Raw genomic sequence first — 70,891 nt, 5'->3', positions numbered from 1 at the left:
GGGGAGGGAGGGGGAGGGGGGGGTGCGGGGCGGTTGTCATTTGTTGTTGGAGATTGTTTGGCGTCAACCCCCAAAGACAACATTGCATTTCTCCATTCATCAGTGAAAGAGAACAGAATGACATTGTGAGTTTCCTCTGGTGGGATAACACAACCAACAACCACATAATATCCAGACTGATCCTGGAGTGGTTCAGAAGAGAGGTTCTGTGGCGTACTGGTCATGGAAACACATGAAGACTGTGGTTAAATGTATCAGGCCCCTGTGTGGGTTGTGACAAAGTCGGATAAGGTGGTTGAGAGTTAGTCGAGGGATCGCTGACATAAGCCTCACAGTATACCTTACAGCTAATAAAATCATTTAAAATAAAAAAAAATAAAAAAAACCCTATTTTGAAAAGAGGATTATGAAATGCTGGTAATTCGAATACCTCTTGGATAGGATGAGACGTAATAGGAAAATGGAATACTCATGTGTAATCATGTGGTCATGACAAGGCTGTTTACATTTCACATGGCCCGTTTCTGATCAGAAAACACCTTCCCCCACCCAGGGTCCACTGTTGCGCTAACAATTACCCTCCAATGGGCTACCGTTAGGTGCACTTGTGAGGAAGTGATGCTGGCTGGGCCTTGTAATTGGCAAAGAGGATGTCCAGCGGGAGGCCGGTGTAAATGAAATATAATTAATCTATCACATCAGTTCCAAATGAGCTATTGACACCTTGCCTTTGATGCTGCGTTGCTGTGTAGATCAGTATCAATAGTGTGAATGCTTCTGTCTCTGCGGCCCCTGGGTGCCTCAGATGTAAACACTGGCCAGTGTTATCCTCCATTGACTGACGTTGATGTGTTTTGTGGGATTGGCAAAGATAGCAAAGGCAAAAGCTACAAATCTCCGCTTGCAATGAGGAGAAAATTCCATAGGATTAATTTTCTGTAAGACCCCTGCTCATGCCCCACCCCCCACCCTGTCCACAACTTCAGCTGTGCAGCCCGGTGTTAAAAGACCCAGAGGAATACTGTCTTTGTCATCCTGCCGTTTCGGGGTGAAGAATAAGAGAAGTTTAATCCCCATTGTCCAGGAGTCTGGGGGGGTCGGCGGCTGTAAGATGATCCAACCGGCCCCACTAATCCCCCCATACCCACTCGCCTCCACATCAAAACACCCCCACCCTCCCACAATGCAGCAGTCCTGCGACTTGGACCAATGTGCACATTCTAAAAAGGAAAATGGAGCAAAGGAAAAAAGTTGCAACAACAGAGTAGAATAGACATAAAGACAGTTGCACAGAAGATAGGGGGAGGTTTTGGGGGGTGAGGGTGGGGGTATGGCAGGCAGGCAGGCAGGCAGGCTCTCTGACTGCACCAACACACCCTCTCTCTGCCGTCCTTCACCCCCGCAGGTCAAGCCCCTGCTGCTGATGCTCTTTTGTGGGCCTCCCTGGCAACCGAAATATTCCCTGGATCCGCTGTATCTTTCATTCTCCTGAAAGACCCCAAAAACAGGGAAAGCGGACGGGCACCTCTGCCGACTGCACACCGGCTTAACACTGTACACAAATGGTGCTAAGCCATCCTCCGCACTGTTGAGAAATGACTTATACCTCATTCATGTTTTTCTCTCTTCTCGTTTCGGAGGGCTAGATGACCTATTAAAGCCCCCATGTCTAATGTTTTACTCGTTCTCGAACAAACCGAAAGGTGAAGCCTTATTTGTCATTGTATACGGTAGCTCAGGTCTGGGTTTCTACACTGTACCCCCCTGGAATATTGAACTTCCTTGACACTTTGGTCAGTTGAAAGCCGCGGGGCCAATGTGGAGGAGATCAATTGAATGATACACATATAGATAGGTAGACATGACGACGATGATGATGATGATGATGATGATGATGATGATGTGACTAAAGATATGTATGTTTGGATGGTGGGATGCTCATCTTAGGCTCTGGCATGGTGGGGCCTGCATTGTCCTTGAGCTCTGGAGATGTCCTCCTCAGCACCAATGACAATGGGAGAGGAGATTGCGAGAGAGATAGAATGGACAGATGGGGAAGTAATAGAGGAGAGAGAGAGAGAGAGAGCAGGAAAGAGAGAAAGGAGGAGGTTAAGCATCAGGGGCAGGGGCCCTAAGGCCAGGGTCACAGAGGCTATCCCCACTGTGACCTCTGGGGGCGCCACACCGATATGTCTGTGATGAAGTTGACTGTAATGGAGAAGTGTTTAAGAGCAAGGCGTCAGGGTGGGGGTAGGGAGAGGAGACGTGAGGAGGGGGGTGGTGCGTGTGTCTGTGTGAGGGAGCCAGGAGACAGCCGTTTAAAATTCTGTTTCCTGCAAGTGAAGAGGCTAATCCTGCCCCCATAATTCCCTGCAGCCAAAGCACCCCTCCCTCCTCTACGGCACCACTCCCCCTTTCTATATCTCGCTCTCTCTCTCCCTCCCTAACTCTCTCTCTCTCTCTCCCTCTCTCTCTCCCTCTCTCTCTCCCTCTCTCTCTCTCGGTGCACACTCCGTGAGTGACAGCACAATGCCCAGGCCCTCGCACGCTTATCTAACTCTAGCAGATGGTCGACTTGGATCAATGCACACACGCCACGATCAATGGCTGTGATAAAGAGCGGCGGGGATGGTACTCTTTCCCTCTCTCCCTCTCTCCCTCCATCCCTCTCCTTCTCTCTATCTCCCTCCCCTTACGCCCAGCCTGCTGCCCCCCCCCCTGCCCAATTGTTTCTCTCCTCCTCCACCCGTCTGCATCTGCACTGGCACCCGCCCGGCGATGGGCCCACTGCTGGAGCTGGGGTCCTACTGATGGCAGGGGTGCCCAGTGTGCTGCCTGCTGCCTCTGTTTCCCTCTGTCTGCTCTCTGGGAGTGTTCTGAGCCCTCTCTCCCTCTCTCTATCAGGCTTATCATGAGATCACCGATTCATCTCCCTCCCTCCCTCCCTTCCGCCTCCTCTCTCTCTTTCTCTCTTTCTCTCATACAGTGGTTCTGTCCTTATGTACCATGTCAGTCTCCTCCAGCTGTGCTCATTCTCTGTGGCCATACAGGGGGTGCCCCTGTTGTGTCCCTCCTCGCTAACCACGCCCCTGTGGTTGCCATCCAGTGATGACGCAGGGATCTGACCCAGTAGAAATAGGCACCTTCATTTGCCATGTTCACAGTTGTCCAAAACACGTGCGTATCTTCATCGATCATGTCCATGCTTCCATATGAGATGTAAGGTGAGCGCCTTACAGTCAAGCAGGAGTTACATTTATTGGTCATTGCGTTTGAACTCATTGACATCACTCAACACAATAACAGTTTGACACGCCATTCTTCACTTGACGAGACAATGATCACAATATCTTGGATGGAATCTCGTGGTGAAGTGAATCAAAGTGGGTCAGATGTGGAGCTGTGATGGGAAAGTGGAGCAGAGCAGGACTCTGGCTGGGAGAGGGCCCACTGTGGGCCACGGGTGGAACTGGGACAGGGTGCCTGCTGCTATAGAGATGCAAACACTGGAAGCAAAGATGGTGCTCAGATACGCGACGCACAGTGGCATCCTGTTCACCGACACGGCGTAGATCTGCCGATAGGTAAACGGTTGAGGGACCAGGGACTGTGCGCTGCTCGATGGAACACTGCATTATTTTTTCCACCCGCAGACGGAAGGGCATATGACTTGTCAGCTGTAAAAAAATAAATAAATAAAAAACTTTGCCCAAGTGTAAGCCTTCCCTCTCCTTCTCCCTTAAGGAATTTTTAATTGGCCGTTGGTGATGTAATGCGGTTCATAATAAGCCCATTAAAGCCTTTCTCTGTGCTGATGGAAAACGCAGTGGCAACGTGGACACCTCTGCTATTTATACCTCTCAAATCCTCATGCATATTCACAGAGTGCAGAGACGGGGAAAGAGCAGGCAGACACCCTGACAAATAAATGCCTGGATTTCATTTCTTTGGGAGCCTAAGCTATTTCAGCTTGCTGGGGCCCTCTCTCTCTCTCCTAACACTGAGGATGGCCGTGGCATGGCCTCATCTATTCTCTGGGCCTCACTGCTTTCATTTGCCCTCAGTTAATGTGATCTTGTAATGTGTGTGTGTGTGTGTGTGTGTGCGTGCGTGTGCGTGTGCGTGTGTGTGTGCATGTCTGTGTGTCTGTGTTTTTGTGTGTGTGTGTGTGTGTGTGTGTGTGCGTGTGTGTGTGCATGCGTGCGTGTGTGTGTGTGCGTGTGTTTCTGTGTGTTTCAGAATGTGTGTGTGTCTGTGTGTGTGTGTGTGTGTGTGTGTGTGTGTATGTTTCTGAATGTGTGTGTGTGTGTGTGTATGTTTCTGAATGTGTGTGTGTGTGTTTCTGAATGTGTGTGTGTGTGTGTGTGTGCATGTGCGTGCGTGTGTGTGTGTGTGTTTCTGAATGTGTGTGTGTGTGTGTGTGCGCGTGTGCGTGTGCGTGTGCGTGTGTGTGTGTGTGTGTGTGTGTGTGCAGGTGGGCTACAACAGAGGGTGATGGTAAGAGTCATGGTTGTGGACTATAATCCCTGTTTGGGGTGAAGTGAGGCACAACAGATTAGACAGCCTGGCTGACCAACCACCCACAGTTTCTCTGCCTCGATTCTCACACACACACACACACACACACACACACACACACACACACACACACACACACACACACACACACACACACACACACACACACACACACACACACAAATATTGTACAACCAAAAACCATGCCACCACACCACGCTTTCCCTGAGGCATCGCTGAAACTCTTAGCTAGTTGCATGTTTCATTTTAGTAAATGGAACTAGATATTAACCGTCATTAAATACATAGTTATAAACGCTTTCAGTCGTCGTTGTGGTCTATTCACTTGTTATTGAGCTATTACAAACATATCTCACAAGTTATTACAAAAATAGTGATGTAAGATGTTGAATCGTGTATTGGATAGATGGAAGTGGTTGATATGTGAGTGTGTGTGTATGTCGGTCTCTGTCACAATGGACTGAAGTGTCATGTAGAAGATGGTGTGTACGTACTGTATGTGTGCGCTGATCAGCGCTGTCATGGTTACGCTGCAGCTTACGCCCAAGCAGTGCTGTCTGATGACTAGTCTGGTCTGCTCAGCCTCTGTCTCGCTCCAGATAACCCCCCACTCCTTCCATAGTAATACCTCTGTGTCAATCACTGTGAATTTCAGCTCGGAGGGATCATTATTATGTGGCAACTGATCTGGACAATACCTCCCATAATCAAAGGCCCAGGTTTCAAAGTTTCAAAGTTTTATTTGTCGTTATACACGGCTGCAAAGCAGAGCCACGAAATGCTTGGTTTGCAAGGGGATCTCGACGATGTCGTAGCACAATAGCACAATTAAAACAAAGATGGCGTCCGTCTTGTCATCAAGAACAGTGGGAGTCCACAGTACAGACCTAGTGAGTCCCACATCCCAGATGCAGGGCGTTGTGAGGGTTGCCCAGTGTGCTGACAGAGGCCCATGTAGCCTTCCAGGCCTGGCTGCTCCTGGCTGCTCCTGGACACACAGTCTGGCTGGTCACACTGAGCCTCACTCAGCTTTTGTCACATGAGCTGGAGCCTGGAGAGGCCACTGCAGCCCCTGTCCCCCCTCTGCCCCCCCCCCCCCCCCTCCACCCTCTAATCCTGCTTAATTTGAGTGCAAAGAAATTCACATGTGCCAGTAAGAACATTTACAGAGTACACTGTCTCCATTTTTCCCTCCCGAAAATAAAACACAGCTTAACCACTAAGCTTTATTGATCTCACAACTTGATAGTGTGATTAAGAGGGAGAGACGGTACCTCTAAAACAGTGCACACTTATAGATTACAGGCCACGCTACACTGCTTTTAATTGGGAATCCATTAGCATGGCTGTGGAGTCTTGGCAGGGAGTCCCCCTTGCTCTTCAATACAGACACCTCTCCATGTTTTGATGCTGCGTGTATGTGTGTGTGTGTGTGTGTGTGTGTGAGAGAGAAAAAGCATGCATGTGTTTGTGCGCATGTGTATGTGTGAGTGTGCACGTGCGTGCATGTGTGTGTGTGTGTGTGTGTGTGTGTGTGTGTGTGAGCACGTAAGCCTCTGTTTTCCCTTAGAAACGGCTCGTTGCTCTTCAAATGCCACAATGCGGCTGCCACCTCCACCGTTACCAGACTTAGTAGTGGAGGAGTGAAGCAGAGCATACAGTGTATGTGTGTGTGTGTGTGTGTGTGTATGTGTGTGTGTGTGTGTGTGTGTATGTGTGTGTGTGTGTGTGTGTGTGTGTGTGTGTGCGCGTGTGTGCGTGTGCGTGCGTGTGTGTGTGTGTGTGTGCATGCCCGTGCCCCATGGGGCAGAAAGATGCAGATTCCTCCTGATGCTGATTTGAACACCTCCATACTGTGGGTGGGCAGACACAGAGCAATAGTGTGTGGCCACCCCGGTAGGTGTTACATTACACCCCAGAGAAAGGTAATCTTTAGTTCAGCCAGAGCTCTGCTGAGAGACTGATAAAACCAAACTGGAGCTACAGCTTTGATGAAGGAATCATTTACATTGATTCATTCAGAAGCTAAATCGAGCTAAATCCAAGCTAAGTTTTTTTTGTAACATTTTTTTTATATATGCATAATTAGTCTCTCAGTCATCAAAAAATCTACATTTTCATACACACATCGCACTGTGGTGACGATCTGCGAATAAACTCCCACTCACTATGTCGCTTCCATGCCATATCTTATTTCATACACCGAGCCATAGGTAAGCAGAACTCGTAACGATTTCTCCACCGTGAATTTGTCACAATCTAGATGTGAAGCGATCGTTCTCACGTCTTTATCTCGCTGAATGCGACGTCTCAGATCGTGTTGGCTTGTGGTCTTGGCTTGCTTACAACACACCCTCGTTTTTGTGTTTTCATTGTGAATTGTATTTCACTTGGCTAGAGCTCACATCACAGGAGCATCTCTCTCCTCTGTACACCTACTCATTTTGGGACTGATTCATTCCAGTCTAATTCAAATTCCTGAGGGATTAGAAACATCTAATTTGGTGATATCGCCGTCATGCACTCTTTAAATGTTGCATTCAAACAACATTCCCATCCCCCCACGTCTCACACACACACACACACACACAGACACACACAAGCACACACACACACACACACACACGCACGCACACACACACACACACACACACACACACACACACACACACACACACACACACACACACACACACACACACAAGCGCAAACAACACAAGAACGCATAGTTAACCTGAATGCTACTCCCCATCATATTTCTCATTGTGCTCAGAGGAACTAACAGCACTTTTCGTCTCCAAGGGTAATTTATTAACTTTGCCGATGGGCTGATGTGGCATGATGGGGGGACAAGACACACACACAGGGCAGACTGAATCAGGCCACAAAACGTCAACAACAAAGAGAGAGAACAGTTTCCAGAATGAATCCAAACACGGAGAGCCACAGTGGAGCTGCATAACAGCGCACTGATGGATCCAGATTAGAGCACGGAGTAGCAGTCCTGAAAGGTTTGGACCAGGCCCAAAAATACGCATTAAGCAGCGGCCCCATTTTAGGCGCTGACTCAACCTCCCAGTCCCCCTTCCCCCCTCCCATTACCATTGGCAACGTTCCCCCCACCAACCACTCGAAACATACAAACATTTGCAAAGACAATGGGGCTCCTTCCCTAGAAGCATGTATTCAACTTTCAATAGGGAGGATCACATAATATAGCGAGGATCACGTAATATCTGTGGAATGTGTCATTTTGATATGTTTGGCAAAACCCTGTGGAGTGAGGTGTTCTACATTGAGGAAAGGCATTGTCCAGTACATGTGTGCTGGTAATGTCCACATTAACACGAGGATAGTCAAATAAAAGCTCTCGTCCTAAAAACTTGTTTTGATACATGGGAGTTTTTTGTTGTGATTTTAATCACTCTCTGGTGTTGGTGCAGCCACCCCCAGGTAGCCAACCCTAGTGTGCCCCCTGTGTGCCCCCTGCGTGCCCTAGCCAGCCAGGGTGGCGTGACAGTGATGGATGGTTGTGAGCCTGGTACCAATAAGGTCCACTGAGAGGTTCATATGGGGCCCCGGACTCTGGGAGACGGGCCCGCCGGGGAACCCACTTTAATTTAAATCCTCTGAGTCTGGCAGGCAGCTATGACGCTTTCCCTGCGCCCCGCGCCCATCCCAGACCACTGCCTCCAGCCAGCCTCACTTTTGTTCCCCAACTCCAAGTTTTTTCCCCTCGATTAATTTAACAAAAAGTAATTAAACCTTTGCGTGCCTTGTCTGCCCCCCACCCCCATGCGCCACAAAAGAAAGGTACGGTGGAGTGGGGGGGGGGGGAGTGAGAAATTAAGAACTCGGTGCCAAATGACTGTCGGAAGCAAAACAATATTAGCCCCCTGAGTCACCGGGCCAGGGCTCATAATAAAGGACTAACAAGACCAGGCATAGAGCTGAAATGAATGCACTGTGTTGGCGGTGCAGGTGGCATTGTTCTGCAGAGAGGCGAAGGCTGTTAAGGTGTACGGCCCCTGCCTCAGAACCAGCTCTTAATTTGCTGAGTGGTGGCCTCAGGGGTGCATGTTGTTTGGGCCTGAAGGCCAATAATGCACTTGGCAGTGTCTCCGACTCTCCTCCCCGCTACTCAGCACTTTAAGGTTTCATAGTGGAAACTTTGAAAAAAAAAAAAACTAAAGCTTCATTATATACTCTTAAAAATGTTTTTGTTCCATAGAGTTACGTGTCCTCAGGATCATTTGGTTGTGTATTGGCAAAGGCTCTGTGTTTCAGTGGCTTTGAAAATTGTTGTGGTGCTGGAGAGTCAACTCTTGGCTAAGAAGTCAACCATTAACTTTCAAGGTAACAAGAGCAGTCTTTTTTTCAGAGAGCTTGGCTATATGTTCTTTCAAGAAGTGAACATATTTGCCCTTCACCCTGTAGAGACCCCTGGATATGCACTTACAACCAGCTGGTTCAGCCCTATACATACCTAACAATTGTCCTTGTGGGGTCTCAAGAAGTAAAGTTTACCCACTAATTAGAAGAATGAGTTAGATGGTAAGGGTGGGGTCCGGGGTTGTCTTGGTGGTTTGTGAAGTTAGGAGCAGGGTTGGTTAAGCCAACGTCTTTGAACTATGGTGTTGGGTCAGACAGCCATGGCAGATATTTGCACAGCAAATATTTTAATCCCGAACTAATCACTTGGTGAGTCCAGTGGGTGGAGGTTTTGGGGGGGGGGGGGGGGGGGGGTATGGAGGGGTATGAGGTGGGGATGGGGGGGGGGGCGGTGGAGGGCGGGGCGTGGGCTGCCGTGGTGGCCTGGCACATTCCTGCTGTCAATGACGCCTTTGTTCAAGGGGATTGTGGGAAGAGTCAAACAGGGTGACCTCCGGAGTGGGCCAATGGATGGCCAGAGCTGTCGACTCCGTGCCCCTGCTCCGTCTCCAGCCAGGCCACGTGGATGCATGCACGCGCCACCGGGGGCACCCTCACCCATGCTTACCATGGCCAGGCCCTGGCACACTCCACAGCTCCAAGAACCAGGCCAGCCCTGATTATTAGTATGATTATTCACCCCAGGCCTAATATGGTAGATGCCTGATGTTTACGCCACAGGTGTGACCCTGTAAGTGTGTGTGTGTGTGTGTGTGTGTGTGTGTGTGTGTGTGTGTGTGTGTGTGTGTGTGTGTGTGTGTGTGTGTAAGTCATTAAGAGATGCCATTGGTCTAATTACCGATTGAATAAACAACGACACGCTGTTTGAGATGAGGCTGCCCACAGGAAGGGATGCAATCCAGAAGTATGACAGATTCCCATTTGCCCTGCAGCATTTGGCTGCTGAGGTTTGAGATTGAACAATCTCAGGTGCCAGCTGAGAAACAAGATGGATGCCTCCCTCCTAGTCTGTGACCCGTGGCTGGGTCTTGTGACCCTTGGTTTCTGTTTTGATGGTCGTCACGACTTGAAATCCCAAACGTATGGTTCTCCTTTTATATTACACAGTGTACAAATGCCTGGAGAGTAGAAATGGTTCTGGTGTACGTACCTGTGACTCACAAACTGTGAGGTATTTGCTGAGAAGACACATATCACTATCACTAGCCTCCCCGCGCCAACCGGTTGGTGGCTCCCTGCATTTGCTTGTTATTAAAATATTCCTAATCATTGTGGAGACAGCGGCAGTCGAGAGAGAGAGACACGTCAAAACATCTCCAACCGTAAAGGAGCAGACAGCAAGCGTGATGGGCAAATTAGTCAGAAGCGCTGCCTAAATGGATGGTATGGGCAGGGCGGGGGGGGGGGGGGGGGGGGGGGAACGGAGGGAGGGAGAGAGTGTGAGAGAGGAGAGAATCAGAGAGAGAGAGCAGAAAAAGAAAGAGGAAGAGAGAACCATCTCCATTTCACCATTCAGCGGTGCCTTGTATTGCCCAAGCCCTCCGCCAGATCACAACCCACTAACTGATAGAGGAACACATTAAGGAGAGGCTGTTCAAATAGATATGCTTCTAAAGGAGATTTAAGGAGTGGAACTGATTGTGCATGTCTGATTCCGGCGCTTCAGAGCCCTCACCCAGGGGGCTTGGCTTTCAAAGCTGGGTGACTCGCACACAGACTCGCACACAGAAACACTCCATTAACAAAGTTCAGCTCTCCTCAGTGCCCCCCCCCCCCCCTCCCGCACCCCAAACCCCCCCACACACACACACCCCTCCTCCTCCTCTTCCTCCTTCCTTCCACCCCCCACTCTCTTCTCTCACACCACACCACAGCCTTCTCACAAGCACCAGAGCCTCTTTCTAATGACGTTCCAGGGCGGTTGTGCTTTCATAAACAGGCAGGGGACCTGTTCCCTCCAGGATAGGATCTGAGTGTGTATGAACAGAGCCTGGGCTTCAGCCCTGCTTATCGCCACTGCCTCTGTTGTCACCGGACTGTGAAAGGTGCTTAATCACATGACAAAGAACATATTCAAGGTTTGCACTGCAAAACATAAGCAGTGAGTGGAATGATAGGGTTAAAACAGAGAGAGAGAGAGAGAGAGAGAGAGAGGGAGAGAGGGAGACCAGCAAGCCTCAAAGACAGAGGGGTATTGAGCAGCTGCAGCACAGGGCAGTAGCTTGGGCTTGAGTCCCTGGATTAGAGAGTCATGGGACCAGGCAGGACCATTACCCCAGAGTAAAGGAGCTCAAACCCAATGACTCCTTCTCAGATGGAGAGGAAAAGACCAGGAGAATAAAGCCAGTGTCAGACCAGCAGATGAGTGCTGGGCAATTACGTGAAGCGGGATGATGAGGAAGATGTGTTTTTGATGGTCTGAGAGTCTTGTGATGGCTTTTGGATGGGTCATTGGCGATCTCAAAGAATTAGAACTTGATGGTGATGAGAGAAATGGGCTGGTGAGCAGAAGAGCTTTGGTTTAAATCCCTAGTAGGAAAATACTCATACCTAAACTGTACTAAAGCCAAAGTCTACTCATTCACATATGGGTAACTCGTGAATTTATTTATTTTTGTAATCACTCTGCTCTGTTCTGTGTACGCGGGGGTCTTCGCCGTCAACATGCAGTATCAAAACGACATTTCAAAGACTTGAAAGTCATACACTTGAATGTGGGCAAGGTGCATAATATGGATTTAACATAGTATGCTCTGGACAGGGAGCCCAGAGATAAGCAAGCGAGTCAGAAAACTGACTGAGGTGCAGAAGTGAGGGCCAAGGCATTCATTTGATGGAGGGAAAAAAAGGAATGGAGAGGGAGAGGATATCTCTGAGGGAGAGAGATAGACAGCACAAGAGCAAGGGACACAGAGAGGGAGAGAAAGCCAGATATGGATGGCAGGCAGCAATTACCCAGGCTCCATGCGCACACAGCCGTGTGTGTGTGTGTGTGTGTGTGTGTGTGTGTGTGTGTGTGTGTGTGTGTGTGTGTGTGTGTGTGCGTGTGTGTGTGTGCGTGTGTGTATGCGTATGCGTGTGTGTGTGTGTGTGTGTGTGTGTGTGTGAGAGAGAGAGAGAGAGAGAGAGAGAGGGAGAGGGAGAAGTGGGAGAGGGAGGATTGAGATCTCTTGCTGGGCCCCTGCTGACACTCATACAGGCAGATCACAGGCTCATGATGTCAGCTCTGTTTGTGGAAATCCTTCCTCATCAAATGACAAATTTGCTACACGTTTACCTTTATCAGATCTGGTGAGAGAGGGAGCGAGGCAGAGGAGATGGGAGAGAGGAGGGGGGTTGTCGAGAGTGCCTCTCTCTGCCACTGCCGTCGCCGAGGGGCCAATTACTTGCTCCTCCGACAGCAACTCTGCCGTCCTGGCCTTTCATTCGGCCGCCCGCCCTCCTCCTCATCCTCGCAACTGCCGCGGCAACATCTGCCTCTGAATATGCAATGAGCTCGTCAAGAAAATACAAAAAGGCCCACATCCTGCACAAAGCGAATATTTGCGAACATCAAACCTGTCTGTTCTGCCGGTGCTGCTGGGAGCGTCTCTCTCTCTCTCTCTCTCTCTCCTGCTGTAAGATTACCGGCCCTGTTACTGACACCTCGCCTCGCTGCTCTCCTCCTCCTTCTCCTCCTCCTCCTCTTCCTCCTCCTCCTTCTCCTCCTCTTCCTCTCCTCCCCGTCGGCAATCCTCCCCTTATCACCCACGCCGGTCCATCATCTTCTAATGGAGGCTTAATTAACTGGACCACAAGCTCATCAGGCTGGTATTTACTGTGGTACGCTTGCCTTTCAAAATTACTGTCAATATTGACCAAAGTTTTGCCACTGGAAAAGGTGAAGGGCTCTGTCAGAGCCCCAGGCTAACTGGGTTATTTCAGTGGATTTCACAGGGCGTTATACTTTGACATGGGAAGACGGACAAGGAGGTCAGGAGGATATCGAAATGTATTTTGTTTATTTTGGAGAAGATACTTCTCCACTGGTTTCTGGAACTAAGCTAGGTCTTAGGGATTCGTCGTTATAGGATGGCCACAGAGTTGCAGGCTAAGTAGCAACGTCTGTGGTTTTATTTGTGTGCAGTTCTGTATGATAATAAATGTGTTTGTGTGTATGACTCTGTGTGATTGCTCCTCTTGTGAAAGCTGACCCCCCTGGATGAAGATCTCCATCTCTGTCACTATCACCCACTATCATACGCTATCACAAACTGCACATCTGCAAGGGGAGGCAAGAGGGAGAGGGAACCACAGGGAGCATTGTAGGGAAATAGATATCATACCCTTCTCATAACAGAGAGAGAGAGAGAGAGAGGGGGGGGGGGGGGAGATAGAGAGACATCCCTCTCCCTTCCCTTTAGTATGCTCTTGAAAATCTTGGGAATGCAATCAGCCTTTCATGAGTGAGAAAAGAAGAGAGAGAGAGAGAGAGAGAGAGAGAGGGAGAGAGAGAGGGAGGGAGGGAGGGAACTGTGCTGATAGGAGACACTCTGACAGCTGTCTTTTTCCCAGACTGCTCTCTGTCTCTGCCTCTGCAGACTGATGAAGATTAGAGAGAGAGAAAGAGAGAGAGAGAGAGAGATGGGAGAGACGAGGAGAGGAGTGGGGGGCAGAGGAAGAGATTATAGAGAGAGGGAGAAGAGATTGACTGAGAGAGAGAGAGTGGGAGAGAAGAGAGAGGGAAAGAGAGAGAGGGAGAGATAGCGGGAGAGGGGGAGAGAGAGAGAGAGAGAGAGAGAGAGAGAGCATTTGCATAATGTCCTCCACCATAGTAAGTCCCTGAGGCTACCCGTGCTGGATAACAGAGGGGCAATACTCTTAATTCAATCTCTTTATTTTTTCTAATACTTCAGAAATTAATAATTCTACCCCCCCACCCCAGCCACCCCCTCTCGTCCACAAACCACCGTGAGCGCTGAGCTGAGCTGCCTAACTTTGTAACTTTAACCCAAGCAATTGATGTGAGCAGGCCTGGAGGCAGACCTGCTAATGAATGGATAGGGAGAGAAAGAGGAAAGTTAAAAGATGGTCTTTTATAAAGTAATTTAAGAAAATCCTGTTAGCTGGATCAAGTACAAGAGTATAATTTCTCAAAATGGGAAAAAGAGGAGCTTTTTTCCCCTCTACCGCTTACTTAATAACAAAATTAAGGAGGGGAGGTAGAGAGATAAAGACAAGGAATCAATTAGGGCAGTAAACATGGCTGATTGCAGAGGGGGTGGGATGGCAAATGGAGGTGGGTTGAGGGGCACTGAGGGTGTTAAAGTACACACACCCTCAGGCTGGCTAATCACACACCACCCACCTCCCACAGAGACAGGCAAGCCAGGGTGAGCCTGGCTGGGTGTGCATGGGGCACAGGGCTGTGTAGGCAGTAGGCACGGAGGGTGATTACACACCAAAGACACAGAGGGCACGGCTGACTACTGTGACCTCTGTCCACGTTTGCCCCTGGTCACTCTGATCAGCCTTAAAAGGTAATCTATGGAAAATGTGGGTAACACTTTACATTACTTGTGCAAGCATACAGTATAATACGTTGTAACAACTTATGGGCATGTATTATGACGTATAATGTCTTTATTGTATGTCTTTTGTGATCGCTTTGTAAATTCAAAATATTTCAAACGTTGTATTCCAGTTAGAGCCATTAATGATCTAATAACGGGCCTTTCGTTCTAAGTGTATTTATTATGAACCACTGGTTAACTTTTGTTTGGCCATTGTATGGGTTCTAAGATGTTGCCTGGAATATCAAAAAGGGCTTTTTCTATAGCATTTTCCGTCATAATTCATTGTACCTACATCTTGTATGTTTCTTTTTATGATCTGCGTTGTCCTTGTTATCTGTAATAGTCAGTGTGTCACTTTAAGTGCTGTCTATTCGAGATTCATGGTTATATTGTCATTAGCGTGTGGAGACGTCCATGTCAGTTAAACAGACAGTCTGCTAACCAGACACTATACTGTATTTAGTGTAGATAAGAGAAGATTATAAGACTATTACCGTTTCCAAAGGAAGTGGTCTGTCACAAAGACTTGCCCAGACTCAATCAGTCAAGAGTACAAGGAAGTTAATTGCAGAATGTAGATGGCCTCTAAGAGGTAGATATTGTATTCAAGGGAAGAAGGAGATAACTTAACATCTATTTATTCTATTGTAAATACTTGATAACCTTGATAGCCTGGTCTCAGGGATTTAGGGAAAGATTAATGAAGAATTATGAAGGTGTGAAAATGTTGAGAAGGTTACTTTTCAACGGGAATTTATATTATCAATTACATGGGTCCAATAATGTTAAACGGCTGAGGAAAATGCCCCTCTCATAAATAATAAGCAAAGGGGGCTTAATATTAACTGTAAAAACATCTATGAGTAATGTTCAAAATAGCAGTAATTGTTCTTGACATACATACATATTTCCAATATATGTAATATCCTTATTGGTAATTTCCTGTAAGCATTGTGATATGAGTTGAAGCACTGATATTTCAAAACAAATATTATTAGTAATATCTATCATAACTTAGTTGAATATATGACTAGCTCAATTGTAGTTAACCAATTATAGATAATAATTGATGACTTATTCATTGTTTGTATGCCATAAACCATATACACTTAATGAAGCCAGAGCCAATATGAATTTCTTTTTTTTCCTTCTTTAAAAAAAAAAAAATGGGGCATAGCTTTGCTTACTTTACCTTATGATGACTGATGGATAGATGATTCACTTACTTAAACAAATGTATTTGCTGTAAGTCACTTTGGATAAAGGTGTCTGCTAAATGCCATAAATGTAAATCTATAGGCATATTCCACACATACATTCAAGTGACATTTAGTAAAACCGTGTTATAATTGTTATGCAAATTATTTCAAGGTACAGTTCTATCTGTCAGAACTGTACACCCTCTACCTTTGAGAAGCCCCGGCATAACTGTAATAACCCTCGATCAGGCGATTCACCTCTGAACGTAATTCCTCAGTGATACAGTGGATGACTGCTCTCTGAGGATATGCCTCACTATGCATTATTTGATGTTGCGTCCCTTAGGTATTATGACTGGGAAATAATTGTACGTATTTCTATTTGTTTATTTTTTGCTGTGGTGTGTTCTGGGTAATTCTTAATACCTTCCAGAGATTATACGGTAACTCCCAAACTCCCATGATTATAATTAAGCCTGACTTGGATATAAAATGAGCAAATACTAATTTAGTTTTGCAACGTGTGAGGGAACATCTCTGTGTGTTCTGCTATGTCCCCTTGTGTCTCCATTTGTCTGTATGTGCTCTTGTGTCTATGTTTTTGTGTGTATTTGTGTGTGTTTGTGTATCTTTATGTATCTTTTTATCTATGTGTGTTTGTGTGTGTGTGTGTGTGTGTGTGTGTGTGTGTGTGTATTTCTCTGTCAGAGGGAAGTGTTGTGGGAGAGGACGGGCAAAGGGAAGGTTTGTTTAGGCATAGAGACTGCTATCATCTTCCTTCTGGCAAAAAAACACACAAACATTCCCTCATCCATTCTCTCTCTTCTCCTTTTTCTCTATCTCTCATGCGCTCTCCTCAGCTTTCTCTCTCTCTCTCTCTTTTCTGTATTACTTACAAAGGCAGCAGTTTCCTCCTCCAAAATGAGGCCACGCACGGAAGGTATGCAAATGAAATCATTGCTCGTGGATTAGAATGGGACACCATATACCCTAAATCATGATTGTCAATCATGGCTGGGGATTAAGGGATATGGGCTTACAGACCTAAAAAAGCAACATTTCCCCCCTCAGGCAGATCCCCATTGTGAGGAGCTCTGAGGAAGAGAGGGCTCGTCGGGGAAGGAGAGCAATACTGGAGCATTACTGCCCCCTGCTGGCCGCTGCTAGACACTGCACCGCTTTTACTCAAGAACAGCCACTCACTCCATAGACAATTAGCTGGAGGCAAGCAACATATATTAATTTCATCTACCCCCGAGGCAAATGCTTGATTAAACAAGTGCATGTGTTGTGGTGATGTAGTGTTTCATCTTCAGTGGAGGAGAGAGAGAGCTCATTTGTTTCTCTCTGGCAAGTGTGCAATCTTGGTTTGGCAACAGTGTGTCAGGCAGGCTATGGGCCATGCAGATGCTACAGATGTTAATATCTGAGAGGGAGGGGGGGGGGGGACTCATCCTGGAAGATTCTGGCGAGCAGGCTAGCACTGAACCTAAATGTTGCTATTTGTTCTGAGTGTGTGTGTGTGTGCGTGAGTGTGTGCGTGCGTGCGTGTGTGCGTGCATGTGTGCGTGTTTGCGTGCATATGTGTGTGTGTGGATGCGTGTCCACATAGCTAAAAAATCTAAAATCAGTTCTTGTTGACAAGCTGTTCAAGACAATTCATTTTGGTATTTCTTGAGAGAAATCAACCCGGTTCGTCACACGGAGACATGCCTGGTGAATAGTCTGTGCAGGCCCCGGAGCCCTCGGTTAGAGTGCCAGTCTGTTCCTGTGGAGCAGTCAAACAGGCGGCCCCAGCCAAGAGCGTGCACGGCACAGGCACTGCGCCAGGAAACAGCTCCGGAAAACGCTCCACAATGGCAGAGTATTAATAGAGTTTTTATGGCGTGTGTGTGTGTGTGTGTGTGTGTGTGTGTGTTTGTGTGTGGAGGGGGGGGGGGGGGGAGGGGGGATGGGTTTGGTAGAACAAAGCACACGTTGGTTTAGTATTATCAAAAAAAGGATGGGTTGTGTATGATTGTACGATTCAAGGGAGGGTTCTGTTGAGCCACGGCAGAGAGAGAGAGAGAGAGAGAGAGAGCCTGGGCCCTTTGCAATGACAAGAGCAAGTGAAGGAGGAGGAGAGCATTGGCACAGCTTGCTTCCTGCTCAGTGCAGGTCCAGGCTGCCCAAGACTGAAGGTGGCGTGCCACCTGTGCCACGTTGGCTGTGGCTCGCTGTGGGCAGCAGGTCAAAGCCGGGGCAACATCTGCATCACATCAAGAGAGCCTGGCGGTGTGGGCGGGGCCCTGGCCGGGCGCCCGCCCCCTGACTCCCGTTCAAAGCCCCTCACGTAGCGACATCCTGAAAGGAGGATTGGAAGGTGGCCTTAAGCGCAGCACATGGATGAACCATTCTCTGTTTCAACTGGAAGGAAACCTGCAGTATTGACGATCACGATCCGAGCCGTATTCAACCTGTATTCAACCTGTATTCAACCTGGTTAATATAAGCTACTGACGGCATTCTGAATCTATCAACACCCCACATTTGAACTATTGAACTGTTCAAAAAGCAAATAGATGTGACAAGTGACAAATCAGTGGTATAGAATACAGTTAAAAAGACAGTTGAATAACACCGGGGGCCTTTACTGGTGGCTGGCTTAAGCATCAGTAATCTGACTCCCATTCAAAGGGGGGGGGGGGGGGGGCTGTTGAGGTGTGTTGTGTGAATACAAAGCTGTCTATCATGTGAGTGTTAATGACTTGGTGACTAATTTCAAGAGGGGGGATCCTTAACACCCTGGCGGCCTGGCTGGCGTGGCGTAGCGTAGCTCCTCCACCTGAGTCATCTCTCTGATGGTGGGAAAATAAATAACGGAATTGATACAAGCCGCCGGCAGACTAAAAGAGCAAGTGCTAATCATTATGCATCATTAGGTGAAGATTTAGCTTAAATGTGTTTAGCAGGAATTAAGCAAAGCTGTTGTTGACATGGATTGACTGCTGTAATGCTTTATTGTCAGTGCTCCAGGAGGCAGAGGGAGGGCCGGCGTATTTGGGAGTGATGCGCCGAAAGCAGGGATTTGTGGGATGCTGGAGGACTAGCAGGGCTTGCAGACTGAGTGGACAAACAGAAAGTGCTATTGCATGCCATCTGGGTGGAGGGGATACTGGAAGACTTGGTGAATCAAGGAATAAAACCAGGAGAGAGAAAGGGGATAATGACAACACAGTATGAGGCTAATCCTGGAGTAAATCTGAGCTTGCTACTAGGATATCTACAGTGTGAGCTTCTGTATGCACAGTAATGTAAGTAATGATATTTTGGAGACCGTCACATGGTGGGCTGACGGGAAACAACATACACAAATGATTAATTAACTTAACGAACTTATCGAGGAAAAGGGTAAAAGAGTAAAATTCCACTAAGACAATAAGCAGATAGGGAGTTCAAGAGTTAATGCTGAATATAGAGTTGGAGTGGTTTTAAGCATTCAAGAGGCTTGCATCAGAAACAGAATGCCTTTCATTTGAATATACAGTACAACACATGCCAAGAACAAATGATCCGCTTTTTATTGCCAAAGGAGGATCATTCTCGACGAGGCGTCCTCCTTCTTGAGGACAGAGAATTCTGACAGAGAATTATAACAGAGAATTAGCCTGGTGGCGCGGCAGGTTGGCAGGTGTATAGCTTAAGAGGTGGGCACTCAGTATCAGGGCACTAATACAGGTATAATTGGCTGGCTGAGCTCTACCTGAGCCTGCTGTGTGAGCGTCTAGCTCAGGGCGGAGAGAGGGAGAGAGAGAGAGAGAGAGAGGGAGAGAGAGAGAGAGAGAGAGGGAGAGAGAAAGAGAGACAGAGAGAGAGAGAGAGACAGAGAGAGAGAGAGAGAGAGAGAGGGCAATGTTGTGAATGAGTTTCATTGGAGCAATATGACCACACTGCATATCTGTACCTGTTAACTGTGTAGGGTAAGGTCCTTTCTTTTATCTAGATGCTTGCTAGGCTGCTTTGCAACGGTCCCTGGTAACAGCAGTAGGAAAGGCATTCTCTTCAACGAGGACTGTAATTGAATGTAGAACAAGAACAACAGTGGTCATTTCGACCCTGGACACATCTCCACTCCCTCAGACAGGCTCCCCTGCGTGTGTGTATACATGTGTCTGACTGTGTGTCTATGCAGGAGCTGCTCAAACGGTGCAGGCCGACTAGTACAGTCTTATCCAGCTCCCCAGTATTGACAGTGTTACTAATCCCCTCCACCTGCTCAAACACCCCCCTCAAAACCACCTCTCCCCCTCCCTTCCATCTGCCCAGGCTGGGAGTCCCTGGGGGCAGGCTGTGCCTCTGCCTTCGCCTCCTCTCCAGTTATCCTCTCTGGCCTGGGCCCATTCCCCCTACCCCTCCCCACGCTGAGCACATTAATCGCCACAAAAACAAATAGTTTTCAAATGTTTGGAAAAGCCCCAGTGTTTGCGCCGGGGCCTAACAAAATAATTTTTACAAGCTATCGAGTTGTGATTAGGGCTGGGAGAATTGAATTTCCGTGGCATTGATAATATTAATATTAGCCTAATTAATTATGTTGTTTGACTTTGCACAGCACCCTGTGTACCTTCTACACAACGCCAGCCAGCCGAAGCTGGGGCTGAGCTCTCACCCATCTCTATCTCTATCTCACCCTGTCTTTCCAGTCCGTGACAACTGCACACATTTCATGAACCAGTAGAGGTCTAATCCCTCTGCTATATCCTCTCCCTGAAGTCTAGAGAATAACTTTACTCTTGTGGCAAGAAATACACCAGAATCCCACTTGTAAAGAATACCAAATGAGTTGGAGGATAAGTCTACTCTATTTTACTTTGAAAGTGTTCATGGCCCAGAAAGTTACTCTCTCACATAGAACTAACATGTCTCTTTTCTACACTGTCATTTCGTAACTTTGATGATCCAAGGACTCAGTTTGAGGATGGTTATGATAAAAGGAAATAGACAATAATTAAACACATATTTTTTTTAATGAATCATTGATTAAGGTAAACAGCGGTACACTGGAACAGCGGAACAGCTTAGCATAACAGACAGTTTCAGGCATGGTCCTACTGACACAGACAGCCAATAATTACCACCTCAGACATGTTGATCTTGAACCTCCCATAGACCCTGTGAAGTCCTCTCAAGTTTGACCCCTTATCTCCTTAACCAATGAGGACCAACATTTCAATGTGCCCTGACCCGGAAACATGGCTGATCCTGTCCACAATGGAGACCATCAAGTGTAAGCACTGAGGGATAGGCAGGTGTTGATCTTTGCGATTACAATGACACATATTCACTGACCTATCGCATCTCTCAGCCAGACCCAGACCACCCAAAACCCCAGACTGGTTCTCAGACCTGCTTATGGCTGAGATCCCAGCTCTCTGTACTGACCCCTCACCTCTCCTCTAAGGTCAGAGGCTAGGGGTCAGGGAGGTGGTCATGTGTCTGTGTGGGAAGGAGAGGAGAGAGTGTGATATGGTGATTGGGTGAGTGTGTGTGTGTGTTCCTCTGGGAGGGAGTTCCATGTTAGGGCGTAGCTGTCTCCAGCAGGCCTGAGTTAGGCAGAGTCCAACCATCCCTTTCCAGCAGCATTACAGTCTGTTCCTGTGCTTAAGTGCAGCCACAGAATATATATTTGGCACAATCAAAAAAACAAAAAAACGAATGTCTCTTTAGGTTAAAGTCAAAAGCTTGGAAATCAATGTCCATTTACCGGTAATATGGCAAGATCTTCGATTGCTGTTTGGAGGATTAGTATCTAAAACAAGAGAGCTCAGTCGATATATATAACTTTGAACTTCTTTGTGTAGCAGAAATCAAGGGTGAATCACAGGTATCCCAAACGCAGTCTCAGTCTCTGAGATGTCTACAGCAAGGACGGCCATGTCACTGTGCTTCTGGCAGATGAAAAAAAATAAAAAAATATCTGAGGAAGCAAAGAAGGGTCGCATCCAAGTTGGAGGAGGCATTCCTTGAAGCAGGTTAACGCTTGAATTCTATTTCCAAGGTGAGTCTTCTGAAAGCATAACGGGGATGTGATGTGATTGGACGGACAGAGGGCTGGACAGCGGACAGCGACCGCTCCCAGGCATTAACTGAAGTGGCGTCCCAGTCTGGACGAGCGGTAGTCCACCCGCAACTGGACGAACGCGTGGAGAAGGTTGCGGTCCAGGTTGGTGAGTTGCTCTCCAGAGCAGACTTGCTTGAGGTTGTCGGGGGCGACCACCAGTAGGTTACACAGGGCGTGGAGAGTGTCAAAGAGCTGCAGCACCAGGGGAACCTGAAGGACACAGAGACAACCTTTAGCTTTTGATGGGTGTGGGGGGGTGTGTGCGTGGGGGGGGGGGGGGACGCTATCGAACAGACCTTGTCATTCAAACCAACCTAACTAGCAAACTACTAGCAATGATTGTAAACTCAATACATCACAGACCACCGCCATTTCAGTTGCTAACTGCAAACTCGGGTATGACCTGTGTGTCTCCCTGCCCCTGCCCCTGCCCCTGCCCCTGCGACCCCCCCTCCTCACCCGGAAGTCCTTGGCACAGCGCCGGTACTCGGCCACGTCACAGATGGCCAGCATGCCTCCCATGGAGCTGTAGCTGTACTGCTGCAGGTGCTCATGGATGAGCCGGTGGAAGCGCACGCCCAGCTCCGTCAGCACCGTGTCCACGTTCTTCCCGTCCATGGACTTCCGCACGCGCTCCACCTGCCGACTCACGTAGGCACACACCTTGGTGCAGGCCTGGGGAGCACAGGAAGAGGTTGGGTGTCACACATACATAGTGTGTGTGTACAAGCTTTTGTACAAGTTAGAGCTCATGGTTGAACGGTTTGAATTAAATGGCCCTGTTGCTCACATTCAAACAGGTTGTAGTTCACAAAGACTTTCTAGTAAAATAAAGGTTAAGAATGGAATGACAGTGAAATGATATGCAGGTGTGCCAGATGAGTGCCAGATGAGTGCCAGATGAGTGCCAGATGAGTGCCAGATGAGTGCCAGATGAGTGCCAGATGAGTGCCAGATGTACTAGGTATGTTTTTCTCATTCTCTTTGCTTTGCATGTGAGACCAGGGGTTGAGGCCAAGTATTCCTTACTGTGGTGTACTGGATCATGACGTTGTTCTCATCTTCAGGCCTGAAGTCCGTCTTCTTCTGCTCCGTGGTCAGGATGTGCTTCATCTGTCCCACCATGCAGTTCAACGTCCTGGAAGGAGGGGACAAAACCATGACAATGATGACGCAGCGTAAGACGTATTACTTATCGTCAAATTCAACCCCTTCGCATCGAGTTGAAGAGACCCAGCAGGAGACTTTCTGCCTTACTGACCTGTCAATTCCTGTGTCCAGTTTCACCTCCATCTGCTCAATCACCTCTTTTTTCTTGTGCAGGCACTCTGTCAGTTTGGGAGAGGAGCTAGTGGAGGGAGAGATTGTCATGGAAACACAGATAGTGTTAGCATAGAGAGTAATGGTATAGGCTTGGTTGAGAGTTGCTGCCCCCCCCCCCCCCGTAGACATAGGGAAGTAGTGTACAGATACAGTGGAGAGATAGTTATGATTGGACGGTCATGCCCCAGTGCTGACCTGATAAGAGGCATGAGGTGATCATTGAACTGTTTGTCAAACAGATGGAAGATGGTGTTGGCCTGATGAACCACATCCAGGAAGTAGAGGTTGGCATTCTTGGCATCTGACGAGGGAATGGCTGTAGTAGAAGGAGGGAGAGGGAGAAAAAATAACCACTTTAGTTCACATCCCCATTTGCTTTAAAAAAAAGGGCTTGAACAAACAATTGAAAAGTCGCGGGGAAGAGAGAGTCACACCGATGTACCTGAGAGGCCGATCTCCAGGGCGTAGTCAATGTGGTCCACACACAGGTGCTCCACCAGCAGCAGGAAGATGGAGAAGGCGTTCTTGGGAAGGTCAGAGGGATCTGAGAGCTGGTTCACAAGAGGCACAGGGACAATAGTTTACTTTCAGAGCTCTGCGGCGGCCTGCTGCATCACAACGTGCCATTTCATTCCCCGCTGCAGAGGGCACTGAAGCGCAGCCTCACCCTATTGCATCTCTCGAAGGCGTGGCGCGTCTCCTGCAGCAGGTTGACCACCACCTCCTGGGACAGGAAGGTCTCCCCGTGGGTGTCGATGCTGGGTCCCAGGGTGCGCTGCCTGATACGCTCCTTCAGCTCCTGGATGCTGTGGAGGGATATTTACATTTACATTTATGGCATTTAGCAGACGCCTTTACCCAAAGCGCCTTTACCCAAAGTAAGTGAATCATCTATCCGACAGTCATCATAAGACAAAGTAATCAATGCTCAGACCAGGGGCCATTGGCAGTCATAATGCCAGTAGGCTCATTTATTATATTTTTTATGACAGAGAGTTACACGATACCAATAAAAATAATAATAATAATAAAGTATCGAGGGGTTTCCGAGAGACATGAGATCTGGTTAAATACTCTAAAAATCACCAAAAGGATAAGAGAGGGAGGGAGGGAGGGAGGGAGGGAGGGAGTGAGAGAGAGAGAGGGAGGGAGGTAGAGAGGGAGGGAGGGAGGGAGAGAGGGAGGAAGGGAGAGAGGGAGGAAGGGAGAGAGGGAGGGAGGGAGGGAGAGAGGGAGAGAGGGAGGAAGGGAGAGAGGGAGGGAGGGAGGGAGAGAGGGAGAGATGGAGAGAGGGAGGGAGTGTTCAAAGTAAAGGAAGGAGGGATCAGTGAAGGGAGAGGAGTAGAGGTGGGCACTCCTCACCTGCCAGTGCCAAGAGGCCGTTTCTGGTGGTTCTTGGAGTCGTAGAAGCGCTGCAGGATCATGGCGCTGCGAGTGCGGAGGTAATCTCTCTCCATGTCCATGTAGCTCTCCAGGTAGGAGGAGAAGATGTTCTTGATCAGCTTGGACAGGAAGGTGTGCTTGTCTGAGCCCAGGTTGAACTCCGTCAGCTTGCCGGCCAAGGCAGTCGTCCTGGAGGCACAATGTCACCACGGTTACCGAGGGTAAACAAACCGGGTAGAATGTGTTAGGAGAGGGGCGCTTAGCGGCGTAGCGCACTAACGCGCACACCACGTAATCGCAAGGTTCCTGGTTCGATTCCGACCCTCGACATCCCTCCTCTCTCTCACCCATCCTTCCTGTCAATCTCTACTGTCTCTCTCAATAAAGCAGAAATGCCCTAAAAAACGTATTTAAAAAAAAGAAAGAAAAAAAAAAAAGAATGTGTTAGAGTGTGAAAGGCCACGGGGGGTAAACAGACACAGTACCTGGTGTAGAGGTCGTAGAGGTTCTTGAGGTATTGTTCCAAATCAGATTTGCGAGTCTCGTCTAGTTTCTCTTTCACGTGAGCCTGGAAACGCAAAGCTGCTCAGTCATTCAAACAGAACAGGTGTCAGAGGAGTCAGACGTCACCAACACCACAACAAAAGCCCGCCTAAACACTAATGTTTTCTCTGTTTTAAATCAAATCAAATCAAATCAAATCAAATCAAATTTTATTTGTCACTTATATCGTATACAGTTGTAATTGACATAGTGAAATGTTTTGGGATCTTGCTCCACGCTCAACAACAGCAGTCAGCTGTTCAACAATCAACAATTCAATAATAAGTAATAAAAAGTGGTGATAAAGTTTAAGACCTTATGTGTAAGACCAAGTAAGTACGACACAAAATCCTCTTAAGCCCAATCATCATTAAAACCAATACCTTCATTTCCAAATATAATATGACTTCAAGCAGAAACATGCAGTGTGGCAGATGAACATCATGTGTCTATTGGAGAGACGGTCTGCTGTACCTGCAGTTTGACCTCAAAGATGTTCTGGATGAGTTTGGCCATGACAGTCTCCGGGCTGCAGAAGACCTCCCCCACCTGCTTGTTGACCCGCTGAGAGAGAAGTGCGACGTCCTCAAACACATCGGTCCGCAGGTACGCCCCCTGAACAGAGAGGAAGAGAGGCTTAACCCTGTGCCTTAAGACCCACATATGGAGACTACAGACACTTGCAGATGGAGTTACACTTAATTGCACACTCACTTCTTGACACTGCTTGATGTAGACATCCACACAGTGTGCATAGCCCTGAGATAAGAAGAGATACAGTACACCTGTCAGAATCACACCTGCCCAACTGCTCAATATACTCCCCAATCCAACGTCCCAAAAATGACAAACAGCATGCATGACCGGATAGGCGAATATTTTGGTACATATTTTGTAGGTTACCAAACGTGAATTGACTGAATCTACCTATCAGCATTAACACCAAGCTTCTTTTAATGCAGGGAGACATTAAGTGTGAAATTGTGTTTAGTGTTTCTGGGTCACCTTGAAGTGTAACAGGACCGCTGCGACCTCCCGCATGCGTCCAATCTCGCCCCTTTGCTGGGCGACTGTGAACTCCTGGAGAAGCTGGCGCTCTAGGTCATGGTACTTACCTGGACACACACACACACACACACACACACACACACACACACACACACACACACACACACACACACACACACACACACACACACACACACACACACACACACACACACACACACACACACAGTTAGATGCAGAATGTTGCACAGTTCAGTACAGTGAGAGGGTCTGCACAACTCGGCAGTCATTTTGAATGCAAGCACTCACTTGCAATCTTGGCCTTGACATCTGCAAACCTGTCAGAGAACAAGAGGCAAACGTCAGAGAGATATTTTAGATTAAACGACTCAAACCAGAAATGGTGTAAACTTACATTTTACGTGTGTATTTATTTATTTTTTGTTCCCTGCTCTTTTTGTTTTTTGTTTTAGTTGACTCTATTTTCTCCTTCACACACAACGACAGTGTAATGTCACATTAAAAACATGACCTACCACTAAAAAAAAAAAAACTTCACATTTTGGTATGGGATTACACTAGCTGGCACACAGACTAGCACCTCCACACCTCCACAGTGTACGGCAGCGCACCTGTCTAAAGCTGCCTCCAGGATAACTCACCTGTCGAAGGGCAGCTCCTGGGCAATAAGATGCAGCTTCTGAATGATATCAGCAGCTTCCTTAATCTGGGGAGAGGGGGAGCGAGAGGGGGAGCGAGAGGGGGAGGAAGAGGGGGAGGAAGAGGGCAGAAGACCGTGATGAGAGATGGACCTCCAAACAGAAGAGCAGGCCGGCAGCATCTCCTTTTAGGGGGGGATCATCTTAAAGCAGCCCTCCTCCACCTCCCTGCGTAGAGTATGCCATGGAGCTGATAACAAGCAGGGGCCGCTCACCTGAACACCAGCAGCAGCAGCTCTGATTTAGCAGCATATCCAACTCTTTATTGGCATGCCTCCTCTGAATGGACTGTAATCCCACAGGAGCCTAAATCGCCTTCAATAATCTGTCCGGCCAGGGATATCTCTCTAAAAAGGGGCCCTGTCGAGAGCCCCCCACTCCCCTCCCCCTGACATACGCGCTCGCCGAAAAACCCAGACCCTACGAAAGGCCCGCCGTCCGCAACTCCTCTGTTCCCGCAGATGCCTGCCTCAGCTAACATCATTACTCCACTCCCGTGAGGAGGATCCAGCCTTTCTGCTCGGCAAAGGTTTTCTAAGTATCTGTCCCCCAGCTAAGATTAGCTAAATCCCATGTAAGTAATGTAGCCGTCTCCCTGCAGTCAGGGTTTAGCAGCACTTGTCTCCATGCTGGCGGCCCAGCCCTCCCTTTCAGAAGGATTAGCAGAGCCTTCCCCCTTCAGCTATTCACTCGCAGCTTTCCTCTTTTCCCCCTCGTCTGGAGGTATGCTCAGGAAAGAGAAGCTGTCCGATATTCCCACACGGCTCTCTCTCCCGGAGCATACCCACATCTCCAGCTCTCCCGTCTCTGAGATTGACCTCCAGATTCCCTGCCCCGCTTCCACTAATAATGTTGATAGTAAAAAGGAATTAATTTGAGAGAATCTCAAAGTCTGTCCCAAAAAAAAAACTGTTATTACGTTCCACTGTCACATGGGGATGGGCAATGAGGTCCCTCAGCTGGTTTTGACTCTCTGTGAGAGTCCTTGGGTAACTTTGTCCAGTTGCCACCCTGGAACAGTAAACTGCTTTCACATCACATGCCTCCTCCATCCACTGTCTCTCTCTCTCTCTCTCACACTTTGCAATTAATGCAACTTGGCCCAACATTAGCATGTTGACACCCAGTCAATCATCTAGCTATTGTCAAGAAGTAAATGACAGTTTATTAATCCAAATTAGCTGAGGGATCCAACTAAAGGGATCAATTTGACTAATTAAAATGGGTAGTTATTTCATAATCCCGTTCATTAACTCATTTGAGGTCTAAACGTCAAGCACTTCTGTAGTGGGGGGGGGGGATTTCTTCTCAATGGTCAATCTCTTTCCTAATACATGTAGGTGGACAGTACATGTGGTCTATTCTGACCTTGTCTGGGTTGTTGAAGACATCACTGCGTAGCTCTCCATCCAGGAACTCGTTGAAGTAGGTCATGAGACGCTGGGCCTCCACCGCCCTCTGTCGGGGTGTGTTCACCCCTTCCAGCTGATCGCCAAGGTGACAGACCTTCGTGGCCACATAGCTGATGTGCTCGTCCAACTCCTGGAAGTGCTGGAAAGCTACCTGCACGCACACAGAGAAATACACACAAAATATTTCACATGAAGCAGTCCACAGACAGGGATAAAACTAGTTTGCACGAAGGCAGTGTTGAAAAAAAGTAACTTTCACATACACAAAATGTATAAAGATTACAAACTATGTTTCCATATATTACACAGGATTCCCATGGAGTCTCATTTGGAGACATTTAAGTCAGCAATGTATGTTTGTTGGTCCATTGCCCTAACTAACATTGTGCTCTCTACAGGGGTTGGGCTGGGTGGTGTGGGATAAAGGACCGTGCAGCTGACCTGGTTGCTCCTCTGTAGGTCCTGTACTTTGTGGGCGAACTCCTTGGCCTCACGGTGACACTGGTGCTCCAGCTTCTCCACCCGCCTCTGTATCTTCTCATCCAGCTGCTTCAGCTCCTCAATGTGGTTCTCAAACTCCTCCAGCAGCCTGTGAGGAGGAAGGGCAAGGGGTTTTACAGCCTGGCTTCCATAATACTCCACATACGTGTACAGACATGAGCTCATAGCAAACAAAGGGTGAACTAGAAAAAATAGTCTGCTATATTTCGAGTTTGGATGATTGGGTGTTGCAGGGTTAAATCTGTCCCACTAACCTTACACTCACAGTTAATAGATATAAATAGTGTTGGGTGCTTAATTCCTGGGTCCCTAGATTTAAGAAGCTCTACAAACTGGGAGCTTCGTCAGCTGCATTTAAAGTGCCATCAGGACTGCAGAGCAAATGTTCTAAGTCAGCACCATATTTAACCGAGTAGGAAACATCCCAAAATGATGAGTATATAATCTCTTGACTAATTCCCTCTGCACTGGCTCCAGCTTAAGGACATCTCCCATCCCTTCCCAACACGCACACTCATTCCCTCTCTGGCAGTTACTGTGTGACTCATAGATTGGTGGCCTCCCATGATGCACTGCCTCCATCTGAGTCTTCTTCATTAGTGGTTTAAAAAGAGGAGGCAAGATAAGGCTGGAGCTGGAGTTGAAAAGGGTTGAACATAAGACCTGGGCTATGGTTGAGTTTTGAAAAGGAGGCGAGATAAGGTTGAATCAGGGCTAAGACTTTGAACAATAAAGTTAGTTTTTACAAGAGATCCTGAAGAGGCTAGTGGTATGACTAGGGAGTAACATGAGGTCGAAGTCAATGACTAACTGTAAGTGCAATCATAGCTCTAATGTGTTATTCATACAAAAGTACCTTTTGGGGTCAAAAGCCTCAGCTCCCCCCTTGGAACCTCCTCCTGGGGTTCTCCATGCCAGCCTTTCTATGTACTCGTCTGCATCAAAGGGCTCCTGCGGGTTAAACAGGTAGTGACAATTTGTTACCACTTGCTTCTAACGATGAACACTCAAATTAACAACTTTATTTTCCCATGACTGGAATGTAAATGAACATGGGTAACAGTTATATGTACAGGACAGGACACAGGATGTAAAGATAATGTACTGTGGGTAAAATAGTCAACAAGGAATACGCAGTACAGAAGCTGCAATAGTAACATAAATTGGCGATGACATGAGCCACATTGGAACATACCATTACACTACATCATTTACTTCTGTTATGAATGGTCAGACTCAAGCGGAGGACTAGTGCAGAAAAATGGTCTGGGCGTGACGTGCCATGGCACTGACTGTGTCAACAGTGGGGTAGATAGCTAAACACAGCTAAGAATAGATTCGTTGAAAATACATAGTGAGACGGAGGCATGCACAAGCTCAGGCAATTAATCAACCGGTTCCAGCTAACACAGCCATGACAAAATCATCTTGATCCCCCTTCGTCATCAACCTAGCTAACTTCGCTAGCCAGGCACCCGACCCAAACAGACAACAACAGCAGAGTAGCTAATGTTAGCTACCTAGCTCGTATCTAGTCCCTACAGTCATTTTACCTCGAACAGCTGAGCAGTCGTTGCCATGGTCTTCTACTTCGATCTGCAACCTACGCAAGATCAGTTTAGGCAAATAAACGGTGAGTTGGGTGTGACAGCTGACATCAATTTTGACAGTTTGTTTTGCCCTTTGTTGACAGCTAGCTCACAGTTTCACGGCTTTGCTTCCTGTATCTCTGGCTCATGTCAAATCCTCGGCTTCCAGAGGAGAAAAAGGGTTGGGACATTGGCGGATAGTTGCAAAATCCCATACGGTGAGAGTACACTGGCAACTACGCAGGCGCATAGGTCTCCTGATTGGTCCAGGCAGTCACATGCATGTACTACAGAAATAGGAAGTGCATTATTTTGTTTTTAGAAATGCAATGAAGCCTCAACGGTGTACGTTTGATATGTGAATATATGCCATTGAATTTCCCGTTATCGAACTACTTTGTGGCTTTGCTATTATAGCTAGAAAACACCCCCGGACGCTCGAGGGTTCCACAACAGACAGTTCGTATTGACAATACTGCTTTTGGCCAAATGAGTGTGCGAGCATTATGGATCATATCTCACGAGAGGGGGGAATCTGTATCAGTGCGTTTTTCCAGGTTTGTAATGATTTGTTTTTTGTTCCATTGTCTGATTGTGTCACCTACCCGTCTACATTCTTCATAATCTGGATATTGTTGATGTACAACCTCATAGTGCATATAACATTTCCTTTCAAAGATGTACATGCCTGCCAGCCATGTAAGACATTTTAAGTTGACGTTGTGATCATTTGCTGTCTCCTCATACAGACGGTATCCGACAGTTGAGCAGCGTGCTAAGTGCCTGGCTGGCTCCCTGCATGTGGCTGTACCAGAGGATGGCACTGTGCTCCGGCTCTTACTCACTGAGCTGGGGCTGGCTGAGCCTGACAAACCATACATGGCACTACGGGATGACTGTCTCCACCAGCAGCGCTCGCCAGCCCTGGAGCTGCATGTAGAGGGCCCTAGTGGAGGAATCCTCTGGCCCATGCTGGCCATCTCACAGGGGCCGCTGATCTTGGCTTGTCTGCCCCTGGTGGATGCCCCTGCTGAGCCCCGTCCCCCCCTGACCAGCCTGTTCTCCGTCTCCCAGGGCCTCACACTGTTGGCAGGTCTGCAGGCCTACCTCTGTGGGTCTGGGGGTAAGCCTGACAATGAGGGCCTGGCGTCTCGCCTGGCCATGATGCCCTCCATTCTCCTGCAGGTCTGCCCCCTCGGGACCCCCTTGGGCCTCCCCCAGCCAGGGGCCTCACCTGCATCAGCAGTGCCCACTCCTTCAGGGACCCAGAAACAGCCAGCCTGGAAAACAGGACTGCACCGTGGCCGGGCTGTGGTGAATGTAGCCCTGACAGAGATGGTGCGCTCCATGCAGTATGGAAACCAAAGCAGGCAGGACCTCTGGGATGTCTATGGCACCGTGAATTGTAAGGTAAGAATTGTGCCAATGTCTATATCTATAGCACAAATAACTGATAATAAACACAAATAAAAAAATATATATTAAAAAAAGTATATGGACGATATGCCCTGAACTCCTGCTGTCTCTCCTCCCAGTTCCTGTAACTAATTTGTGCTTTTTTCCTGTTTGTCATCAGTGTGAAGTGGAAGGGGTCCTTCCCAATGTGATGGTCACGCTCACCCTGCCACCCAATGGTTCGCCACTGCAAGATGTCCTTGTCCACCCCTGCGTGACCTCATTGGATGGCAGCATTCTGACAGCCAGTAGTGTGGACGGCTGTGACGGCTCTGCGTTCTCTGGCCCCTACAAGTTCCCCTTCTCCCCTCCTCTCGAGTCCTTCAGGCTCTGCAGCTACACGTCTCAGGTACAGAGGTCCAGAATGTCTATTGTGTAAGAGGAGTCATGGTAACAAGAAGATTAAAGACCCTCCTAAAGACCTCTTCACCCCCACTACCCCCCTGTACAAGTTTCTCTCCTTTTAATAAAATAAAAAATAAAAAATCCTTCTTCTAGCATTGTGACTGCCTATGGCCGCTGGTCTGAGCATTGATTACTTCATCTTATGATGACTGATGGATAGATGATTCACTTACTGAAACAAATGTATTTGTTGTAAGTCGCTTTGGATAAAGGCGTCTGCTGAATGCCATAAATGTAAATAATTAGAGACTGAGAGATACAGTACACTCCACTTAATCCCATCTTTTTTGTCTTGTTCTCAGGTCCCTGTTCCTCCAATCTTAGGCTCCTATCAGCTGAAGGAGGGTGAAAACCAGCTGCGTTTAACTGTGACCCTTAAACTTCATGAGAGTGTGAGGAATAGCTTTGACTACTGTGAAGCACACCTTCCGTTCTTTAACAGGTAATATATGTATCAGCACATACATGATACAGTACACTATAGTACATCAAGTTGATTTTGCACTTGTGCCAGGAGAAATGAGGAGTGACAATATGTGCACACACTTATAATATTGCAAGAGAGAATGAGTAACAATACGTTAATAGAGTATACCTAATTATAGATCCTCAGTGTTATATTTGAAATGTTGTGAACAAAGCCTGTGGGCTCTGTGTTCCTCTGCAGGGACCAGATGGGCAGTGTGGATGTGAAGGTTAACTCAGGACAGCTGGAGGTGTCCAAGGAGAAAAACCTACTGGTCTGGGTCCTCGGTATGTCTCATTTGGGACTGCATCATTCTGAGTTTATACTATACTATACTATACTATACTATACTATACTATACTATACTATACTACAAATACCCTTTGTTTATATGAAAACCATTTGGCCTATTCTCTCCTTCCACTCTTTAGGCCAAAAGTTTCCCAAGTCCCGTGAGGTCTCACTAGAGGGCAGTATTAGTTTTTCAGGACAACTCCCAGGACCTACAGACCCTCTTTGCACAGAACTTACTGCCTACATCAAAGTAAGTCAGATTGTGCAGTGGTGGTTTAAGTTGTTTAGACACTGGAGATGATCTTTTATGTAAAAACAAACATTCATATTGAGTTGAGATGCTCTCTCTGATAGGAAGTATGGGGGAAGACGTTGTTATTCATCTCTATGGGCTCAAACAGAACATGTAACATGTAAATAATCTCTGTGTTTTGCAGTTGTACTTCCGAGTGCCAGACTTGACTTTGTCTGGGTGCTCTGTGGACCAACATTCAGTACAGGTCTATTCCCAAGCAAAACCGCGGATTGTCACAAGTGAGTGTTGAACACACACACCATATTTGTGTTTGGGTTCTACTGCCTAATAAACAAAGGAAGGTTTATTTGTAATAATCTGAACATGTGACTGCCAACAGCCCCTGGTCCTAGCATAGAAGAAATTGTTCACTTACTTATTCAAATGTATTTGTCGCTTTGGATAAAGGCGTCTGTTAAATGCCATAAATGTGAATGTAAATGTATGTAATGTTCTCTCTCCACTCTCTGCAGCCCGTGAGCTACTGTCCTCAGAGTACTACATCTGGAACTCCACTGGCAGTGCACCGGTGTCGTCTGGACACATGATGCTGTAGGATGGAACTATGGTACAGAACAGCACAGTGGAAATGGCTGCTTCCCTACTGTAGGACATGAAATGGATTGCCACAGCACAGGTGATCTGACCTGATCATCTGCTCTGGAACCTGGTGACCAGGCTTGGATGAATGACCCCTAAAAAGACATTGATGTTACTGGTAGCCTGGGAATAACTGTTTAATTGCAATATGGTCCAATGGTTTACAGAATGACTCATCTCTGCTGCTGGCGACAGTGTATAATGTAAGATGCAAAATGTTCTGTATAAAATACAGGCTAATTCATACAAAGTGAAATGTGCCTTAATTAAAGATCATGTGTATACAGTACAACTGTTGGCCAGTTGAGAGGAGTAGAGAATTATTTAATTGTTTTTGTCCTCGTACTGTAGAGTTTTGATGTGTTGTATGAAGACAATCATGTCTGTATTTTGTATAAAGTTTCTTGTTGATGCTGCCAGTCCCTGTTTTGGAAATTCTTTCGTCGATTACCCCCCCCCCCCCCCCCCCCCCCCCCCCTCCCTGTCTACCCTACCCCATTGCCACATCTCTTTAGACAGAGGGGCCACCCCTTGCTCTGACAGTCCCACTTCAGTGCCTCTCCATCAGCCGGATAATTAGCAGCTGGGGCCTTGTCATCGGCTGTGGCTGGAGGTCTGTGGGAGAAGGCTTGGGCTGTGAAAGGCTAGGCTGGTCTGGGTAGCGTCTGTGCCACAAAGGGCCCCTCTGGAGAACTGGCAGGACTCCCTCAGCCCCCCTTTGAACCCCCTGCCTGTCAGCCGGTGGCCTCTTCAAATACACAGCCTCTCTAGGCTGAGACGGAGCACTGAACCGCCCTCCACCCCCAACTGGCCAGATGACTGGCTAATTGGTGAAACAGTTGTGGTGGGCTCTTAGAATATTGTATGAGAAGAATGCTCAGTAGTGGCTCAAAGGTTAATGATCATATTTCAAGAAATGTTTTTTCTCAACTCTGTCCAATGGACAGTATGTGTAGGAAGGCCATCAAGGCAATACTAAATGTTCTGCACAACACCTTTTTTTTTTTTTTACTTAAACGTATATTGGAGCTTTTTAGTCCAGATGGGAATTCCAATCACCTAAACTACTCCTGGACCAGGCTGACCAATGACCCTTGCACCAGTCCCCTGCATGGACATCTATGGACTCTCAAGATACTGTATGCCAAAGTATGTTTACCTGTAGTTCCTGTAGTGTTATCCATCCTATTTTACACACTACAATAATGTATGTCTGTCGTCTGTTGGGAATACACAGGGATTCGTGTTTTTAGTGAGGTCAAGTGACGTAACGATAAGAAACAAGTGAACATCTGGCAGTTGAGGAGTTGAAGCAGAGGGGACTGTGATCACTGAGAGTGTATTCCTCTGAGTGGCGCTCTATTGTCCAGCACTGGCCCTGTCTTGCCCCCTTCCTGGTGCAAGTGCCACATTCTCACGTGGATTTCCCCCCAGAAGACTGACCATGACCAATCCTCTGTGAATTGGAACCAATTGGTCACACAGCATCCTTCACCTTCTTTTTTATGTAGCAGTGTGGTGTTGCAGACACCGGGACCTCTGAGCTCGCCCCTCTCCGCGTTGATGTGGCTTTAGGACCTAGTGTATGTGTTTACTGAACTGGAAAAGGAGAAGTTTGTGGAGGGGGGCTGGCTGCTCTAAAGCTCTTCAGTATCCCAGCCTGTTGTCAGCCTGGCTCCTGAGGTCTGTCCTGTCACAGGGCTCTCACTGGCAGTGACAGACATGCTTGGTTGATTAAATACAGCTTTCAAAGTGGATGGGCTCATTTTAATGAGCCTCTCTGCTAGAATGCCTCGCTCCCACACCAGCCTAACTAAAAAGATAATGCTTCTGTGGCTTTGTTGATGCAATTCATTTGATGCTAAATTGTGCACTGATAATGAAATTATTGGGGGTTCCCAAAATGTCATTTTACTCACTGACCTTTGAGAAACTCAAACAACAAATTATGAGGAACTAATTAAATCCAGCCATGCAGCCACACCAAACTTCATGGCAAATTAAATTTGGACCTGATAAGACAGGAAGTGCACAGAATGCTAAATGGCTGACAGTGATGTGCACCATCAGGGCCAGCTGGGTCGGATCACAGAAGGGGATGTTCTGCAAACATATTCCTTTGCCTACAAGACCTAAAAATGGGAGGTTTGAGAGCATTACGTTCAATTGCTCAGTCATAATATATAACCATGAAATAGTCATGCTAGTTAGCCCCTGTCAGGTCTTCAGGTTGGAAAATAGCATTTTCCTTTGGGCCAATGATGACATCCAGTGGTAGAGTAAGAGAAAGTGATTTTGTTTGAGCCTGGTGTTATAGTCTGTGTCAGTTTTGAGTTATCATATTCTGAATATGCAGTTGTTTAGAGATAAAGATACATCCAAGAATGGTATTACTGCAGTGTAAATATTTCAATATAATGTTATTATGCATTATGCAACACCTGTCTGGACTGCCTGAACTTCAGTTGACCACCTGTTCAATTAGTGTCGTAAAAGAAATCACATCGTTCACGCACATGCGTAATGCTTTACGGCAGCAAGACCACTTACATACTTACTGTCAAACAGCAGCTTGGTCAGGCTTGAGTTATGTGAACAGAAGAGACGTGAGGCGTTTTTAACATAAAAATGGATGTGTTGCCACCGGTGGCACAGTTTCACACGACCTGATCGTGAGTATAGCGACTCCTACTTTTTTTCCCGTTCACATTTGAAGTGGAATGGCAGAAGTACCGCCTGGGCCTAACGCACTGTCTGCATCCCGGACGAAAATTAACTCAATCACCGTGTGTGGAAAGGCTGTGCAAGGGGAGGATGGAGACCGAGGCTGCGGGAGAGGGGGATCGACAGCTCCCGAAGAAGAACAGCAAGACAGAATAGATAGGAGTGATCTCAAGTCCAACTTGCCCGGCAACCAGTGCAAGTTACCCCAAGCACAACTTCTCAACGGCTTGATCTCTTGCCCAGTGAACGGTCTCCAATTCAGCAACCTTCAGCAAGATCCAGCTCCAAAACCGACTGACAGCGTGAGAGGGGTTGCGGAGGATTGTGACATTACCGAGGAGTGTCAGGCCGATGTTTCTCTTAACAACAATTTGGTAAATAATAGAAACTGTTACGATCATCATCAGGGACACAGACCATGTTTAGAGCAGAATAACTTATTGCATTCGAGCAGTAACGGTATCCACAATATGCCAACCATGGGAATTACTAAAGTAGATTCTAGTAATCTCGCCGGTGAGAGAACACACCGGAAAGAGAGTATTTGTCGGACTGCGGCACCGACACAGCTCGACGACCCCACTAGTTCTGTGGTGATGGAATGTGAAGAGGAAGGCCTCCGTGGTGGGGGACGGGTGGCAGCGTCGGCGGTGCAAGCTGCCGCTGTCACCTCGCATGCTCTGGTGGCAGAAATGAGAGAGCTTGACATAGGATCTAACTTGGTCGAAGAAGATGTCGAGGACTGCTCCATCCAATACGTGAGATACGAATCAGAACTTCAAATGCCGGATATCATCAGGCTTATAACGAAGGACTTATCGGAGCCCTATTCGATTTATACATATAGGTATTTCATCCATAACTGGCCTCAACTCTGCTTTCTGGTAAGTAACTTGTTAGTCTGTCTGTTATAGTGTCGATCCAGAAATGGCTGTCACTTTGGTTGTGTCATTCATTCATTCATTGTAATTCTTGGTTCAAGATTATTCACTAGATAGTCCATCAATAACTTTGGCCTGTGCCACATGGATAAATAATGAATATCTGTCAGACCAACTCACAGTGGTTGACATAGAAGTCAATGGATAATAAAATGTTATATTTCTGTGTTGTAGGCGATGGTGGAGAAGGATTGTGTTGGTGCTATTGTGTGCAAGCTGGACATGCACAAGAAGATGTTTCGCAGAGGCTACATTGCTATGCTTGCTGTGGATTCCAGGTATCGAAGGAAAGGCATCGGTGAGTGGCCGGTAGATGACATCCATTACAATATGAATGTACTGTATCAACCTCTTGATACAATGCCTCTAACCTCTAGGCTCTCTCACATGTAATTTCTCCTGTTGTTTCAGGCACAAATCTAGTGAAGAAGGCGATATATGCAATGATGGATGGGGACTGTGATGAGGTATGTTTGAAACACTAGTAAATACCTTTTTTATAGGAAAGCCACAATGACAGACAGACTCTTCCTTGCCAGAGCTTGTGACATAAGTCACCCTAAGACAGACAATGCCATTGAATGGCCAGGTTGTTATAATCACGTCAGGAATCTCCTCATCCAGCACTCTTGACAGTTGAGACAGTGGAAGTGCCTAGAATATGTTGAATCACTTGACTGTTCTGACTGAAGTAAAACAAGTGACTTGATTTTCATGAGCCTTTTGTGCACCATTACAGGTTGTGCTGGAGACTGAGATCACCAACAGGTCTGCTCTGAAGCTGTATGCGAACCTGGGCTTTGTGAGGGACAAACGGCTCTTCAGATACTACTTAAACGGCGTGGACGCTCTACGGCTCAAACTGTGGCTCCGTTAGACGCCCGGTCAGTGTCTCCGGCTCTGACGCCTCACCTCACTGGCTCCAGGAACAAGCTTCCTCTCAACCAGGAGGAAATGTCAAAAGCACAGAAAAGCCAGCAGGAAATGGATTGAGAAAAGGAGGAAGGACACTAAAGCTACTCTAGAGCCACAGAATGAGAAGGTTCTTGTGAGTTTTCAGGTTGTCACGGAGGGTAGGAGTTTGTCTCCTCGGATGATGATGATGTTCTACGGCAGACTGTGGGTCGTCTTGAACGGTAGAGACCTGTGGAAATGGACAGAGAAGAGCCCAGACCCTTGACTGTACCAAACTAGGCCAATTACAAACAAAGCAACAGTCTGCCTCTGTCATTTTATTTCTTCATAGTTTATACAGAGGTCTAAACAGGTTGGACTCGTGGCGAAATCTGGGGTTAGAGACTACTCAAACCGAATGTTGTTTTCCCTGTTTGGTTTTGTATGATGAGTTGAGGATGCATGGAAATGACTGAGTGGGATATGGGTTTGGCATGTGTGTGCATAAAGGGTATTTTTGTGTGTGTGTGTGTGTGTGTGTTTTAGAATGGTGCTACGCTTCCCTCTGATATTCAGTTTCACCTATATTGTTGTGAACATACATCTCAATGCTCAGTACAGTCCATAGTACTGTACTAAAACGTGCTATGTTATAAGAGCACTGGTGTACCACTGCTTGAGGTGAGGTTGTGCTGTCACACTCCAAAGACCGGTTATAATCCCTCGTCCACTGCCAGTTGCATACTCATTATATGTTTCTTACTTATGGTTTTCAGATCAGTGCATTAAGAGAGGGAACTAACTTGCTGTGCACAGTTTGAATGCATTTTGCTGCGGGTGAAGTTGTCTTGTGTGATCAATCAAATTGGTTCTATCACAGGATACCCCACATCAAAGTTTCCCTGTTTATCGTCTGTTTTTCCTTAACTTTGACTACCCCTGGTGAAATGATGCAATTACAGCTGCTTTGAAAATTAGTGTGTGTGGCGTCTTTCCTTATGTTAGAAATATGAGATATGCTTTGCCTCGGTTATGCTAATCATCTGCTCCACTGCTCTCTCCTCTAGGTACCTCTGTAAGTGTTGGGGGGGGAACTAGGGAGTTTTAGTTAGTTTGTGTTGATATTCTTGCTTTCTTGATTTGTCCCCCCCCCCCCCCCCCACACACACACACACACACACACACACACACACACACAATGAGGTATGGGTCCCATTCATGCTCGAGGTTCTTCTACGTTGGCTCCTGCGGCCCCAGGTGTTTGGTAGCTGGCCAGTTATACTCTTAGCCTCTCCAGCCTGGCTCAGAGCTTACATCAATGACTCTGTAGAGTTGTGTTGCAATAAGCAATTTCCTGTTGTAAGGGATGGAGGGTCCTTGAAGAGCAATAGATCTTTTCAATTTGGAAGGGAATTGGGGGATCTTAAGCAGTCTGAAGGATCATTGCTTTCTTTCCTTCGATGATGCTTTTCCTCATTAAACAATAGATCAAAGCCTCAAAGTACATCTTAGCAATACTTTATTTTCAAAGATAAATTCAACGATCGTTGAGGGGACTAAGTTTGTTTTGGCTCATTACCATCAGGTCAATAGTTATTTGAGAAATAAAACATTTACAGATATGTAAATGCTGCATATTCCCCCTTGCAAGACACCTTCTAATTTTAAATTGACAATGTATTGGGTAATCAATTATTGGAATTTGAATACAAGAATGACATGAATTAGAGATTGACATACAAATTCTAAAAATGATTTTCTTTCTTTCTGTGGTTGCCACACCTGTATGAATCATTGTCACCCCTAGAGGGCGCCATACACTGCCATCAATAATCTCAATAGTAGAACTGTCATACACACACACACACTTTTATTTGTCATTTAAAACAGATTTGCTCCCATAATGAGACTTACTTCAACCATAGAGATGGAACTAAAATGATGAATTATCAGGCAGGAGGGAACAGCTGTACACAGAAGCAGATTTAAGAATACAATGGCAATCTGAAATACTGTGGTTATGTACATTGCATTTGTATTCATTTCTTATGTTGAGAAACTACTGCATTCTCTAATTGAAGTGGCCATGAAGAGTTCATTAGCATATCCCACCTGAGGTTTGAGATCCAGTCTAATCCAGATTACCAAACCTCTCAACCTGTGCTCTTACTCTAGTTCAGGTTCCCAAATCCCTCTCTTTCCATGATATACTCTCCTAATGCCCTCTCTCTCCCTCAGAGGTCTGTCCCATATATCCCACCTAGGCCTCTGAACGTTACCTAAAGCACCCACGTGGTTGGCATCTCCTTGCCTCTCCTTGGTCCAGTCCAGCATCCAAGGTAAAGTTTCCCCCATGGGCAGGCCTCTACGCCCAGTCTGCCGGCTAGTCTCTTCTGCCTCTCTGTCTGTGGGAGTTTGCTGGCTGCTTCTCATGATCAGCTCCTCGTCCATGTTCCGGAGCTGTGTTTCAGGCTGTGGATGCTGCATCTCCCCCTGCTCCTGGGGAAGGGGGCTTGGTTGTAGGATGTCCCTGAGATCAAGGCTCTCTCCCCTGGACTCGTCCCAGAATATGTCTCTTTGAGTTGTCCTCTTCACCAAATGCAGCCTCTGTGTCCCTTCCCCGTTAGGCCCTCCAACTACCAAGGTCAAGTGAATAAAACAACCACCACCTATTCAGTCCTAGAATAGTCCCAGTCCTAGTTTCTTTATTGTATTTATCCTTTATTTAACCAGAGAAGTCACATTGAGATTTGACACATCTCTTTTACCAGCCAGATGGCTAAGAAGGAAGCATACACAAAGTTATACCGACACAAAAGACACAACACAGTATACAACATACATTATATTAATTGCTTGGTAAACACAAGCAAAGTGCATACAATAACTTAAAAGAGCTGGCTTCCTAATGATAAATACTTAAAATCCTATGCACTCCGTGGTCAACAGTCCTCCAATCTGGCATTTAACATCATCAATAAAAAAACTAAAAAAAACTTGTACTGTACAGTAGGTGTCAGTTTAAATATATTCAAGGTGACTTTACAGTACGTGCCACTTGAAAGAAAGTGTGTCCAGGCTCACCACTAGCTGTGTAGACGGTCCTTTCCAGCCCTCTCTGCTCCCGGGCACGTCTCCGGTGAGCTCGCCGCCGTTGATTGGCCTGCTGACAGAGGACCATCTGTGCCTCCAGGAGCCCTCCCTATACCAAGCCACCCAAAATCAACACCATTTTAAAGTTTCATATTTGGGGTGGCCAAAGGCCGCAGTACACATTTAATCCTACAAATATAAACATGTAGTTCATTCAGCTGTCCGTGTACGTCACTATATGTGATTATGTTTGTTGTCGATGGGTCTCATGTTTTGCCATTCATGTCAAGCCCCAAAGACATGCTACAGATAAGATCTTGTGCGTCACTCATCTGTGTCTCTGGAGAGCATAAATAATGTCAAATAAGCCCTAAATACATGTACATCAACATGTACACATGATGGCCTGTCTGCCAATTTGAGTGCGCATGTGAAGATGCTCCTATGTCTGTGTGTCTGTGTGTGTCTGTGTGTGTGTCTCTAATAGCGGGGGCTTTCCTGTTCCCTGTACCCTGAAAGTGGATCCCATTGAGGGCCAGTCATGGCTGTAGCCCACCCCACTTTCCACTCCACCAGCGCTTTAATCAGGCCCAGGAGGGGCCCAAACTCACAGCACACCAGCTGTCTCTCTCTCTCTCTCTCTCTCTCTCTCTCTCTCTCTCTCTCTCTCTCTCTCTCTCTCTCTCTCTTTCTCCCTCCCTCCTCTTCCTCTCTCTTTGTCACTTTGTCATGCTCTCTCTTCGTCTGGATCTCTCTCTCTCTCTCTCTCTCTCTCTGTCTCTCTCTCTCTCTCAGTCTCTCTCTCTCTCTCTCTGTCTCTCTTTCAAACACAATCCACAGACTAGCGCTAATAGACCAAATATCAATGTCATTAACTGTGTTTCTTTTAGATTATTTTCTCTACTTCTGGTCAGACAGATTTAAATATATGTTTTTCTTTTTTATGTTTTTACTTTGTGACATATTATAGTGTTTAGTGCATCGGCCATCATACCTGCAGCTGTCTGCCGGTGCCACAGAGTGCCCCCTGATTGGGGGTAGAAAAGTGGAGGACATCCCCATCTCTCCGGTCCCTGCCCTGCAACAAACCACAAATACTCTCTCTTTTTATCCCAACACACAACACATGCTGTACTGTATACATGCGCAATGTGTGCCAATAGAGACACAAAGATGACACTGCACAATGTGTTTCTTTATTGCCATGGCGATTTGAGCCCAATTTGAGGTTGGTTGCAATGCCTGAGGAGACAGAATGATGGATGGGTGTATATACATTACAGCCACAGTTAATGCCAATGACACAGCCACTCCTCCCCCAGAGTGTGGGACACAGAATTTAAGAGATTGGAAAACAACAAATATTGAACCCTGCACACTCCTCTGACCTGTAGTCTCCGTGGTGGATGGGAATGAAAGATGCTTGGACCCCAATTGTGGCTCTGTGGGAGGCTGTCTGTAAATGATGATTCTTACACACGCGCACATGCACATACATACATACACACAAGACAGTTTACTGTACCCTTTCTGCTATGTTATGTTATGTACGCTTGGAGGATAAGGCCACAGTGTCCCTCCAGTCAAGTATCAGAAGTTGAAAATGACAAAGAAATCTGCTTCGGACTACATGAGGACTAGTATCAGTTTACTGAAACACAAACACCTTATTTAAATTGCCTTTATGACTTCCTATCACATATTCTGAAAGACTGTCCTTTTGTACACTGACCTGTACTGAGTGATGAGATTGTTTTGGGCTTGTCCTGTTTCAGTGGTGGTAGATGAGTCGTCCTTCTCTGGCCCAGAGGCCCTTGCTGTTGTTCCAGTGAGGTTGGCACAGCAGGTAGAGTCCATTGTGAGGCGGCATGACTGGACTGCTGGTCCCCCTCTCCCTGACTGTCACACGGGGCCACCTGACTCAGCTTGGGCCTGGACCCTGCGGAGCCCATAGTCTACCACCGACGTCACAGTGCAACGCCAGCCTTAGCCTGGATGCCTTTACCGAAAGTCTCCTGATCAGTCAAGCGTTCATACCGTACGCTTAAAAACTTGGAAGGACCAAAATGACTGTAGAAATCAGAGGAACTTGTCTCACCTCACGTTTCGAAGTCCTCGGCTCAGGGTCTCTCAGTCGTGTGTGTTGTTTGTGGTGTCCCATTATCGGCTTCAGGTCCACCTGCTGCTATTGTCGTCTCTGTTGATAATTCATTGTGGCCCTTTGTGTATGACCACCATGAGTTACACAATAACTACCCCATGCAACTTGCACGTCCAGCTCAGATTGCCCAGCTCAGAGTCCATTGGCTCCTATTATGTCAATCAAACCCTGTGGGCATCAAACCCGCCCCACTGGCAACATGAACGTTTTGTCCTGAAGCCCTTTTTCTGTCTGTTGCTGCCACTGTAACAAATGCAGTAAACAGATTTTCGGTTGTGGTTTAAACGGTAGGTGTGTTGCTCTGTCCCTGTCTCTCCATACTTCACTTTCTCATTATAATGAGCTGGGTTTCTATGGCAACTCTCCCCACAGGTTACTTTGTAACTCAAAGTTAATGCTTGAAAGACCCTGTTCTTTTTTTTTTTTAAGCCTCATCCCCTCAACCCCCCCCCCCCCCCCCCCCACCCCACCCAAGAGAGAGGCGTGTTCAGAAGTTGACACAATCAGATCTGCGTAAGCCCTCGAACCACATTCACTTTCCCAGGACTCCGCTGTCAATAAGGAAGTCACGGCTAATAAAAATTAAAGATTAGATCTGTAAATACAGACGATCTGTGTATCACATATCACAGTTGTACATATTATACTAAGAGTTATACTCTTTTTCCTGTCTTGATACATTTTACTTTTTTCTTTTTTTTTACGGCATTTAGCAGACGCCTTTATCCAAAGCGACTTACAACAAATACATTTGTCTAAGTGAGTGAATCATCTATCCATCCGTCATCATAAGAAAAAGTAATATATACTAGGACCAGGGGCTATTGGCAGTCACAATGCTAGAAGAAAGGATTTTTAATTTATTTTCAGGAGAGACACTTGCACAGTGGGGATGAAGAGGTCTTTAGAGGGGAGCACCTTTTACAGTACGATACGCAGATGTGTAAATGAACCACATCTCCTCGTGAGGTCTGAGTGCTATCTCTGCCATGGACCATCTAAGCTAGCGTTTATGATGTTCATTAAATAACACCACCACCCTCCCTGCATTCCTCTCTCCTCGCCCATTTGGTTTAATAGGCCAGCCGCAACAGTTGTGAATCTGTGAATCTGTCACTTCAGCAAATGCTTCATTAGACGGCACGTCTTAGCAACGGCACACCATTCATCACAGCAATCCCCTGGTCTAAAACACTTGGGAAGGAGTTGTGCTTGTGTGTGCTTGTGTGTGCTTGTGTGTGTGTGTGTGTGTGCTTGTGCTTGTGTATGTGTGTATGTGTGTGTGTGTGTGTGTGTGTGTGTGTGTGTGTGTGTGTGCGCGCGTGCGTGCGTGTGCGCGCGCGCGCGTGCGTGAGTGAGTGAGTGAGTGAGTGAGTGAGTGAGTGAGTGAGTGAGTGAGTGAGTGAGTGAGAGAGAAAGTAAGCCTCAGAGCAGTTCTTATATCTACATATAAGAACATTCTCCACATTTAAAAAGGACTATTTTGGTGCTCTGAAATTAATTTCAGATTTAGATTTTCTCAGGCTCTGTGTCTGACACTTGTAGGCAGATGATGAATTATGTGTGTGTGTCTGCGTGTGTGTGTGTGTGTGTGTGTGTGTGTGTGTGTGTGTGTGTGTGTGTGTGTGTGTGTGTGTGTCTACAGTACCTGGAGTTTAATCAAAGCCTGGCTGGGCCATAAACGCCTTTAGCACATAATGACCAGAGATAGATCTTTGCAAGTGAGTAGGGGGAAAGAACCTGCTAGACAGCTCAGGAGAGCCTGTCATCCCTGCAGAATTAATTAAATGCACTGATTATTACTAAGACAGGATGAATCATTCTCTCAATGCTGCCAGAGATGCTCGGAACTAAATCAGGACGGAGGAGGACACAATAGGACACAATAGACATGATACTTCCTATGACGTTAACGTTATGCACAGTTCATAGCTTTCTGAAACTCATCGTGAAGTTGAACAAAAGCAGGCAACGCTTCACACAGATGTACATCCTCAGCCGTGTGTGCAGATATACATGTATATCAAAAAGAACAACATGCTCACTCAAATCTTATTCAGGAAGTCCTGTACCTGGAGATTAATCAACGCCTGGCTGGCTTTTAACACATAAATAACAGAGCAAGTGAGCAGATGTTCCTTGGTGTTCCTTGACATATGGTCCTTGTAGAACAACATAGAAACAGAATGTCCGGACAGCACTCCGATTGATAAGCTTTAAATCAGAATCTATTGCACGGACACGTTTCTGCATGTGGCTCCTTCAGGGAGCATGAAGTGCCATATAAACATGAGCCTTCTGTGTGTGTGTGTGTGTGTGTGTGTGTGTGTGTGTGTGTGTGTGTGTGTGTGTGTGTGTGTGTGTGTGTGTGTGTGTGTGTGTGTGTGTGTGTGTGTGGGTGTGTGTGTGGGCATGGGCATGGGCATGGGCAAGTGTGTGTGTCGGTGTGTGTGTGTGTGTGTGTGTGTGTGTGTGTGTGTGTGTGTGTGTGTGTGTGTGTGTGGGCATGGGCAAGTGTGTGTGTCGGTGTGTGTGTGTGTCACATGGTGCATGCAGAGTTATTGTGACAGGAGGATCTGAAGGCTCTGGCCGTATGAAGAGAGAGGTACAATGTGATGTGGATCCACTTGTATGACCATCATTTACTGGACTGTGTGTGGGTCACCGAAGCGTGTAAATCATCCAGATACCCGTGTTTATCTTTCCGATTCTATATTATTTCATTCTTACACATCTAGCCGTTGACCATATCCGTACGCTCATAGGGGGATCTAACACATTCAAGATATTTGTACTGTATGTGTATCCTAAAAACATACAACCACGAAGGTCGGTCTTTATTTCTTTTTTATTAGAAAAGAAAAAGAGCCTGTACATTAAGCATAGTATACACTCACGGAACACTTTATTAGGAACACTGTACTAATATACTGGGTAGGGCCTCCCTTCACTCTTTATTAGGAACACTGTACTAATACTGTGTAGGGCCTCCCTTTGCTCTTTATTAGGAACACTGTACTAATACTGGGTACGGCCTCCCTTTGCTCTTTATTAGGAACACTATACTAATACTGGATAGGGCCTCCCTTTACTCTTTATTAGGAACACTATACTAATACTGGATAGGGCCTCCCTTTGTTCTCAAAACAGCCTAAATTCTTTGTGGCATTGATTCCTCAAGATGTTGGAAACATTCCTTTGAGATTCTGGTCCATGATGACATGATTGCATCACGCAATAACTGCAGATTTTTCAGGTACACTTTCAAGCTGTGAATCTCCCGTTCTACCACATCCCAAAGGTGTTCTATTGGATTCAGACTGAGAAGGCCACTGAAGAGCACTGAACTCACTGTCATGTTCATGAAACCAGTTTGAGACGACTTTTGCTTTGTGACATGGTGCATTATCATGCTGGAAGTAGCCATTAGATGATGGGTAAATTGTGTGCCAAGAAAACATTCCCCACATCATTACACCACCTCCACCATGAGAAGGTGTACAGGTGTTCCTAATAAAGTGTTCAGTGAGTGTATTTTCCAACCTGTTCCAGTACATAACACTATATAAGAAGTAAAATGTAAATACTCTTGTCTCTATCTGAGTAAATTCAATAAATACAGATAAAGATTGAGCCAAACTGGCCCTGTCAATATTTATATTCACAGAATACAGTCCGTGGAGCAGGCTGAAGGTACAGTAGGCCAGTCAGGCTTGTGTGGTCTAGGGGGCGTGCAAGGGGTCAGGACTGGCGTGGCGAGGAGTTCAAGAAAGTATAACACTTTCTAACTTTCCCATCAGGGAAATCCGTAGCTGTTCTCTTCCCCCTCCTCCCGGGGGGAAGTGACAGAGGAGATGCAACTCCTCACCAGTTTGTCTTAAGATATACTTCCTGCTTTCCTGTGTTTGGACTTCCTGTCTGGAGTCAGTCAACCAGAGAGTCATCCCGCCACGCTTCCCAGGTGGGAGATGAAGAAACGTGCGAGGAGGGGGGTGGGGGTGGGGGGGCGGGCAACATGGGAGCTGGCACGGGGGGGGGGGGGGGGGGGGTCATGCCATGGGGATGGAGACGGCACCGTTGGCACGGCTGCGGCTGCGTGTGTGGATGCTGGACTCGGTCAGCTCCTCGCCGTGCTCCTCGGACTTCTTGTCGGCGAAGGTGGCGAGGAAGCGCAGCGTGACGGAGTCCCACTCCTCTGGCAGCAGCAGCAACAGGAAGCCCAGGCAGATGATGCAAGTGGCAGCCAGACGCACCACACTGAAGATTACCTCATGTTTCAGCACATCTACAGCTACGGAGGGAGGGGAGGAGGAGGGGAGGGGGGGAGGGAGGGAGGGAGGGAGGGAGGAAGGGGGGGACAGAGGGGGGAGGGAGGGAGGGAGGAAGGGGGGGACAGAGGGGGGAGGGAGGGAGGGTGGGGGGGAGGGAGGGGTGTAAGGAGGGAGGAGGGGAGGGAGGGAGGGAGAGAGGGGGGAGGGAGGAAGAAAAAAAGGAAAGGAAAGGGAGAGAGAGAGAGTGAATGAATGAAAGAGAGAAAGAGAGAGAGAGAGAGAGAGAGAGAGAGAGAGAGAGAGAGGGGGGGGTAGATAGAGAGATAGTGAAAGTAAACAAAATGTTCAGATTAATTACATTAAGTAACTGAAACCACAGGACACAGGGGCTATGGGGGATAAGGGTAGCTTACTGTAGCTTAGCCCTGCAACTTACAATCAGCACAAGTGGGCCACTACGGCCTCCCCCCTCTGTGGTCTGGACCACAACGCCGGGCTGCGTAACCCACTGACCTTCATACACACCACTGTGGTTAAGGAAAATAACCTGTCTGCAGGCATTTAGTGTCGCCTTGGCAACCTGATCCTCCCTGAGTGACGGATAGTTGCTGCGTCTGTGGAGGCACATTGGTGATTGGGTTTCCGAGGTGAGGGAGTCAGACTTGCTGTGTAATCTGTTTGCTGCGGGTGCCTTAAGTGCTGACCTCTGGGTACAGTGCCACTGCATGGACTAGATTAAGTCAGTATTCACACCCATTACAGAGGTGATCCATAGAAACTCTGACATTTGTACGTACTGTCATAAAGACGTGTGTGATAATGAGATTTACTTAAGTCAATGTCAATACTGTATGTGCAATGCTTCATCCACACACACACACACACACACACACACACACACACACACACACACACACACACACACACACACACACACACACACACACACACACGTACTGTACACACACAACAACACACATACCTGCATTGCCTGGCACACTGAGCAGTGTCCCTATGGAGATGAGGATGGGATAGGTTAACACCACGCCCACGTTAACCAGGATGTTGAACACTGGAAGAGACATGAAAGAGTTAATCCACATATTTAAGAACAGTGTGTGTGTGTGTGTGTGTGTGTGTGTGTGTGTGTGTGTGTGTGTGTCTGTGTGTGCGTGTCTGTGTGTGCGTGTGTGTGTGTGTGTGTGTGTGTGTGTGTGTGTGTGTGTGTGCGCGCGTGCGTGTGTGCGCGTGTGCGCGTGTGTGTGTGTGTGTGTGCATGTGTGTGTGTATCCAGTCACCTAGCCAAAGCCCAGCCAGGCCACACAGGTAGCCCCAGGGCAGGGAGGAGATGGAGCCCCAGTGCTCCACCTTGGTGAAATAGAGGATGAGGGGCACACAGGAGATGAAGATGAGGTTGAAGAAGCCCATGGTGGAGAGGAAATGAGCCACCTCACCCAGGTTGGCACTGCCCAGGAACATCTTAAACAGCACCTGGGGCACGGAAAACAATGTTTATGTCTCATTGTCAGAGTAAACAAGTCTACAGTACTCACTGATAACGCCAAGCAAAAGAAATGAAAGTTCTCATAGAGCTGTACAACGCCATTCAACTTTTACTATGGTCCTCTGTGGCTCAGTTGGTAGAGCATGGCGTTAACAATGCTTGTGGGTTTGATTCCTGCTGGGACCATATATACTGAAAAATGTATGCACTCACTGCAATGTAAGTCGCTTTGGATAAAAGCGTCAGCTAAATGGCATATATTATATTATTATATTACAGTAAACATGTTGTCACCCACGAATAAAATGCGCCCCCTTGTTTGAATCGGTGACAATTATTCAAACGTATGTTTTGTGAATTAATGAGAGAGGGAATAAAAACAATTAATTATGTTTTCCGTTGCTGGAAATTAACATTTGATTGCTGTCAATGGACAGCACAGTATGTCAGATAATGGATTGTTTAATAGGGAGATACATTGATATAGAACAGGACTTGTTTTTGTAGGCAGACGAGGGACATTTATACTGATATACAGATTTTAAATCCAACAAACAATTTATATGATTCTCAGCTTTTATTTGATGGTACTTGTGTACATACTGGTTTCACCATTCAGAAAGTACACCACTTTTTATGCATAGTCCCCCTATTTCAGGGTACCCAAAAGTAATGGGACAATTGGCTTGGCAGGTGTTTCTGGTAAGTCAGGTGTGTTCCGTCACATCATTTGTGCAGGTATAAGAGAGCCATCAATGTGGAGTATTGATTCTAGGCTTTGGATTTGCTTTTGGAGTTTGCTATTGGTGTCTGTCAACATGAGGACCAAAGATTTTATTAGGCTGAAAAATCTGAAAAAACCCCCAGAAACATAGCCAAAACTTTAGGCCTGCCAAAATCAACAGTTTGGAACATCATTAAAAAGAAACAAAAGCACTCGAACTCAGTATTCCGATATAAGCTTGGTAGACTAACCTTGTAGAGAGCTGATGTGGAAGCAGACCCAACAGCCAAGGCCACACCTATGATGGAGTCGCCGTGGAAACCATCTGCGTAAGCCATCATGACGATACCTGTGATGGCCATGATGGCTGCCACAATCTGCAGGTAGAGATTAGGGAGACACGCCAGAAAGCAAGCAAACAGCCATGAAATACTAACTAGTTATGTAGCTCTTAAATCTGTATCCATGCAGTACAGGAGAGTGAGAACTGAGATGATCAATGTTGACCCTTAGCGCAGTCCCTTAACCTCTGAATGAGGACATACAGTATGGGTGTGTAGGTACTGACCCGAACACCCATGAAGCGGTCCTTGAGGACGATCCAAGACAGCAGGAAGACAAAGGCCTTGTGGCAGCAATAGAGAGCTGAGACGTCGGTGGCAGTCAGCTTCCGCAGGGCCATGAGGTACAGGTAATTTGTGAGGGTCCACAGAATGGAGAAAGGAGCCGTCCTCTTCAGAAACAGCTTCAGGGTCATCCCATCCTCCCCGAAAAGCCGACTGCACTCTCTGTGACACCCAAAAAGAGAGGGTTGAAAGAGAGCCTTGTAACTCCTCAAAATATACTATACAGTACATTTTATTAAGCTGTTGTTCAGAGCACTTATCGAAGGGTTGAGTTCGGTTCCCTGAGGAAAATCTGTGAGTTGGAATCCATAAGCATTAGACGGATACCTTGTGGCTAATGACATCAGTTTTGTTTGTTTTCCAGGGCTGGAGGGTAATAGTCCCCTGATATCTGCAGAAGGAGCCATTACTAAACTGATGATTTTAACACGGTCAATATCCCCATTCACATGCCTGGCTGCAAATGGCAATTAAAATAGGAATGTGTCATAGATTCTGCCTCACTTGGCACTGGGAGGCATCAAACCTACCAAATACTAAACAAACAGCTTAGCGCAAATCTGCTTTCTACAGCATCTCTCATTAGCACCATTCCCCTATCACAGCTGATTAAATATCTTAGAATTATCGGAGGTAATAGTTTCTCAAAGCTGTGCTTTTGACAGCTACACAAGCATCCTCTTATCCTTGACATACATAAGCTCAGCTCTTACCCATGCTGGGGGTAAGGGAGGGAAGGAGACTGGGATAGTGGGGCAGGGAGACTGGAAGACTGGGAGAGTGGGGCAGGTAAACTGGGAGACTGGGAGACCGGGAGAGTGGGGCAGGGAGACTGGGAGACTGGGAGACTGGGAGACTGGGATAGTGGGGCAGGGAGACTGGAAGACTGGGAGACTGGGAGACTGGGAGAGTGGGGCAGGGAGACTGGGAGACTGGGAGAGTGGGAGAGTGGGGCAGGGAGACTGGGAGACTGGGAGACTGGGAGACTGGGAGACTGGGAGAGTGGGGCACCCATGATACCTCACCTGAACTTCTGGATAGGTGTCTGCTTCTCCCGCGTGGTGGCCACATGATAGGAGTAGTAGAGGGGGAAGAAGAGGATGTTCCAGTTGGAGCTGAACCAGGAGATGAAGAAGGGGCAGGAGAAGGACTGGAAGGTGAGCTTGACCACCTGAGTGGTGCCCACCCAGGAGGAGGAGACACACAGGACCACCAGGAGACCTCCCAGCACCTTCAGGACTGTGTTAGCACACGTCTGATAGGACGTGCCCTCTCCGCTGGCCTCGCTGCCAGGGGTCTCCGCATTGGACTCAGAGCCTTCCTCTCCTGTGGGGGAAAGAGGGGAACGTTAAGCTGGAGTTGTACTTTCAGCAGATATGTGTAACAAGTAGGTTTTCAGTGTGTGTATTTTTCAGCATGAGTGCAATAAGAACAACATGCAGTTGCAGTAGAGTACTGTTTGGACTCAGAGCCCTCACTAGCCCCCTGTACAGTTCCTCTGCTGTTAATAATCATTTTAAAAAAATCCTTCCTTCTTCTAGCATTGTGACTGCCAATGGCCCCTGGTCCTGGCACTGAGTTGTTTTTTCTGATGATGACTGATGTATAGATGATTCACTTTAGACAAATGTACTTTGTAAGTCACTTTGGATAAAAGCGTCTGGTAAATGGCAAAACATTTAAATGTAAATGTGAATGTTTATAAGCTACATCAGATACATGTACATTGTGACCTTCTTACTTTAAACCAACACAATGAACTCTATGCACTTTCCAAAGTACAAAAAGATCAAAACACACAGGGCAGTCTGACACTGAGCATATTGTACTTCAAACAATGTGGAACAGCCTACGCAAAGGCATTCATTTTGGATGGATTTCCTAAAAAAGGCAATTCTATGATGTTACCCTGGCCACCTTACTGTGGAAAGTAAGCATGTATTGATCAATCGTCCTTAGTGAACAGTAGTCCCCCAGTTTGAATTACCTGCTGTAAAGGCACTAGAAGGCAAAGCGTTGTTGGAAATGTGTTGGCTTAGCATGGTAGTCGCCCATGTCATAAATAGCACCATAGGGTCACATACAGCCCTGTGGATGAGGCTTTAACATAGACACATACAGTATATTCAGAGGTGCACAGAAACCTGACACCCTGAAACGATCTACAGTATGTGTAAGCGTCAGCTCAATCACATGACATCTGACTAGAAAGACATGACAACCTTGCCGCTTTCTTTTGTTCATAGCTGATACTGCCTAGTTAACATCTTAAAGCAAATGGTGGGATTGATAGTTCAGAGTCAACCCACACAGACCTAATCTAATGTTGAATATTTCGTCTGTTTGGAGCAAACTGGCTACTAAGGAAATCTAACAGGCTACTAAGGAAAACAAACGTTACAATTAAAGAGCTGAGCAAACTCTTCTACCAGCATTTCTCTAATGTTGTGTTCTGTAATCATTGCAGGGCCCACTATGGCAGACTGCTGAGTTACTGTATTTACCACTGACAGAAACATTGTTAAAAGTTTAGCAGTCCTGCCCTTTTGTTTTTGCTGTTGTGACTGTAAAGAGAATAGATTACCAAAGCTCTGAGTAGGCGTTTCCAGATTGGTTGGGATTCAGTGCAGACTGGGTAGTTTCTGGACTGGTGCAGTGAGCGCAGGGAGACTGGGAGAGTGAGCCACCCTCTGAGCTGAATGTGAGCACAAACATCAAACCCACTACTGCCTACCAGGGATTGAGAACTGAAATGCAAGGATTTATATTGAATTATCCTTTGAAGCAATCATTTTGAAGTCAAAGCAGAATGCTAAATGCACTGCCTTAATGGATTGTGGGATGGAATGGCTGTTGGGTGTTTAATAACATCGCTTGCTATAGTGTGTTTGTGTTTGTGTGTGTGTGTGTGTGTGTGTGTGTGTGTGTGTGTGTGTGTGTGTGTGTGTGTGTGTGTGTGTGTGTGTGTGTGTGTGTGTGTGTGCATGCGTGTGCGTGCGTGCGTGTGTGTGTGTGTTTGCGCACGTGTGTGTTGTGTCACTGAGATGATGTGAGGGCGTTTCCGGAGAGAGACAGGATACGTTATATAGCTCTCCACAGTGTGATCAATTTACACCAGGGCAGGAATAAAGGATGACATGTGCTGGCTGTTTGCAGCTCCCTCTCACTCCGCTGACTCAGCACTATGGGCTCAGCCCAGCCATTTCCACCATGCCTACGGCAGCAGCAGTAGTGGTCTCTAACAGTCTCTCCCCCCTACTACATCTCCCTGCCTTAATCTCCTCTCCCTCCTACAGTCCAGTATGACATACAGTATCTGAGGAGGGCCATCAGCTCCAACGTATACACAACATGAACACAACATCTCAACAACACTTTCAGAACAATCCCAAAAAGTGACGGACGGAAAAATCCATGAAAGTGTGATTCATGCTTTGATTCTTGCCTCAAGGTTATCTAGAACAGAAAGTACAACACATTGCAAAAATATGTGTGTGGAATTCACTCAAATTCATTTAAAGAGCGTGAAGGTAAACTGGATTGCAGAGTCAGTGTGGTTGTGCTGTATAAGGGTTGGGAGTGGGAACTAAGACTGCGGCACGCTGAATGATAATGTCCTTGAAACTACCCACGCCACTTCACTCAAATCAGAGGCCTGACCCAAACTTAAGGCTGCTCGTCGGTGATGGTGAGCAAAGAATGCCTGTATTGCAGGACTCGGCCCACCTGAGGTTACACAAAACAGATCATGAAGCACACATGGTCTGAGAATCAGTTCCAGTTATAGTTGACCGTTAGTCTAATTTCTGTCCCATATTGGCATCCGCTGGAATACAGTGGCATCTAAGGTTCCTGTGACAATTAGACAGCTTTCTGTGGCATTTGGAACTCAGTCAATTGGCTTGGGATCTTGGCATACAGGACAGAGCTTTCAATTGGATGAAAATGTCAACTCAAATCCATTTTGGATACAGTATGCAATCCATGGCACTTAAGGTTTGAGTGCGAGCCCCCCTTTGAAGTGAGCCTTGGCACTTAATCTTTCATGGATTTTTATAGTTGTTAAAGGTTGGTAAAGTGTTTGTCATAAAGGTTTTACCTCGATATGTCCCATGTAGGGACCCTTAGAGGAGAAATACTAGATACTAAATCAAGTGTTACAACATTGTACAACATTGAGTCTTTGTAAGTCACAGCAGGTCTGCTTGTTGTAGTTTTACAACAATAGTTGTATTTGTATGAGAACACCTGACTTGTAGCCTGGACTTTGTGATCTTAGCGTTATTACTAACTCTGAGGGTATTTCACCCTGCCAATATCTTCACCTGCTGGGCTGACTGAACATTAACGGGCCTTATCTGTAACGGTTTCTAGAATCCACTGCACTGTACTGAGTGCCACATGTAGTTAGCATCTTTTTCCCCTGAGGCGAAAGCACCACTCTGATCCATTGCCAGGATGCGGGTATTATTAGAGTTATTGGCTACATTTGAGCTCTTATATTAAAGACTGCATTTCTACCAGTTGATGTAGCTGTGATAAAACGTTTGATGACAAAAGATCAAATACTTAAAATCCCATGGAACGATGTAAACCGCCAATTTACAGCAGCTTAGTACATTCAGACAGCACAGACACAGACACAGACGCAGACGCAGACGCAGACACAGACACAGACGCAGACACAGACACAGACACAGACACAGACACTGTCTCCTGGTATTAGACCCTATACAGGAGTCCCGGTCCAGCCCTCCGTCCAACGGGTTAAATCCTCTGCCTAAAGGGTTTTACCCTAATAGATTTCTAAAGATATACATAGGCTGCTGTCGAGGCCATACACACACACACACACACACACACACACACACACACACACACACACACACACACACACACACACACACACACACACGTTGCCTTTCTGGCCAAAGCTATATTTTGAGTTGAATCCAGACAAAAGCTGAAACACATCTGGGATTGGCACATCCATTTTTGACTTGAATGATATATAGCCATTGACTTTTGAATAATATAACTTATAAATGCCTCACAAGCTTAGCCCATCAGAACCCCAAAAAAATAAACTTTTACACCATTGTTTGTAACCAATGTGATTGTAAACAAACACTATATAGCTTCAAAACATGGATAAAACTATCATTTCGATCTCAGGGATGGTCAATTCTTACACCCATAGCTCCGTCTATGAATTTTAGAGTGGCTACATTTCAGCAGCCCCATCCCTAAGCTGTTCACCAAAAAAGGTGGCGGGGGGGGGGACCGCTTTCTTGTTGTTTGAATCCCCCAGATGGCTCCTTTAAAATGCGGTGCTTTTACCTAACAATTATTACCACCATTATCATTATCTTCACTACACAGTACCAAGGCAGAACGCATATTCCCAGTAAGGTAGCCGAATTAGTGTGAACCAAATATGAATTGCAGAACACGACTACAGGTCTGATACCAACCAATTTGTAACTTTATAATCACCAATATACATAGTTCATTGGACAGTAGCAAGATAGCATGAGAGCTACAGGGATGTAGCATTCCCCGTAATGTAGCTTCCCCCATACCGTCCTCCAATATCGCCACTCCCATTAGCAGAACAAACACTGACCGTGTGACGCAGTTAGTCAGCTTGGACCTCACATTTCATTCCATTTTCTGCTCCAGCCCAGCCACAGGAGAATGACAGTGGAGGCATTGATGGATAGACCAGTGCTAAATCCAATGTTCACATTAATGTTCCTGGCCTGCAGTGTTATACTGCCTAACGGAACAGGATCATTGTAATGCATGGGATGGAATGGGGAATGGTGTCAAACACACGTGTTTGATACCATTCCTCATTCCGTTCCATGCAATACAATGAGCGGGTCCTCTGATTTCTACCCCCGCTGGCCTCCCCTGGTTCCTACACATACAAGGTGAGAAGACATGGAAACAGTATTTTGATGATTAAAGGAAGATTAAGTGTGTTTTGTGTAATCTCTGTAAAACCACGAAGGACTTGAAGTCTGGGGTAATGGAAGCAATTCAACTCAAAGCTTTAGAAACAGGATTGTGTACAAGTATACTAGTGTAAAGGGAATTGTGCCTGTGTGTCTCTCAGAATGAATTTGGCCAACACTCATCACATGCAAGAAACGTCTTCAGTCATCAGTGGCATGACACAAAGGACAGCTTGAAACAACCAAACATATGCCGTGGTACTACAGTCCCTGTTGAAATGTTCTCTATCCCCTCACTAATAACGCCACGCAAAAGAAATGAAAGTTCTCATAGAGCTGTACAACACCATTCAACTTTTACTATGGTCCTCTGCAGCTCAGTTGGTAGAGCATGGCGTTAACAACGCTTAGGTTGGGGGTCTGATTCCCACTGGGACCATATATACTGAAAGATTTATGCACTCACTGCAGTCGCTTTGGATAAAAGCGTCAGCTAAATGGCATATAAATAAATAAAAATAAAATACAAAACCTTTTCTATGATCCTAACAGGTATTTGGGGGAATGTGCAAACTGAAGTATGTGGTGTCCTTTAATGTAAATAATCACAAAATAATTAAGAACATTAGTCTTAGTATACAACTTGGTATCGTACATAGTAATGTACTAGTATGTTCAAGCCCCTGCAGCATTCTTCAGGCTTTAATGAGTATCCAAGTATGCACTATTCTGTGGGAGCTAATGCCCTCTACATCATCACGAAGAGCCCAGAGCACACAATTATGTGTAGACTGGACACATCTGAATTTGAGCTGTCGTAATTAGCCTTTGCTCAAATCTCAAATGTATATCTTTAGGGTTTACATTTTAATTAGAAAGTCCATAGAATAAAAATGATCTTATATTTGGCTCTGGGTATTTTCCTTTGAAAAGGACTATACTAAGTAAGCAATAACACTCACATGAACATATGATACCATATCAACTATGCACAAATACAGTAAAACACTCAAAGGCCACAACAGCAATAATGCACAAAGTAGTCTCTCTCTCTCACAACTCATGTCACTGCTGTTTGATAAGCTTTCAATACTGCCACACTCTCTCCACACTCTCTCTCTCTCTCTCTCTCTATCACACACACACACACACACACACACACACACACACACACACACAGAAATGTAGCCTACATGTTCCAGACATAGCACCACAGGCCAGACTCCCTCCCGTCTCCCCTGTCCCCTGCCCCCTGCCCCCTGCCCCCTGCCCCCTGCCCCCTGCCCCCTGCCCCCTGTCCCCTGTCCCCTGCCCCGTGTGGAGTGTTTACCTTCAGAGATGGGGCAGGTCAGGACCTGGGTGCTGTAGGAGCTGAGAGGAGCCACTCTGGCCGAGTGCTTCTTCATCCTCCGCTGGGGGCAGAACCCACAGCAGTCCCTCCCTGGGATGTGTGTGTGTGTGTGTGTGTGTGTGTGTGTGTGTGTGTGTGTGCGTGTGTGTGTGTGTGGGTGTGTCGTCTGGGCGCCTTGGCTGCTGCACGTGCACGCTCAGCAGCTCCTCCTGCAATGCCTCTGCATCCCAAGACTCCTGGCTCCTCTGCAGCTTCCACAAGATACCTATACCTCTTCTTTACCTCTATCTCTTCTTATAACTCTTCTCCTTCTTCCTGATTTATCACACTTAGATCCAGTCTCTCCCTCCTTCTCTCTCTCTCTCTCTCTCTCTCTCTCTCTCTCTCTCTCTCTCTCTCTCTCTCTCTCTAACTCTCTCTCTCTCTCTCTCTGGACAGTGGTAGCCCAGTAGAAGTGCTGTGGAGAGGATCCAGCGATGCACTGTCTCCAAGGGAGACTGAGCTTCAAGTGTGTGTGGCACGGCGCAATCACTCCCTTCACGTCTTTCTTTCGCTCTCCCTCCTCCTCCCTTGCTTCCTCCTCCTCTTCGTTTGCTCCGCAAATCAGATGCTTTGTTTGGAAGGTAACCAAGCAGCCCTGGCTAATTATGCTGTGTTAGCTGCTGCCCCTCTCCCTCTCTCCCTCTCTCTCTCTCTCTCTCATCCCTCTTCTTCCAATCTCTCTCTCTTTCACACACACATCTCTCTCCCAATCACCCCCCCCCCCCTTCCCTCTCTCTCTACCCCCCCCCCCCCCCTCCCGGCACTTCTAGCCTACTTCACTACTCCTTCAGTCTTAGATTATTTATAGAGGTCCTGTCCTGTTGTCTGCGCCACTGCAACACTAATGACTTGAACTGTGAAAGGGACTTACCTAAGATGCCCCCCACCGACACACACACACACACACACACACACACACACACACACACACACACACACACACACACACACACACACCTCAGGAAATGGTGATCCACTGCAGTGGCACTCAGTAGATGGAGATGGATGACAAGCTGTTGGTCAACACCACCTTAGTGGCTTGTTGACCAAGGTGCGAGCTGGTGCTTGTGGCAATGCAAACAATTTTTTAAAATCGTCATTAAAGTTGCGTCTATAACACTCATACATGGTGTTATTGAGAGCCATTGAAGGGCTATACAAGAGGGAAGGCAATACTTCCTCTGCAGACAACTGAGACTCACTCTTGCCTCGCTCCATCTGTGAGTTGTTCGCACAGACTCCCTCAGGAGAAAACAGGGCAGGGCCCATGAACAATGAGAAGGAGACAGACCTAGTTTCTCCAAACGGAATGAGAAATCAACATTCTCCTCTGAACATTCCCTTCTCTGAACATTCCCTTCTCTGTTCACGCTACTGTTCTTGATTGACGAGAGTATCCAGTTGTTTTTGGGAACTCATCCTGCTCACAGAAGAGGGGAAACACCCCCTCTCAGTATCCCATTACGCTGCAGCACGAGGGGTGAGCACAGGGCACAGGGCATGCCCACGGGAGTGTGGCCAGGAGTTTCCATCTCAAGCCCTTCCTGTATTCCTGTCTCTGTCTGCGGTTTCCACACTCGATGGTTTTAATGGGCCTCGCCACCACGCTTGCCCATTCGTCAATAGTGCATAAGCATCAATGCGGTCAGACACACAGAGGTTCTGCTCCCTGTAACATAATCTTAATATCTCCTCCGCCCTGCCTCCTCTCTTGCCAGGGAAATCAATGGCAGGCAGGCCGGGGAGGCGGCGCTACGTTACGGTCTGGGGGGCCCGACGGCAGTAACTCACCATGGATGTGAAAAACACGACAGAAAGCCATTGCTATAGTACCCCCTTCCCCACTGGCTAGCCCTGATCAAAGCGAACAGGAAACGAGCTGTCACTGCCATTTTGCAATCATGTGTACTCCAGAACTCTCTGTCACTATATCGGTGACAACCGGATCCCCTCCCCACTCTCCCCCGTCTCTCCTCTCCAATTCTCATCAACCCGCAAAGCTGGCAGGGCTACAGAGAGCATGGCAGATCAGAGTGCGTCACTGTTCTTCAGGGTCTGAGAGAGGGGCAGTAGAGTGGAGAGACCTCTGCACCGACTGTTTGTTTGATAGGTCATAAAAGAGGAGGCACTGCACCGCCTTGCTGTCAGCCTGGGTAATAACGCTTATTTATCTGTTTGGATGCTACCACCACTATACTCCACTATAGGGGAGACAGAGGGATCTTGGCAATAGCAGCAGAAATCCTCCCTCTCTTCCCTGCAGCGTTTTTAAGAGCATACATTTGTGCCACGGGGCAAATTTGATTCCTCTGCCTTCTCTGTATGATTCAATGAGAAGAAGATTAATGTGTACATTTGTGTCAAGGCTCTACGCGGAAAAATAAATACATTTAAATACAAATAAAGTGGTGGTATTAAATGGTGAACCTAATTTAGGGTCAGGTGTGTAGGTGGAGGATGGGATAGCGGGAGGGGGGTGGGGGGTGGGGAGAGAGAGTGGGCTCTCTCTCCTGAGGCAGGGGGGGCTGAACTTAAAAATAGCCCTACTGATGGCTGGAGCCAGCAGCTAGACAAGGAGGTGGGGGGAAGAAAGTCAGCTAGTCAGCAGATTTGAGCCAAGGCATCTAATCAGTTTGCACTAAGAGCTTTAGAGATTGACATGGAGCACATGGCATAGTATAGAGAACACGGATCAGATTCGTATCGGGCCCACGCATACACTCGTCCCAGCACAACACACTTACATTTACCCCCAATTAATGATTTTCCTGTGCACAACAAGTAATTATGCTTGCTGTGATTAGGGTTAATTACGTCCTTAAAAAGCAGATCTCAGTATCTTTGCTGTACAGAGCTGGTCTCAACACATGGCTGCTGTTACGTTAGCCCACTCACACTTTAACTGTGCGTGGAAAAAGTTACGTCCCTGTTTTCATCCACTGTTACCATTTTAGCAACTGCAAGTACTAGACAACTGAAAATCATCCGCCCGTATCAAGCTGATCTCTGTCTGTGTGCTTCAGCCCCCTAGCCTCCCACTAGGGATTACCCACGGTTCATACAATACTGTTGTCACATCTTGGACCAGAGCACGGATCTGAAAATAAACCTCACACTCTTCCATAGCAACGGCAGTTCTGCTGTGCGCCCTGGCCCCGGCACACTGACGCAGCCGCCCCATTCAGGCCCTTTTGTCATTCAGATCCTGTTCCACACCTTTGTCTTTATGCATCTCTGTTAATCAGCACATCTCAGATAGGATCAGGAGCGGGGGGGGGGGGGGGGGGGAGAGAGAGAGAGAGAGAGAGAGAGAGAGAGAAATAATGTACTGACTGGGTTGTGTTCTCATTAAGTTGTGTTTCAGGTGCCGAGTAGACAGTGTCAAAATAATCAGACTGGACCATATGCTGTGTATTACTCAGAATAACAAATTGGTTTATCAAGGAAAATTAAGAATTCATGGGCTTTGAATTAAACAGTAAGCACAAGAACACGCTGTCCGCTTGGTCTAGTTTGAAGAGGGGGACACCTACTGGACATAAGGAAGAATGGGCTGAGAGAGTTTTACATGTGGGCTGCTGGCCCTTTTCTGTCATGTAGGGAAGAATACTGGTTCTCAAAAGGCTCCACAGGGTGGAAATCTGATTTATGAATAGCAAAGATATTTATAATTGCATACTAGCTAAAACTACTGCTGCTTCTCTATTGTTATGTGCATTCTAGCTCATGTTGGCCTGGTAAATCAAGAACCACTGCTGACAGATGGAATGTCAACGTGAGTGGGACTTAGCAAGCTCTCTATCTTGATTTACACATTGAGGTGGTAATTAGGTTAAGTAGTCTTCAAGTCACATCTCCCCTTTAACTGTCTAGCTGTTCATTTCATTGGAGGATGGAAGGTTGCTTGGTTTTATGCTGAGGTTCAGACGACCGACCACAAGAGGGCGCTGTGAGACTGCCGAGAGGACTGGCTGCACTGGCACCGTGGCTCTGCTGTTATGTGTAAATAAAGGGAAAGATTGACCGCAGGAGAGGGCCGTGTGTGTAGAACCCCTAACGGTGAATCCAGTGGTGGAGTATGGATCTGAGGCTCACAGTTTTTTATACAAGGTTAACCTAAAAACCCTCCAGGCGGATGTAGTCTATTGGTGGTCTTAATTTTTTTTTTCCTTTTCTGAGAGCCTGAGGTGTCTGTTATTTGTGATAAATCTGCCTCTCATGTTCGTGAGTTTGCTACTGTACATTGGTGCACACGCAGGAGTACTTAAAGTAATTTGAAGAAATATTGCGCCCATTACTCTGCAGGCATGTTTCTGTTTACGCGTTCCCGTGAGAGCGCAGGGCTACACAGCGCACTGGCGGCTCGGGCGAAAGCCCACATCCCATTACGCCGGCTAAAAATAGCCGGCTGAGAGAAGAAGGCTGAGAGTGGGACAGGACGGGGGCGAGCGAGCTAGAGGAATGTCTAAGTGAACTTTTAGGTAAAAATGCATCACAATGGTATTCTAGATACACCTACAGTGCTGCTTTGGATGACCACTAGCCAATATACATATTTTAAACATAGCTGGCTGAAATAGCTCATTATGTGTGGGTATGATGTGGAACACGATACGACCATCGATAATTCAACCAAATCCAACTGTCTCTCTGAATAGTTTAGCACTGTGTTGAAATCAGGGGAGGCTGGAGGAGCTAGAAATGAATATGATAAAATAGCCACCCGAACGGAATGATGAACAGTATCGTGTTTTACACCATTCCCCATTCCATTCCATGCATTACAACGAGCCCCGTCCTCTGACTTCTGTCTCCACCAGCCTCCCCTGGTTGAAGTGCTGTATACTCTATCCAGGCTCCAGGGTGCCAGGCTGTGCTTATGGTACACTTAGTGAGCCTTGTCGTAGTTGTCCTGAGAACACCGTGGTCCCCAGCTCTCCAGCTGTTGTGATGTAGTGTGAACAGCAGGCCTGGTGCCGAGTGGCGCTGCCCGTGCCTGTCATCTCCACTCTACACTGCCAATCTACTCAGCAGGGTGCTAAATCTGAACCTCACACACGATACGCTGTGGGATCTAGTCTCAGCTCAACGGTACCAGGATGCGATAGGAAGGGTACTTTCTCTTCCCTGAATTTTGATTAAAAAACAATGCGCTTCCTTCCAGCTTGAGCTTCCTTCCAGCTTCAGCGAATGTATAAAGCCATTCCACCACTTTCCTCACGGCAATGTAAACAAACCATGATTCATCTACCCAAGGTAGATGGAAATATCATATAATTGACTTATTTGTTCATCTCTTGTTGACTGTCTCACAAGTCATCACAAAATCAGCGTGTGCTCTTCGCTGCCAGGCCCTTTCCGAAGATTTAGTCCATGTTCTTCCTCAAAGGCATGTTGCCATTCATTGCAGATGGCAAGTGGCAATAATAACAAAATGCCAAGAGAAACTTACTAAATATATCATTTGCCCGCAGGCTTGGCAAGATGTAAATACTGTTCCATATTATGTGCTATTTTCTGATTCACCCCGCAGAACCCTTTTTTGAAATGACATCCCATCACAAACGTCTCAAGGGAACCTTAATTTGGTATTCAAAATGTAGAAACAAAAATAAACAAACAAACCTGTGTCATCGAGCTCTCAGACAGTGGCGGAGGAACATGCTCTCCCGATCCACACCAGGTTTGAGATCTCTCAGGTAGAAAGAGTAGCAGTTGAGGCATTATAGGGCTGGGTAAACTATGCAGAGGGATGATTTCTCCTACCCTCTCCTGATCTGACCTCAGACCGTGTGACATTAACACACATTGCGCCACTACTACATGTTTGCTGTTCAGGGGGTAACAGAAGGGAAAGAACTGCCCCTGTCCTGTATGCACAGGCATATGGTTTGCTACCACTTCACAGTGGCTGTAACAGCTGTGTTATATACTTTCATAAGAGAGACTAGACGTGTCCCACATATCAAATAAAGCGAGCCTCACTGCGAGGCCCACATCCACGCAGGCCTGTAATAAGAAGGTGACTGCAGGAGCTGTTCTTCTACACACCTGCTCCTTGCACCTGAAATTTCATCACAGATGGCAATCTATCCTTTCATTTTCCTCAGCTATACAACCAGAAAGCAAACAATGCCACTGTTGCTTTATTGAAAGGACAGAATGGATATTGTGACAGGCCTATTACTTCGTAATACGATTATTTTGGGGCTTTTCGGTCAGACACTCTCTCTACTTATTAGTCTGGACAGATGAGAATATTCTCATCTAAACGCGAGTGATTACATTCCTAGACAAAGTATTGAAACTGACGTCACGGATCGAAGACAATAAAGTCGTCTAATGGGAGACAGATATAATTCCCTCCTCCAGCTGCTGCTACAACACAGAGGGTCCGACATTGGAGGCAACTTTATCAACCGTTGTCCTTCAGCACAGATCTGGGATCAGTTTGCCCTCATTGTTATTATTAACATAGGAAGATAAAGTAAACCCTCCCCGGGACCTTCACCTACCATAGTATCATGAACGCCAGAGCTCCACTGTACAGTACTGTATATGCAACAGAGGATCTTGAGACGGCTGCATCTCCCCTATGCAATTATAGTTAGACTGACAGAGGGTCCCATTCAAACAAAGGTAGGTCAGATACCCTAGGTTCTGGGACAGGTAAATACAATTATTTTTCTTACGCAGGAAGAATGCTAATTTGAAATCATGTATTAGCTTATATCATGTTTCGTGTGAAGAGGAGATGAACTCAACTGCTATCAGTTCAGACTGTGCCGAATATGTAACAGCTAGGACATGCTGAGGAGCCTGTGTGACAGGTTTTATTACTATTTCTGAGTATGAATCTCAACAGACTCAGGAACACTAAGTCACAGTAATAGCCACATTTCTCTGACATCTGCAAGAACAAATCAGATCTTCTTAACCTTTGGTACAGCAATGATATGCTACAATGAATTATATGATGGCCAGTTATATGACATACTAGGACCTCTGACCAGCACAATGCAGCATAGGTGATAGGACTGTATAGCCGAAATCCCGTGGGATTTACGTCATCACGCTATCCAACTTTATTACAAGCTGCTGAAATTATTATTACAGTAAAATCATACAGTAATGTACTGTTTAGTAATTTTACAATATAATACTGTAGACTGCAATGCATTCTGGGCTACCAAACGATTACAATCTTGAACCGTAAATTTAACAGTAGAAAATGCAGTCAAATGCTCTGCCACAATTGTTGTTTTTTTGTATTGAGAAGGGCCAAAGGACGTCTGTTTTGTCCTGTCACTGGTAAAAGGGATGCCTATGCTCATTACCACTGAGATCACCCTAACTGTAACACCTATGTCACGTCATCACAACCAAAGGTTCTATTTCAGCAAACATCCATTACAAGTCAAGATCAAACCAATAAGGGATGATCCGGCATGATCCGGCATGATCCGGCATGTGGGAATTGCAGAAGTGTCTGGGGATGTTTGACACCCTCTCTGCTTGCCTCTATCCATGATCTATGTGTAATAGCAAGCGGTCTGATGTATGTCCTGTCTAATTTACAGTATGTCACTTCGCACCCACAATTCTGGGATGGCTTTGATCACTGGATGTCTCTGTCTCGCATGCCATCCCATTCTACAGACAGTACACTGTACACACAACATGGCCTGGTTCATCAGAGTAATACAGAGGCACACGGGCATTGCATAGGAAAAAGGTGTTTGCCAACTAGAAAAGATTGATTACATAAATAAAGAGCAAACTATTAATATCCCCAGCAATGAACAATTCAATATGAATCCAGCATGTAATTTTCTCAACTGGACTGTTAAATGATCGAGTAAGTAAACATTGGAATACAAACAATTTGCCATTATGGTAAGGAGCACTATAATTTGTGGAGATGTCACGAGACAATGTAATTGGCTCTCTAAATATCTGTGCATATTCAACATCTATTTGCATAATTATTCTGTCTGTCTCTGTCTGCCTGTGTGTTGCCTGACTGCTGTCCCTCCCTCATCCTATTTCTCTCTCTCTCCCTTTCTCTCTCTCTCTCCCTCTCTCTCTCTCTCTCTCCCTCTCTCTCTCTCTCTCTCTCTCTCTCTCTCCCTATTTGCTCACCTTTCTGTTGTTCTTTGTTTGTTGTATCTCAAACCAAAAGTCAGTAGGGATGAGAGGAGAAAACATCACTTTCCAAAACTGCACAGCTGCAGCTGCGTCAGTGACTTTCCATGTTTGTGATATATCACCAGTTATCCTACAGTAGCCCTTATCTCTGGTGTGTGCAGAGAATGTAATCATGAGTAATTATACAAAATGACACAGCAGTCAGTCATGGACTAATTCCAATTGAAGAATAGGCATAAAGTAGTCTATAATTTTCAGAAAATCACAACTGTACAAAGCAATTTGTACTATATTCACCAGCTTGACTGAACCTGCAGTAGGCAGGCTTGGTTATCCACTGTCAAAAGGGTCCTTTGTGTGAGGAGCAGTCAAATGTAAATATTAAATGGATTAAACAGTCAAACACTAATTTCATGAGTACGGTCATTTTATCCTATCCCGTTTGAATTGCATCTGCAATACAAAGCAGCAATTTGTCTCTGTAATATGGAATGCAACGATAGCCTACCCGTGCTTTTCCGTTGTTTTGTAGCCTATACCTGGCTGGAGAAGAGAGTGTGAAATTGCAAGAGAAGAGCATCTCAAGGTATGCGCTTACGTTTTGTTGACTACTTTGTTTTCACGTGTTTTCATGACTTACTTCTATGACTGGAGTACCCCGGGTAATAGCCGTAATAACCAGTGATCCTCAGAATTCTATCCTCAATGTCATGCACCCCGTTGGCCGTCACTTTTGGGATATTGTCCCCGTAGAGAGATTTGCTGTCACCCGGCGGCGACGCTTTACCCGGTAGATGCGTGTTCTTCAGCGGTTCCAGCGGAAAGCACGGCTGGTCTCCAACCTCACAACTCTCAGTAGTGATCATGGTACGTCCAAACGGGCAGGTGGGAAGGTTTCAGGTGTTCCTCGATCACCATGTGAAGGACGGTATCAACAGCATCAATAAACAGCTAGAGAAGGACATTCACATTCCAGCACACTGATGCTCTGATACGCAAAACGAGGTTATCGAACTTGGCCACCGTGTCAGACATTGCACACCAGGGGGCGTGTCATTACTATCGCATCGGAATTCTAATATCTTGCCAATTCTATCATATTTTGATCACTCAGTGCTGTGAGGGATTATTGAAAAACACAGGATTAGGCGTTCACCTCACAAACGGTGAACTCCTCCGCTTCTTAGCATGAAGAATGATATTGGACGTAGTTGAAACTAATCGAAATATTATGGGTAATAATATCGGCTGAAATTCTATTGAAAAACAGACACTATGCTTCAATTTAATCTTTTTGTTTTATTTTTTATATAAGGTAAACTAAGGCCATATAAATAGAATATATAGCCTACCATATACATAGAATTGTACTATAATATTCACTCCCTGACATACTCCCCACAAAAATATCTCCTTCGCCCAAGGCACAGTATTTTCAGAATCCATTCAATGCCTCCCTCTTGGCTGACTAGTTTTCCACTGTGCACATATGCTGTACTTCAATTCTTAAGTGTCCTTGAGCGATGTTTCTATTTATTGTTTTCAATTAAATATGTATGAATCATGGAGAGTGAGAGCCTAACAGGTCTGTACCCATTCACATTAGCTCACAGCTTTTTGACATCTTTTCAAAACACATCATCCGCCCTTTTTTATTTTCATTGCAATGGAGGCAGATAGTATTACTTTCACATTAAGATACACTCACGAGAACTTTATTAGGAACACTGTACTAATACTGGGTAGGGCCTCCCTTTGCTCTTTATTAGGAACACTGTACTAATACTGGGTAGGGCCTCCCTTTGCTCTTTATTCTGGTCCATGATGACATGATTGCATCACGCAATTCCTGCAGATTTTTCAGGTGCACTTTCAACTGCATTTTCTGCTTAACAACTGTTCTACCACATCCCAAAGGTGTTCTATTGGATTCAGATCCGGTGACTGGGAAGGCCACTGAAGAACACTGAACTCATTGTCACGTTCATGAAACTAGTTTGAGACGACTTTTGATTTGTGACATGGTGCATTATCATGCTGGAAGTAGCCATTAGAAGATGGGTAAATTGTGGCCAAATAGACTCAAATAGACTGTGGCATTCAAGCGATGATTGATTGGTATTAACGGGCCCAAAGTGTGCCAAGAAAACATTCCCCACACCATTACACCACCTCTACCATGAGAAGGTGTACAGGTGTTCCTAATAAAGTGTTTGGTGAGTGTATACTGTATGTCATCTGGGAAACCAGAATCTCATCTAGTCTGACTGACTGAGGCTATACTATATGCAACCAAATAAAGCTTTTTTCAGAAATGAGGACACAACTTTAAATCTGACTCTGACGTAAACCCCATAACAATCTCTTTCCATGTGTTGGCTGAGGGATAGCCAGAGGTTCCAGGGCTGGCTCTGGGAGGCTCCACTTGACTGGATCCCCCAGCTTGTGGATGCTGCCCAAAAAAATGCTGACTATTGGGCTCCAAATCCAATAACACAAGCTGCAGTATTTCAATGTGTCTCCGATACGCCTCTGTCCAAGTCCTCAGCCCTTTGTGTGAAATTGATTTCCAGCGTGTGGAGAATTTGCACCTCTCTTGGCATTGTTGTGAAGACACACACTAGGTTTAGTGATGCCCCAGGATGCCAAATGTGTTCCCTCTCTTACTTATGAAACCAATCTCCACCTCATGTTCTTTTGTTTGAGTTCGTTTTTCTGCAAACCGGTTATCTCTCCCGCGCCCTGCAGGAATAGCTTTGTGGCCATAACGTGGATATTCCAACACAAGTTGTTGTTCCAAAGTATTTGTGAGTGTTTATAATTTGCTATTGTCCACTGGAGTGAAGTCCTTACAACTACAGTCCAAAAAAAAGTTTGCTTTGCGTACCTTTTAGTGAAACATCTTTGGGACATCGCTTAGTTGTTATGCAGTAAATTTAATGTGTGTGAGAAGCAGGCTTGATTTAGAAAAAAATGTAGGCTATGCCAGATTTTGAAAATATTATGTTTTTGTGGACGAAAGTCACAACAAAAAAAATCATTGGTTTGCGTCTAGGTCTAGGTATGTAATTTATGTGTCATTTCACCCTAGATGTTCCTGAGTCAATGTATTCATTTATTATTGATTTATTTATATTATCTAGCTATTTCTGTCCCCTCTCGTGTTTTTGGACCTCTAGGTTTGGTTTTGTTCCGCAGACTGTTTGTGATTTTACTCAGTACCTTCCTCGGGTAGAGTGCAGCCTGGAATGGTGTTTACACTGATATTCCCTAAATCATCTGCTGCCCAGCTGAGGAGCGAGGTTTAATTAAGGCTGATGGCTTTCTAATGGCTTTTTGGGCAAGGAGGCAAGCAGACAATGTTAATTTCGGTCTCCATTGAAGGGATACCTTTCGAGGCACACATTACAGACAATGAAGAATATGCATGCCCAGTTTGTGGTTTAGCTGTTTAGGTATTTATTTATTGGACAGAATTTGAGCACTTTGCCATACTGTGCAGAATAAAAACAAATGGATTGCACTCATTGTTTTTTTTTAATTATTATTTCTTTAGTAATCTTCTGAATGATTTGTCGCACCATCCTGTGTTGTAAGGACGCATTTCGTGCTACATTTGAACGTATCCCCTCAGTAACGAGAGTGAGATGAAATGGGACGAGGAGGATGATGTTGCATTATGTCACGACATTTCGTGCTTAGCATTCTTAGCATCATCAGCGCCACGTCTCGTCTCAGTGATGATGACTGTGGCTAATGACTTTAACGTTTCTCAGGCGGGGGCAGCTAACCGCATGTTGCCTTGCTCCCAATAGCCCTGCAGGAGGTTGAGCGTTGAGTGAAAGGGCCCACTCTTTAGCTCTTTTACGATCGATTCAAGTCATTAGCATGCTGAGCTACAGTATACTGCCTTGCCCTATCCCCTAACGGGTTGTCGCCAGAGAAGGTGACATGGCTACAGGCCTCGTCGATGCTTATCATCATCAGTAACATGTTTTGCAGTCAGCTGGACATTGAATGTCAATAACAACACACACTAGAGGGCTATTTTTAGATTCTGGTTTTAGATTTAGCACCAAGAGAGGATGGATGAGTATGGATCAACCACGGATGCTAATTAATCAAATGGTAGAGGGCCCTATCCACTCATCACTCCGTTGCCTCTCACTCTCTAATTTAAAGACACCAGAAGCAAACCGCACTTATAAAACATAATCCTCTCCCTAAATGGGATAAAAGGACACACTGAGGAGACATTTGTCCCATGTGACCGAGCCCTGAGCCAATGCCCCTCCGTCACCAGCACCCCCCACGGCGGCACGACGAGTCACCTTAGGGATCGGTGACTGAGCCTCCCAGCATCTTGCCCATATAAATATTCAATGCGCACTAAAGATAACCTGGCCCGTGCCGTGGAGAAAGAGGGCTGTTTAGAAGAGGATTTCGTCATTAGAATATAGCATGCCCAGTTGTGGTGGTGGGCTGTAGCTGTGTGCGGGTCAGGTTCGGAAAGGCTGTTAAATATTTAATGCCTTTGATCACCAGCCTACTGCAGCAATGTACAGTATAACTTTAATTGGAAGGGGTGGAGGATGAGAGCACTGTTGAGCAAGTAAGCCTACAGTACCTGCTGGATTCGACTGAAGGGAGCAGTAACAGGCTCATCGACCCAAT

The 70,891-nt window shown here is 46.4% G+C and overlaps 4 protein-coding genes across 5 annotated transcripts; 2 read left to right on the top strand and 2 right to left on the bottom strand.

Moving 5' to 3' along the window:
• Positions 1 to 20,678: 20,678 nt before the first annotated feature.
• On the bottom strand, positions 20,679 to 30,384 carry exoc5 (exocyst complex component 5). Its single transcript, XM_083683786.1, has 18 exons — positions 30,228 to 30,384; positions 29,531 to 29,625; positions 28,615 to 28,762; positions 28,130 to 28,324; positions 26,705 to 26,769; positions 26,352 to 26,380; positions 26,040 to 26,149; positions 25,749 to 25,793; positions 25,509 to 25,649; positions 24,977 to 25,059; positions 24,471 to 24,680; positions 23,776 to 23,914; positions 23,551 to 23,659; positions 23,304 to 23,424; positions 23,047 to 23,133; positions 22,815 to 22,923; positions 22,245 to 22,460; positions 20,679 to 21,995 (listed from the first exon to the last, which is right to left on the bottom strand). The coding sequence occupies exons 1-18, from the start codon at positions 30,252 to 30,254 to the stop codon at positions 21,807 to 21,809; spliced, it is 2,118 nt and encodes a 705-aa protein (XP_083539912.1). The 5' UTR covers positions 30,255 to 30,384; the 3' UTR covers positions 20,679 to 21,806.
• A 217-nt stretch (positions 30,385 to 30,601) lies between these two features.
• On the top strand, positions 30,602 to 34,195 carry ap5m1 (adaptor related protein complex 5 subunit mu 1). The gene is made up of 8 exons (XM_083683167.1): positions 30,602 to 30,820; positions 31,013 to 31,673; positions 31,840 to 32,067; positions 32,426 to 32,565; positions 32,791 to 32,876; positions 33,021 to 33,133; positions 33,321 to 33,417; positions 33,652 to 34,195. Exons 1-8 carry the CDS (start codon positions 30,753 to 30,755, stop codon positions 33,732 to 33,734), a joined length of 1,476 nt encoding a protein of 491 aa, XP_083539293.1. The 5' UTR covers positions 30,602 to 30,752; the 3' UTR covers positions 33,735 to 34,195.
• A 2,132-nt stretch (positions 34,196 to 36,327) lies between these two features.
• On the top strand, positions 36,328 to 39,308 carry naa30 (N-alpha-acetyltransferase 30, NatC catalytic subunit). The gene is made up of 4 exons (XM_083683140.1): positions 36,328 to 37,386; positions 37,618 to 37,741; positions 37,855 to 37,910; positions 38,183 to 39,308. Exons 1-4 carry the CDS (start codon positions 36,499 to 36,501, stop codon positions 38,318 to 38,320), a joined length of 1,206 nt encoding a protein of 401 aa, XP_083539266.1. The 5' UTR covers positions 36,328 to 36,498; the 3' UTR covers positions 38,321 to 39,308.
• An 8,332-nt stretch (positions 39,309 to 47,640) lies between these two features.
• Positions 47,641 to 67,083, bottom strand: slc35f4 (solute carrier family 35 member F4; the record flags this gene model as incomplete). 2 transcript variants are annotated; one of them, XM_083684184.1, is made up of 7 exons in its annotated part: positions 47,641 to 47,882; positions 48,845 to 48,934; positions 49,161 to 49,353; positions 50,342 to 50,467; positions 50,659 to 50,878; positions 51,742 to 52,042; positions 66,858 to 67,083. In XM_083684184.1, 7 exons carry the CDS (start codon positions 67,081 to 67,083, stop codon positions 47,641 to 47,643), a joined length of 1,398 nt encoding a protein of 465 aa, XP_083540310.1. The 2 variants fall into 2 exon arrangements, with proteins under 2 accessions (XP_083540310.1, XP_083540311.1); XM_083684185.1 differs by lacking the exon at positions 66,858 to 67,083 and adding an exon at positions 58,007 to 58,082.
• Positions 67,084 to 70,891: the final 3,808 nt, after the last annotated feature.

This window comes from Argentina silus (assembly GCF_951799395.1).
Source record: "Argentina silus genome assembly, chromosome: 13".
In the NCBI taxonomy this organism is placed as follows: domain Eukaryota; kingdom Metazoa; phylum Chordata; class Actinopteri; order Argentiniformes; family Argentinidae; genus Argentina; species Argentina silus.
This window is presented reverse-complemented; position numbering and strand designations above follow the sequence as displayed.

Bases quoted from the DNA above. Each gene is read 5' to 3' on its own strand.
- exoc5 (XM_083683786.1), bottom strand. From the start codon at position 30,254: ATGGCAACGACTGCTCAGCTGTTCGAG. The intron at 29,626-30,227 runs GTAAAATGACTG...TTTAACCCGCAG, and splicing joins CGACTGCTCAGCTGTTCGAG to GAGCCCTTTGATGCAGACGA. The intron at 23,915-24,470 runs GTGAGGAGTGCC...ATCCCTCCACAG, and splicing joins CGGCCTCTTGGCACTGGCAG to CATCCAGGAGCTGAAGGAGC.
- ap5m1 (XM_083683167.1), top strand. From the start codon at position 30,753: ATGAGTGTGCGAGCATTATGGATCATATCTCACGAGAGGGGGGAATCT. The intron at 32,877-33,020 runs GTATGTCTCATT...TCCACTCTTTAG, and splicing joins CCTACTGGTCTGGGTCCTCG to GCCAAAAGTTTCCCAAGTCC. The intron at 33,418-33,651 runs GTGAGTGTTGAA...CACTCTCTGCAG, and splicing joins AAAACCGCGGATTGTCACAA to CCCGTGAGCTACTGTCCTCA.
- naa30 (XM_083683140.1), top strand. From the start codon at position 36,499: ATGGCAGAAGTACCGCCTGGGCCTAACGCACTGTCTGCATCCCGGACG. The intron at 37,387-37,617 runs GTAAGTAACTTG...TCTGTGTTGTAG, and splicing joins GGCCTCAACTCTGCTTTCTG to GCGATGGTGGAGAAGGATTG. The intron at 37,911-38,182 runs GTATGTTTGAAA...GCACCATTACAG, and splicing joins TGGATGGGGACTGTGATGAG to GTTGTGCTGGAGACTGAGAT.